This window comes from Ambystoma mexicanum, chromosome 4q (genome assembly GCF_040938575.1).
Source record: "Ambystoma mexicanum isolate Mex_15411 chromosome 4q, UKY_AmexF1_1, whole genome shotgun sequence".
NCBI lineage: Eukaryota > Metazoa > Chordata > Amphibia > Caudata > Ambystomatidae > Ambystoma > Ambystoma mexicanum.
In genome coordinates this window covers 686,017,626-686,089,714 of record NC_090928.1, presented here as the reverse complement: position 1 = coordinate 686,089,714, position 72,089 = coordinate 686,017,626, and positions in this window count along the sequence as shown.

Below are 72,089 nucleotides of genomic sequence, written 5' to 3'. Positions count from 1 at the left end.
ATCTTTGGACTTTAACTCCCATAAATCCTAAAGTACTGAGACAAGGAACGGGAGGAAGGAGTTTATGCAGATCAAGAGAAGCCTGAAGTCTAATGTGCAGACCAGCTGTTTTGTTGGACCCAAAGTAAATGTGACACTTAAAAATGGCAGAGGCATTGCAGAACACAGCTCTGCAGGAGCAAATCAGGAACCCTGCTCTAGAGGAGCAGGTGGACATATGTTCCCTAATTCCTGCCTCCTAACCGCCATCATACTGGAACAGCAGGAGAAGGGCCTGTGTGAGACTCCATGTGTTATGCCTATACCTCATAGAGTGTATGAGAGATGATATGCACTCAGCCAACTGTACTGAATGTACGCTCGCACTGAAAGTGTAGAAGGATGCGTATGAAAAGATGTCAGCACGCACCATTGGACATCATGGAGCGCTGTGTGAAATCTGATGTAGGTAGAGTGATGCCATAAAGAAGATATACAAAGCCTTGCTGAAATGATATGAAAATACTTAAGAGTGACATTGTAACTGAAGTAACAAGAGAAACATGTATGAGACAATGAAGTAATCATGAATACTTTTTTCTTTTTATTGTTATAGCTGAATAAACAACTTTACAATATATCACTTAAAAACAAAGGCTTACAAGCCAGCCATATATGAAAGCATTCAAAGAAAAAAAGAAGAAAAAATAAAATAGTATATAAAAATAAAATTACAATAAAATGTACTCACATCAATAATAAAACGCTATTATCTGCAGAAACATGATTTGCAATTATTCATTATTTCCAATGCAAAATATCTTAATAAATTGCACCAATTAAAACCTGAGTCAGTTTACATTTTCTATACAGTTCAAATTAAGTGCTATTAACATGCTGGTTGCTCCCATTCTTAACGATGCGTTTTGTCCTTCTACTAACAAAGCCCACAAGAATGTGGTTGACAGTATCTGAAAATGTTTTAATGCTGGCTGTAAATAGTGTACCCGCATCGCTATTAGTTCCTGACATTGCACTAAAATGTGTTCTAGAGTCTCAGTCTGATCAAGTTTATTACAAAATCTGCATCTATTTTCTAAGGGTTCTATTGATTTCCATCTTACTTGAATCTCTTTCGTCATCCACAGATTCAATCTTAATCGAGGAAAATCATCTCGGTGTTGGGAAGACGGTGAGCGACAGAGGTATGGCTCAGGAGAGCTGTATTTTCTGTGACTAAGCACTGGGCTTCCATGAGCCCTATATTTCAAATTCAAATTTCTAGTGATTTTCCAGCCATGCTGAAATAATTTTGTTTTGGCTCATACTGGATTTTGCATTAGAAGATCCAATGATATATCAGCCTCCACCAGAGCTTGTAGCACCATCGCTCTCCATCTTAAGATGAATACATCATTTAATTTGAACATGTGGTTAGCTACCAATCCTATAAGTAGGTTATCATTTTCTAAGCATAGCAACTACTTGCCACAAATATTTAGCACATAATCATGAATACAGAAGAAGATAAAGTAACTTGCTGACCAATAAGTGTAAATACTCAGTAATACAAGGTAGAAAACATATATGGAAGCTTGCTATAGAGGAATATGTAACATGGCAAGGACGACCATTATTGGAAAATGGACACCGGCAGGTGTAAATATTCAATTCAACTACTTCAGAATCTAATCAGGGTTGGAGAGTCAGGAGATGCTGGAAGAACAGCTTTGTGTGCAAAACGAAAAGGAGTCAATGTTGGCTTGGGATCAAGGATGCTATTTTTAAGAAATAGCTGCAAAGCACAAAGGGAGACAGACAGATGAGTCATGGACAAGAGACATATTTCTCTAAGATTACAGAAGAAAACATTTGCACGAGCCAAGTATTGGAAAAATTAAAAGTGTATCAAGTCTATGCAAGATAGAGTAAGCAAGTCTGTAGAGGCCAAAAGGAACAATGGCACCCAGTATAATTAAATAAAATAGTAGTAAATGAGAGGCTGAAATTGACAAAATCGTGGTCTCTCCATACGTGACTCATATCGAAATGAAGGGCGATTCATTAAGCCTTGAATGAAGATAGTGATGTGTTTTCACTCCTTTGAATGTCCTAGAACAGAGAACAGGCTACATGGTCAACTACAGATGGAAAACATTGGCTCATGGCCGGACTGATGAGAGATGATGGGCCAATTTGGGAAAGTGGGGAGTAATCTGACATGATTCAAGCACCTGGGTTCTGGTTTCCTTAAGTGCTAATAGCCGAGTCGAAAGTCTAAGGTTGGGAAGAATTCCATCCGATCAGTGAGTCTATGCGGCAACATGTCATGCTCTGGTGCCAGTGGAGATCTCTCTGGAGCAAGTGGAGACGGGTCGGGGTTGTGACATGTCCTCCTCCCAAGATGACGCTCCTGAGTGCTGTTTGCGGTATAGTCTTTCCCTCTCTCCTGGTAAAGTCCCTGCCTGTTTGTGCACAGACAGGAAGATATCTTAAGCCACAGGCTGTGGGCCGGTGCGTTGCTACTCTGTGCAGTGCTCCCATAAGTTCGATCTTTCTCTTTAGACATTGTTTCTAGCCAACATATTGCGATATACTGATCGTCTTGTTCCCTCATTCACAGCTCGAGATTCTCTTTCTCATGCTTTCTCGCCTTGTCCGTCCTGCACCTTTCCAGATCTTTGCCGATTCCCACTGATGGCTCTGAGGCTGCCCTCTCCCCGGTACATCCCCTCTCTCACTCCGTCCATTGTTTTGGAAACTCTGCTTGCGAGTCGACACTAACTTTCCGATTTTTACAAGGCATATACATTCGTGGCTGTTACACCCTGCGAGGGATATCTGACTCCTAATCCATCACCTTACCAACAAGGCACGACTACAGTACTTGCTCCGAGCCCAACACCTCACTGACACGTGTAGGCCTTGGTTCTTTCCTCTCTCTCTCCTTACCTTACCACCTCTCCTTAACAGTTCCTCCTCCTTGCAGCCCTACAATTACAATTCTTGCTCTGAGCCCAACTCAGCCTGTTCTCCTTGCAACCCGATGGCAGTGTATGCTCAGAGATCTGCTCAACTGATAAGCAAACCCTATTCAGACCTCTGGTAATTACTTTCACTTAGTCTCACCTCAGGGATCTATGTGATCACTGCGACGGCCGAAAATGCCGACTTTTTCTTTTCTTAACCCTTTACACTACATATATATGTGGGGGAAGACCCCCCAGAGCTCCCCCCATATTAATATCATACTCTAAACCCCCCCACATATATATGGTGTAAGGGAGGAGTTAAAAAGAAAAAGAAAGTTGGCATTTTCGGCCGTCGCAGTTCCCAGGTCGACATTTTTGTACGATTCCCACCTCAGCCTTCCAGTGAGCTAGCTTTTACCCATCAGTGTATTTACATTGCAGCACGAGGAACAGAGGGCCCACACCATACCCAGGAAGGAGATTATTCACCTACCGGTTGCTATACAGCATCAGCAAAGAGCAGAAGACATCTGATCAACAGGGCTTTATCCCCCAGAAGGTTTCCCTAGGGATTCTGTCTCCCCTGATTCAGGATATCTCAGAGAAGGGGAGGCAGAGTTACTGACGACATTTTTACCTTCGTCTTGCCCGAACTTGGATTCAGGTCAGTGTTGGAACGTTGTTATTGCATAAGGTATTGTGGATTTGACACAACCTGCTATACAATGTTGCATAGACCAATCCGCTGCCATTTCTTTTGCTATAATCAGTATTATATGTATGTAGAGGTAGTTCGAGGGTTGTCTTACAGATAAGTGATTGCGAATGAAGTACTAACCCATATACCTTCTATAAGTAGATAGGTTCCCCTAATCCAATCCCTCCCACTAATAGGTTTATGTTTTGCCATGTAGGATGACATCATAGATGACAAATATTGGTGTATAAGACCCCTGTGTACCCAAGTTTGTGTGTGAGTGTGCAGGCATCAGTCCGATGTCTGACAGATGACCCTGCTTTATTAAATTGAGAATAAAGTAGTACTTTGCCATATTCCGTGAGTCTGTCTGGTTATTTGGTCTGAGATCTTTATTGGTAATTCCGTCTAGCACAAGAGATGCTTTGAGGTGCTAGAGCACACCGTCCTGGGGCTCCTGTCCACAAGGTATCCAGACCAGTGTGGTGAGACTGCAAGCAGAGCGTGGAGGAAGGCAAGTCGTGGCAAGGCTGGAGACTATGCAGAGGCTCCAGGGAACACAACTGCATGTACAAACAGCACTTTCTGGTCCAGGGAAGCCGGTGGTTGCTCGATGAGCCACGTCAGATGCTGACAGTGTCTGTACAATCCCAGAGGGGAAGAAACAGCACTGTGGAAGTGCAAGCAAGCTTGGAGAAGCAAAGGGGACTCAGTGAGTCTGCCTAGAGCAGGGGGGACACCAGGACATTAACAAACACAATGCAGCAAATGGTTGAATGGTATGCAGTTACAAATGACAGAAAGACACCAAGCTTGGTTAATTGCAATCAAGGAAAAACGCAAGTTCAAATGCCAATAAGAAGAACAAAACAAAGGGCCACAACAAGCCCCAGGCAAGCCCGGATGCATTGGCTGTCAATGTGGGTAAAGTGGAAACAAATGTTACCATAGACAAATATATGGAACACCTTAGGACATTTTCTACTTTGTACAGTGAAAAAAACTGTGAAACAAATAAGAAGTCCTGGCAGTAGAATATACTAGGCAGTTGGGAGGCAAAGACTTTGAGAGGAAAAGGGGAAGAAAGGAGAACCCTTACCGCATGAACATTTGCACAAGTTTTGGCAGAAGAATTTACCAGGCAGTTGGGAAGCAAAGCCTGTAAGAGGAAAAGGGGTTAGAAAGGAACATCCTTACCTCGTGAACCTTTGAGGAGTCCTGGCAGAAGAATACCATGCAGTTGGGAAGTAAAGCTTACGGGAGGAAAAATGGGGTGGGAGAGGAAAACCCTCACTTCATAAAACTTTGTAGAATTCCTGACAGAAGAATAACAGGCAGTTTGGAAGCATAGCCCATGAGAGGAAAAGGGGAAAGAAAGGAAAACCCTTACCTCGTAAACCTTTGCAGAAGTCCTGGCAGGGGAGTACACCATGCACCTGAAGTTGTGTAGATAGATTGATCTTTGGGGAAGATACCTGGCAGGGGAGTATACCAGGGGATCTGAAAACCACATATAAGGATTCCTGGCAGAAGAGTATACCAGGCTATCCACAATAGTAACAAGAAAAGCTAAAGAAAGTCTGTTATGGAATGTATTGTTTGAAGTTAAAGAAGGACTCTTACGGAATGTTTTATTTGAAGTTAAAGATGGGCTGTTACAGGATTTATTGTTTGAACAAGAACGTAGTGAATCCAATACCAAAGACAAAGAAAAACTGTTAGATAAAGAAGACAATTTTTAACACAAAAGAATTGTTGGATAGAGACACATTTTGCCATTGTGCTCTAGAACCTTGAATCATCTTCTTTGTGCTAGATGGAATAACCAGTAAATAGCACAGACCAAAGAACCAGACAGTCCAAAGGAAGATGCTAAACTACTGCTTTAATATCAATGAAACAAAGCAGGGCGATAATACAGTTATCGAAGTAAATGCTCAATGTTCACACACAATTTTGCTTGGATAAAGTTAATATGCTTTCACATACGTCATTTATGATGTCATCCTATGTGACATTTCATAAAACCTATTGCCTGGCAATCCAATCCAACCTTGGACTTTTGGCTCCTTAGCAGTATGTGAACAGAACGAAACCTAAGTGTTCAAGCTGCTTCAACCTGTTCTCTTGTTTTCCCAATGAGTCCATTGCATTTCACTGACCTGGCCCTTAGCTAAGGTCTATAGTTTGTAGGTGACCTCGTAGTCTGCTCACTGTTCTGGGACATTCGAAGGAATGTGAGCACACCACTATCTTAACTCAAGCTCTACTGAATAGTCTTTGTTTTGAGGTCTTCATCATGTGTTTGGAGACCACGATTTTGTCTATTTTAGCTTCTCAATTACTACTTTTTGATTTTATTAAACAGGGTGTCATTACCCCTTCTAGCCTTTAGAGACTTTTTCACTCCACCTCACACAGGCTTTTGCCTTCGTATTTGTTCAACATGTGGCATTTGCAAATGTCCTTGTACCTCCTAATCTTAGCAGAAATATATCTGATGCACATGGTCTGTTAATTTCACATCTCTTTGTGCCTTGCACTCATCTCTCGAAATAGCCTCCTTGACTTCAGGCCAATATACTCCCTTATTCTGCACACAAAAACAGCTTCTTCATTAGTTCTTCAATTTGCAGTCCTAGGCTTGTATTTTGAGGAAGATGTGTTTATTCTTTAACACGGGCTATCATCCATTTTCTTCCAATAGCCGTCCTAAATGTTATGTCTATACCTCTTTTTAACAAGCTTCTACACGCTTTTTCTACCTTGCGTTACAGCGTATTTACAGTTATTCGTCAGCAAGTTACAATATCTTATTTGCACGATTACTCAATTTTCAGGTACATGTTCTCTTGCTTTAGTTACATCATCAGTCTTAAGTATTTTCACATCGTTTCAACATAGGTTTAGACATTTTTTTCATGACATCATTATGACTTTTACTTAGCGCTCACCCATAATTCCCATAGCTGCATTCTGGCACTTTTCAGCGGGCATCCTTCTTGGTAGCTTCCTTCCACTGTCTCAGCATGAGGGTATCTTATGAATGGCTGTCTGAGTGTGCATATCGTCTTTCATACAATCAAGGAGGTCTGGACATGCCGCATAAATTTGCGCATGGGTTCCCAATTGTAGCTCTTTGTCTGCTACACCAATAAGACAGTGGAGAGGGGGTTGGAAACAGAGAGGAGGCATCTACCTGCTCCTCTACATTCCCCTCTCTGGTCGAATATTCAACCATACCCTTATTTTCTTCTTCTTCCGCAATTCCTGCTTAATTTTATTCTATCATCTAATCATATTTTCTTTACTTTAGGACCCATCCTCAGGTGACCTGCATTCTTTATGTGTTCATCCACACTGCAGGTCATATATCGACAATCCCCTCCTGGTGAAAAGAATATCCATCATCTCACATATCTCTTCTGAGCTTGGGTATAGTAAAACCTTGGTCCTGGAGGCACAAGAGAACTCTTCTTGATGTTTTCTCAAGTAATCTCTCCAGTCTACATTTTCTTTCCAGTGCCCCTGTTAATGTCAATCATTATCTTTATTCCAACAGCTTTCATGACTTTTTTCTGGAATTTTCCCAAGATGTTCCTTACGAGACAGAATCCTAGCAACACTAACACTAGCATAGCTCTAAGTTATTTGAAAGCATTCGCTAGCCAAGATGGAATCCATGAAAACACAGATGAGAACCAATCATCCTCTGCGTCTCATCAGCATCGTCTTCCATTTTGTATGTCGAATTGTTAACACCATTATTGCTTATGTCTGGGTTCTATTTTCTCCATCATGGGATTGTATAAAATGTACAGCAAGAAGGCCCGACCTTAGCACAGATGCCTCCTTCGATTGCTGTTATTAGATCCAGAATGTACCTGTTCTGGAGGGTCATTAGCCTGATGGCTCTCAATTTTTGTTTGATTGCATTGAATACTTTTGTTGTTGCGTTAATTGTCTGCAGCAATGCCCACCTAGTGATCTGCACCCCTTTGCATTTACTGCAGGTAAAAGTCCCAGTGTAAATATAGATGTCATTATCATGGCGGTCTTACTGAATAATTTGTGTTAATCAGGAATGTCTTCGTAAACTTTATTGATTTTGATGAGAAATAGTTCTCTCTTTTGTTGATGAAGATAAAACGTTCTCTTCCTTCTTTTTTATTCATTCATTTTCAGGAACTGGGACATGTACATTTACAATGGATCACATTCCTCCCCAATCTTTATGCTACTGCATGTAGGCTCTGAATTCACAGGCCCAATATCGATCCATTAGTATTGCAGTTCCTCCATTCATTCCTGACACTTCAATTATTTCTCCACAACCTTTATCCCTTCCAACATTGACCTTGCCATCATCTTTGAAGCATGTTGTTGCATTCTTCAATTGTGATATATGTATTGGTCCTGCTTCGTTATCAACTCAGGTTAGTAGTTTTGCATACTTGGCACATGATTCCAGGCATTCATCGTTCACCTTTTGCACCTTGTGTACAGTTTCTTTTTCTGTAAGTGTGCAGGGTATGATATTAGCCCATCTTCCCATTCATTTTGGGTTGCTACATGCCCATACACCAACAGCTGTGCTCTCTCTCAGCATCCTGGCTCCCCTGATCTTTCAGTCATGTCTGAGCAGTTAATCGTTTTCATTTTGACAGTTCGCATTTTCCCACCATACTGGGATGGATACTTACATTTTTTGTTTGTCCATCTTAGTCCAGTCTCAAGTCTTTTTGTCTTCACATATGTATCTTTGTATGGAAAAGGCTGTCAGGATCGCTATCTCATAGTTGCCCATTTTCCTTCGAATTGTCTTCTCGTGGTACATGCTGCCAGATGACTGAGACATTTTACATCGTGTGAAGACATTTCTCTTGCAATAAATGTTCCTGCAGCATTCATAGCATACAGTATCAATGAGCAGACATAACAACTGTCTTCCCGTGTGCTTTCTCCCCCCCTTTCATATGTTGGTACCCTAGATTATTAGGTAGATGAGCCGATTTATCTAAGTATGTATTTATAGTGTAATTGTCTTCCTCAGCAGCTTTCTTTATTTGAGAAAAATGTCTTTTCATATCAGGAGTCAGTCGGGTTTTTGGACTTTAATAGGGACAATGGGACTATAACGTGTGTGAATGCAAATGTAATAAGGATAGCAGGTAAAATCAAAATACCACAAAATGCGCCAATAATTATTTTACGTATAGTACATCTTTTTCGTGGAGCTACAGTTCTTACCTCTTCGAACATTTCAATTCTCTGATTATGTTTGACATATATCAAATGTGTCAATTATTGATGATTCATGAATTTATAGCAAAAACTGCAAAATTATCGCCAGTATAATTCTTAAAACAATAGTGTTATTTTTAGGATTTCAGAGAAACGTCACTATATCGGTAAGTCTTATTATCAAAACGGGGTAAGACTGTAATATGCCTGAAAACACTGCAAGTAAGAACATGTGTACAGTGGGTAGCATAAGAAAATAAAGTATTCTCCTTTTCTCATGACTTCTACTGCTCATGTACCATTGTCACTTTTTTCCTAGTCCAGGGAATGTGTTCCTAGATCGCTGCAAGTCCATCAGTCCTTAAGAAACCCTAAAATAAAAGTTTTGCCTCTTCTTCCTTTATCTTGTCTTGAAAGTTTTAGTCCTGGATCTTGTATGCCTTTGCAGAAATTCTTCACTTGCTTCATTAGGGGTAGCTGCAGGAGAGGTCTAGCTTTCTCCTTTGTATGGTTTGACGTCATGTAAATGTATCCACGTTCTTCTACCTTTTAACTTTACTGTGGTATGGCTTAATTCTTCTACTTCGAGAGGAGCTTCAAAATGAGGGGTACTCCAGGTACGCGCACATTTACGCACTGGCACTTGGTCCCCTGGGTGTAAACTAAAGGGCTTGAGCGTCCCTTCCAAATCAATGAGCTGATTGTCTTTTTTGTTTTCCCTTGACCCCCCCACCTGTCTTTTCTGGAGCTGTTGGGACATAAAAGAAACACTTTCAGTCATCGTTTTAAAATAATCATGCATTTCATCACCTAAAGCCCTCGTTACACTATGGCCACCTGTATTTGCCCTTGTTGGGGAGTGAGAGGAGTTCTTATGCGGCATCCAGTCACCAACTCATGGGGCATCAGATGATGATCTGAGCTTGACTGGTTCCACAGCACATATAAGCAATGAAGCCATCCCTTCTTTAAAGTTTTGCTATCCTTTCTTTCAAAGGGTAATTTAATTCCTTCCAAATCCTGTTTACTTGCGGATGATTAGCTGAAGCAAACTTGTGTTTAATGCCTAATAGCAAAACTATATTTAGGCAATATGACCCGAGGAGGGGGGCATTACTGGTTGGGTAATGCCCCCGGGCCATAGTTACAAGCCTGAGCAAAGAGAGGGCTTTAACTGAGCCCTAGGAGCATCACCCAACTGGTAATGCCCCCCTTCGGTGGTCATATTGCCATCAGTACCCCGGCACGTCGTACCAGGGTACTAATTGCCATTTTTCTCAAGTCGTGTAATGGCGCTGCAACTGTTTGCTCGACTCCAGAAAAAACTGCAAACAAAATGGCCAGCAGGGATCGGGGAGAAAGAACTACATGTAGTCCCTTCTGCCTTTCCAGGGCAGCCATTAAGGCCATTAAAACAAATGTAAAGAAAAGTAAACAAAAATAAATGGCCACCATGGAAGGGGGGAAGGGACTACACATAGTCTCTTCTCCCTTTCCATGGTGGCCACTCACCAAGAGAACTCCGGGACGCGGCAGGGCACGGAAACTTGTTGGGCAGGTAAGGCCCAGATGAGGGCCAATGAGCTTGATTTTATAAGCTCATTGACCCTGACCGGGTACTCCTTTACAAAGTGCGGTCCATTATTGGAGTGCAAAACTTTCGCACACACCCCATCTTGGAAAAACTCCACAAACAAGGAAATTGGCAGCACATGCGGCGTCAGGGTGTTAGATAAGATTTACATATGAATGATTAAGCTTCCTGACCTGTGTCAACCCCAGAACCTTTTGCTGGACTGGTAGATTATTTTTCCCTATACCTCAGTGAGTGACCATCTTTTTCCACACTCACAGAGCATTTTACTCTTTTTATGGGTGTCATTTGTAAGACTCTCCATAATGTCTTTTAAAAGTTATCCTCTTTGACAACATTTTAGCAATAAGTGCCTATTGTTTCTGTGTTTCTCCAGTGGCTCCCCTTTTCACTTTCTCTGGTTAACCATGTGAGAACTACTGTTCTCAAGGGTGGAAAGGATCTTTGGATTCCTTTTACATTTTATTAGGTGAGGCCAGTACCCACTGTTGAAAAGTGACTTCCAGGCTTTCTTGGATGACTTCTTAGGTTTAGTACAAGAACTTAAGACATAGTTACAGGTTACCAGTCAATTGGTCGAAAACATTTGGTCGACAGGACAATTGGTCGACACCATTTGGTCGAATGCCAAATGGTCGATTTTTTTTTTTTTTTACCCCTTTTTTGGTTTTTTTTGGGGGGGTCCCCCCCCAACCCCCTTTTTTTTCTTTTTTTTTTTTTCCCCCACACGAAAACCCACAAAACACATATGTATATAAAAAAAAAAAAAATTCGACCATTTGGCATTCGACCAAATGGTGTCGACCAAATTGCAGTCGACCAGTTTGTTGTCGACCAATTGACCGGACACCATAGTTACATAAAGATAAATACATGAGGGTATGGGCAGGACACAGAAACTGGACCCATCACCCAGGCAGGGGAGCTCTAACTGCCTCAGTGTGGAACCCTCTGATCAACATTCCATCATTCACACAGGCTCACTTCAGACACAGACAGTCACTACATAGCACACCTCACTCCTTTACCAGACCCACACGCACACATACAGTCACTACATAACACATCTGCTTCCTTTTCTGGGACCACACACACAGTCGGTCACAACATAACACATCTCATTCCTTTACCAAACCCAACTCACACACAACCAGACTCAACACACACAAACAGTCTCAACACAACACAAACAGTCTCAACACAACACATCTCCTTCCTTTACCAGAGACAGAGACAGTCACTATTCACCCACTCAGACACTACACTGACTCAGCCTATGGGGCACAACCAACTGAACTAAACATTCAAATACTCCAGAGAACTTTAAGAACTTTAAGACACTGGCCAGACATCCTCAAATCCATATGCATATCTGACAGTTGGCCACTCATGCCCCACTCATGGTTTTTTCAATAAGGGTTACAATAAGGGTTACACAAGTTGCACGAGGTGTGATGCTTTTTACAAAATTGTTTTCATAGAGTCATGGTGTAGGTTTCAAACACAATGAAGTCACATTCTTTATTAAGTGCTGAATAACAGATGAGTATGTTATACATGAACCTTATTTTTGTATTGTGTATTTGTTTCTTTTTCTTTTTGCAAGATTATGAATAGCCCGGATTTGAAAAAGGCGAAGTATAGACGCCGAAACACGTGTCATCCACAAAGGGCTAAACCTTTAACAAAATAAAAACCAATTAACCAGAGACTTGTTTGGAATCATCCTTTCACGTATTTTGGCGCAAAGAAGTGCAGGCACAGGCGTGCGTTTTTTCCTAACATTTATGTTACAAGGATAAATGTATCTTTATTGAGTGGTGGCAGTGAACCTTTTTATTAATTTGGTGCACCTTTACCGCGTGCTGGTTCCACAGACACAGAAAAGGCACCCATGGGTGTCCGTGAAGGAAGGAAGTGAGGGAGGAGTCCAAAACTCCACAGCCCTTTTTCTTCCAGCCCGAATACGAGAATCCAGTTCAAATTGGAAGGCTGGCTGTCTTGAAAGGACAGCCAACCCCCCATGTTTGAATGTTGAATGGATGTTTGATTGGCTGGGTTCCTGCATAAAAGTCCGATCCTGGAAGCTGAAGAGGTAGTTGACCACTGGAACCAAAATCAAAGCATAAGTGGAAGATGAAGAAACTGCAGCTGAGACAATTTCAAGCAACCAAAGAGCCTGCTATGTAACGGCAGCCTGCTATAGCCCTTTCCTCCAATCAGACTAGCAACTCCAAAAATGATGACCCCAACCCAGAGCCTAATGAGACCCACTAGACTCAAGAAGAACTACATTTTGAGCCATCCCATGTTGTGCTGCAACCTTGCGGGGCTGCAAAACCCTAATACCCTAGGACCTCAAGCCATTGTGCGGTGCATGGTCTTACGAATCCTGCATCTCACTGAAACTTTGTGGGCTTCCTCCTGGATCTCCAGAGGTACGACTCCAGTCCAAAAAGTCCCCTCATCAGTGTGTTGGACCTTGCAAATGACGAGTTTCCAACCAGTGATATTCTGTCTCCTTCTGTGCTCCTGAAAAGGCACAAAATCCACAGAGCCGCATCCAGCCATGCAGAAGCTCTTGCCTGAAGCCTTCCCCTGTGATCCCTGCTGCAAAAGTCCTTCAAAAGTCCTGTCCTCCATCTTTTTGACAAAGGAATCCATCCACTGGGTTTTTGGCTGCAGATCCTAAAGTCTTCCTGCTGCAACTCTTCTTCTGTGCTGGGGTACTGTGTTGGATGTTTCTTTTACCAACCTTAAGCCTTTGGATTTCTATATAGCTTTGCAGTGTTTTCTGTGATTGGGAGGTCAGTCATCCAGTTCACCCAGGCCCACTGCAGAATCCTCCTAGAGTGGCTTCTCTTAAGTTCCTGGACTCTCAACTTACTTTAAAATGAAATACTTACTTGTTTAAACAGTATTCCTCAGGAACTCAGACTTTGCTTGCAACTGAACCCTATGCCACCCAGCCTGCAGTTGCCACCTTGACCTCTAGGGTCCCTCTACTGCCTCTGAGTGAACTAATGCTATGGAATAAGGGAAGGACTGGATAAGAAAAGGGTTATGCCTTGAAAAGAATAAAAAGGTTGCAAAAGAAGTTAGTTGATAACTGTAACTCTGAGAGTACACAGTTACAAAAGTTCTTACTTACCTTGAATGTGTGTTGCACTATTCTAAAAAGTATATATAAGGTTAATTTACTCACCTGTGAATTGGTTGTGCCTCTTACCCAAAAGTAATGCTGTTGGTTTCACTTAACTATTCCTGTTAGGATAAAATGTCTGAATGTCCCCGATTTCAGTCTTGCTTCCCCTGACTTGTTGTTAGCCTGCCCAGAATAATTATGTCTGCCTAAGATATACTTACCTTTAAGTTGCTGATAGCCCCTTTACAAAGTATATAGGTTTTACATACCTTGTGTTAGTTGTGTGCCATCCTAAAACAAGTTAAAGATGTTTTGCTTATATCAATCTGATCTTAAAAAGCTACTGTAACAGAATATTACAACATTAGTTCTTACCTGCTTAGAATAGCTGTGTGCCATTCCTGAAAACTGTTCCTTAAGGTGTAGCTGAATTGGGTTGCCTGGGGCATTCACAATTAGTGTAAAGAGTTCTTGCTTATCATAGACTGTGTTCCACTGGCATTAAATACAACTGTAATTGTATATGACACCAAAAAAAGGTTTACTCCCCAAGAATAGGTGTGCCCTATACTGAATGTGTATACAAAGTTCCGACTTACCTAGAAATATTGTTAGGTGTTCTAAATAAGGTCTGTGCTTTGATCTGTGTATTTAAAGCATAGTGTTGCATTATATAATGTGTGTATGTGTTTGATGATAGTACTTACTTACTCAAGAATCACTTGGTCTGCTTGTACATAAAATAAACGTTTAGTTTTATTCACAATACATAGCGTTTCACTGTTTCTTTGGAACATATGTATAATACAATTTCTTTGTGCTGATTCTACAGCCCTCTCTCCCTCTCACGATAAGCCTGGCTGCTCTGTCTAGGCTACCATGAACTCAGGTGGCACAGCCTTATACTAAGAGTGGAGTCTTGTACTGTGTCAGTTGAATGGTTTTACTAAGCCCTTAGTCGGACTTCAGAAAAACTGTCCTAACACAGGGTTCATGCATGGACCCACCTCGATCCATCTTGAAAAGGGACATACTCCTGGTATGGGCTAGGGACTGGTAGATCTCTTTCTTCAGCTGAGGCCTCCCTCTGGAACAGCCTCCCTGCCTCCCTGAAACTTGAGGAGAACCATCTTCGGTTCCGGAAGCCCTTCAAAACCTTTCTCTTTACTTCTGCCTTTTCTCCTCCTCTCCCCCGCTGACCTCCTGGCTGAAACTGAATCTGCACTGGTTATCTGGCCTCCCTCTGTTCTCGGGCCCAGATCCCTGCCCCTCCAGTCACACACACCTGCACTGCTTGCCTGGCAACCCCCACATTTGGGGACTGTTTCTGTATCCCTACAGTCCCACCACCAGCACATGACACCTGATTTCTGCACTTAACTTTGCACTTGCCACCTGATGGCCGTTCCTTTTACTTATTGTCATTATTCTATGCACATGTACTGCAGTGTCCCTCCCCTCTTCCCCCCACACTTTCCCCCTTCCCCCATCCCATGCACTTGCGCGATCTGAATGACACCTGGCCTAGTAGGATCGTTGTCTGTTCCTCCCTTCATTCCCCCTCCTTTGCTTCGTCGTGCCTTGAAACACTTGTGTATAGGTGCGTTATAAATGCTATATCATGTCATATCATATCATATCATATCTTATCATATCATATCATATCATATCATATCATATCATATCTTATCATATCATATCATAACTAACATATACCAACCATTGCAAGTCTGCAGCATATCTACATAATCGATGTTGAGATGCCGGAATGGTCCATTTGGTCTGGGAATTACTCCTCTCACTGTTCGCAAAGTGTGTCCTGCAGTACATTTCTGGCACACAATAAAGTTTCTAATGAACTGTGCCACATGTTCAAATAGGTTTGGTATGAAACATTCTTCTGCAATAGTAGCAGCTAGACTCTCTCGAGTCACATTTGCTGGGTAGTGAAGCTGTTCCAACTCTACCCTCAATAGTGCTAAAAGCATAACTGGCTTTTCAGTGCTGTCCTGTCTCCATATTGCCTCACTAAGGGATAAAGAACATCCCAATTTTTTCCATAATTCTTTTTCTTCCTGCGATGCTCGTCTTTGTATTTCAATTAACTGCACCATGGACGTCATATTAAATCCTTCCTTAACCAACTTGCATCGCCCTGTTGCCTGCTTCATATTTTCACCTCACTCTCAAATATAGTTGGGTACTTGCCCTCCACTATGCAACTCTGCAGAGGAAGCGAAAGAACTTTCATCGCGTGTGGCGTTGCCGTGTTTGGGGAAGGAGGGGGGGACTGAGGGGAAGGAGGTTGGCAGTCACATTGGCTGCTCCATGGCAGAAGGCCCAGGACCGGAGCACCCTGCTCACCTAGGGCTGTGTGGGTCGGCTCGGGAGGGTGCTGGGGCTTCTCTGGACGTGTGTGGTCCCGGGGATGGGCTCGCGAACGGGGCTGCCCTCCACTTGTGTTCAGCTGCTTCTGCCTCGTGGGAGCCCGTGCTCGACCTGACAGCGAGCTCTGAGAGAGAGGCAAACCACGGAGTGGAATTCTGTGCGCCCGCTCCTACATCCGATGTTTGTGACACGGAATGCGAATTTGTGCCCACATCTTGTACGAGGCCGAGGACACCTAACTCACTATTTTCAACCGCGCATTATGTTAGAAATTCCCCCATAGCCAAGCTGCCCAAGCTAATGGTACTAGCTTGGCGCGCTCACACTATGAGAAACTGGGGAAACAACGACAAAATCGATAAAATCGATGGTGGACTGGATCCAAACCGGACAGAGACTGCTGAGTCCAGAACCTGCCCTTCACATTGCTTGACACCTAAAATAGCCTCGGAAGTCTGTGCCCAAACTGACTTTGAGTCTGGAAATGCTGAGAAGAACTGTGAAATGGAAAATGAGGTATTCTGCCCTCATGCACTAAATACATCACATGAAGAGTGCGCCTCTCCTGCACTCATGAACAACAGGAGAGACTCACTTGAAGTGGTAAATAAAATCTTACAGAGCATCTCACAAATAAATAAGGCCCGCAATTTCTCGCCCAGAAGAGTCAGCCCCTCAGCTGATCGGGAAAAACAGTGGATGCCCCCAGTGTCCACTCACGAGGCACAATTAGGGGTAGGTCGGATCACCTCATACCACAACCCGATGTATACTATGACAAATGTAGGGCTTAACGAAGAAAAAGTCGGGTGTGGCATCACCTCGCTTATCCTGTTCTCAAGCCCGGGCTCCTCAAACGCTGGACACTCTGCAAATACGTTCAACTAACCTCAGAAGCGCCAAACACACGAGCGCCCACAATGGTGTGGCGAGTGACTCTTACGCTTCTAGTTCCTCCTTGTCTGAGACTTGCTCATCCGTCTCCTCAATTATAGAACGTGATTTTCCAAAAGTCAGGAGATCTAAAGCTCAACTACACAAAAAAGACTGCTACTCAAATGTCAGGCTGGACGCGAACCTCATCAAAGAACTTCAATCAGTACTAATGTCATCTATAGGAATCTCGATTGCCCCCTTCCTAAAGCTCTATGAGCAATTGAATGACAACGTGAAGGACCTGACAACGTTAGTGGCGCTTATGAACTCGAAACTAATTAACATCGAAAAAGACCTGAATGCTGAGAAAAAGGAAAACGGGGCTTTAAAAACAAAAACAACCTCGGCCTTGCAAACATTAATGGAACAGAAAGAAAACAACAAACTGGACAAAAAATTACTGGCCGAGATCGCCAAAGAAGCACTAAGTGTGCTAAAACATCGACAGGCGTTGCATCAGGATGCCACTCAGCGAGACAGGTTGCAACCTCAAGGTCCTCAAAGAAACGACAATGGGCAATTGTTTACTGAGCCCCCCCATCTCTACATCTGTCAGCAACCTCCGTAAGGACACTGGAGCTCCGAGGCAGCAAACTATCACGGAAGCCTTGGAAACTACAAAACTCTCCAGTGATCCAACAGAAGCTCTAAAAATTACATCAACAAGCTCTAATTGCCCGGTCTCAAATGGTCTGACCAGTTCTATGGGTCCTCTGACTCATTTAGTATCTGTTAACCTGTGTAACCAGGGCCTAATACCCAACACTGAAAAACCTTTGCAAGGGGACCCAGCTCTTAGTCTGGGAAAACTGACAGATGATTCATCCGAACAAATGAACTTTGCCTGCGCTTTGGAAAGCAGCAAGAGTTCTCACAATCCTGCGACGTTGGACCCTCAAATACCCTTGACATCGGCAAATACACCGGATATGGGCGCCCCTCGTGTGTCTGCGGAGACCATAATTCCACAATTAGCTGAGCCGAAAAGTCAATATTCGACATATTCAAAGGAACTGTACCTCAGAAACCAGGTCCAAAGGTACCTAAATTAGGACAAGTAAAAAAAACAAAAAATCAAAAAACAAAAAACCAAAGACTTGGAAATAACTCAAGAAAATTTCTCCGGAACCTAAAAACTGTCAACGTCACTGTCAATAACACTCTTACAGAAGAGAGAGACTCTGTAAAGAATAAAGATCTCCCTACTGCCAATGCAATTGCAAAGACCAAGGGCCTGGAGCCGTCTTCTGAACTTGCTGATGAACCTTCCATCGACCTTATCAATCTTTCTGTGTACGAAGACTTGGAATCACAGGAATTGGCCCCTGAGACGGGAGACGAAGTCTTGGTAGCTGCCCCAGAATCGCAGAAAAAAACAAATGATGAAAATGACCCGAAACCCATTCAACTACCGATTGGTGCTTCAAGAATTTGCACTTTACTTAAAAAGACCATTGCACGGGACGTGCCGCAGGCTGTCCCCTTGAGTCCGACTTTAAAAACTTTGGAGGGCAGACGCAAAGCCCTTGTGCACATGCAGTCAATCCCCAAATCTTCAATGGAAAAGATTCCAGACTCGAAAGAGGGCTCGCGAAATTACGGCGATCCAAAAGGAAATACTTATGATGGGCCTGACTGTAACAAAGAGAACAAAACCAGATCAAGACCGGATCGACACGAGACCAAGGAATCAGGTCTTGGCCCAGACCAAAGGGAACGGCGACAAGCAAACAGGACGGACAAAGGATGCAGCGAAAAAGGTCTATCACTCCACAAAGTCCGGCTAGAACGCATAGAAAACGGCGACAATCTCATCTTAAATCGCACAAACGTCCTATGCCTATTTCAACACGTGCCATCTCTTAGAACGATTCGTTCTGACGACATCAAGACTGTGGAATTTAAAAACGAGGACCAAAATGACAAAATCATCCTCCACTTTAGATCCAGAATTGTCCCGAATATTGTCCTGGACGCTACATCTGCACTTATGTCCATGGGCTACGTCATCTCAGAAGTGTTTGAGAATGCTAAAACAGACGATAGGTCAGAAACTCAAAAACTCAAACTTGCCTATGCTCGTCGGGAATCGTCTTCTTCTAACAGAGCCACTGAAATCGCCCTGTATCAAAACTCAGAAACATCCAGAGAGAGCGAATTCCATTCTCGCCTCGGCAATAAGAAAACGCAATTATCCACTAGTGCCACTGAGAACGACTTAGGGAAATTCTCTAAAGATGACAACATCAAAATCACCATCAAAGGCGCCTGTGCTATGGACTCAAGCTGTGACGATTCATTAAGCCCAAGAGATCTAAGAGGCGACCAAAAGGAATGGTCCTGGTTGGCGGAAGCCTTATGTAGACCCTCAAGACGATAATGCCAGGTGGTAGAGGAGCAACTGGAGTTCAGGATCGGATCCTGGAACACGAGGGGCTTCTCCCACCTATTCGAAGATCCTTGGCTGGACGTGCTTGACGTGGTCTGTCTTCAGGAAACTTGGCTGACTACTTGTCCGATCGTGGATACCTATGAAGTGGCATTCAATCCGGCCATCAAAAAAACCAGAGGAAGACCTATGGCAGGCCTGCTGACACTTGTAAAAAAAAGTTCTGGGTGCCGTATTATAAATACTACAAACTTGTCGCCCTTTATTCAAGTATCAACGTTAGCCTCGATAGGGCCTAGAACTAACAATGTGATCCACTTCCATCTACTTAACCTATATTGGAACCATACTCAGACCGGGACAACTCCCTTCATAGATCAAGTCTCATCAACAATTGACGATCTACTGCACAAAAATGAGTCAAACAACATAATTATATGTGGAGACTTGAACATTAACTGCATGGATATAAGACGGAAAAACAACGAAGTCCTTCATGTACCGTATAACTTGGCCACTAAATGGATGACGGAAATGGAAGCCAGAGATCTGGTAATGCTAAATGGAAACACTACCAGCGATATACTGGCCAAACCAACGTGGAGACGACTCGCACAGAATTCTATCTTGGATTACTTTTTCGTCTCAGAAAAGATTCAACAGTCGACTCTGTCTTTTGTGGTAAAGCAGATGACCCAAAGTGATCATGAGATGACAATTTTAACCTTGCGTGTTGCAAAACAACCATCTGACAAATGCTGGAATCATCGGATCCTGGTCGAGCCAAACAGAGTAGTGAGGCTGTCACTCCATCCCGATGAAGTCTCTAAAATTTCAGAAACATTCATTAAGACTGATTTTGGAGTGGAATACGTTCATCTTCTACAATCATTTGTGGAAAAAAAACATGGATCGAGAAATCCTGGGTTTGTAAATAAACATAAATTTGATGTTGAGGTCATAAGGAGAAAGAGGGAACTTCGTGCCACTATTAGACACATAAAATTCAGAGATCCCACAAAATTCTTGTAAGAAAAACATGCTGCAAAACAGAAATATAAAAACTGGATAAGATCCCACAAGGCTCTAATGTTCCAAAATGACGCAGAATTGATGCTGTTAAAGATGAGTAACAAAAACTCGTCTGAGTTTTGGAGTTTACTAAACAACGAAGGTGCTCCTCAATCTGCACTGATGACAAACATGGTTTCAGAGGCAGAGTGGTCTTCACATTTCGAAAATCTGTACAGTAAAAAAGGGAAGTGGTCGAGCCCGATGACACCGAACCTAACAAAATGGGACCTCACTTTCCCTAAAGCTGATCTGCTCCAGATAATTAAGAATGTCAGTGCCTCAAGGGCCCCGGGACCGGACGGCCTCACCAACTTCACTATAAAGCAAAATCCAGAACTATGGGCAGAGTTTTGCGAAGAGCTCTTTACCCGAATCTGTAGAAGATGTGAAACTCCAAACTCCTGGAAGACTGCAATAATAGTCCCCATCTTCAAAAAAGGAAATCGCCTTGAGCCCAAAAACTATCGACCGATAGCGCTCTTGGACGTGCTAGGCAAAGTGTACGCAACCATGCTCCAACAGAAACTGTCACAATGGATTGTCGATAGCAACCACACTGATGTACGACAGATGGGCTTCGTAAAAGGTGTCGGCTGTGGCCTAAACCTTTTGCTAATAAATTTGCTAAAGATGGAAGCAATTAGAACTGAAAGAAAGGTCTATTTAGCCCTGATAGACTTCTCCCATGCTTTCGACTCAATCGACCGAGAACTACTGTGGACAAAGATGACCAATTGGGGATGTCCTGAGAGTCTACTAGCCGCCATTAAAGAAATTCACACTGCTACTACCATCAGAGTGCGTCTTGACCAACGCGGATCTCTTACAGAGGAAATTAACACCTTCTGCGGAGTTAAACAGGGTTGTCCTCTGGCGGCGATCATATTTAACTTGTTTCTCTCGGACATTGGCATGTCAATTAACGAGCCTCGATCCTTTTCCCCAAAAATACATGGCTGTGCTCTAAGCTGGATGCTGTATGCGGACGACTTAATCTTGTTAGATACCACCCCAATCGGCCTACAGCGTAAAATGAATGCAGTGGAACGTTATGTGGAAACCAATGGTCTGCACATCAATAGCACAAAAAGTGAAATTCTGACGCTGCAAAACCTGCAAACGGGCCGCCATCAGAAAAACAACAAATTTAGATGGCATCTGGGAAAAGAAAAACTTACCACGGTGGAAAGCACTAGATATCTCGGCATGCAAATTAACACAAACATAAATGAAAACCCTTGGATGGAGATTGCGAAAATAAAATGCCGACACTTTGCCTCTCAAGCACTGATCCTAAACAAAAAATACGGGAAGTTCTCGCTTAAGCCAGTGATAACCTTTTACCAGCAGAAGGTTGTCCCGTCCCCCATATATGGAGCTGAAAATGCTTTTGGATGCCCAGTTGAATTCTGGCCAACCCTAGAACACATCTTCTGGGTAAAAACTTTACATCTACCAAATAGCATCCCAACAGCCTGCCTACATTATGAGTTAGGCTTGATTTCTATTGAGGCACGGATCACGTGGAATGCCCTGGCCCTATTTAGGAAAACTACACTGCCAGACGCTGCTCCACAATTTAAAATACTGAGCAAACCTGGAAATGCGAACCCAGACTGTCTGTTAGCTTTATGGTTTAAGAAATGTGAAGAGCTTCTGACCATGTATGAGACCAATACCAAAACGCTGCAGGACAATCCGCTGTTGGTAAAGAAAAAGATCTGGGAACTCGATTGGATGCAAACCAGCGAAGACCGAAGGACTTCCAAAACAATGAGGGACGCTCCTAGTGAAGCAAGAGCGTTCAATAAACTGCAAAAATATGTGGTCTTATTCCCAGACAACAGGAGGAGAGCCACATACATGAGATTCCGCCTAAACCTGATTAGAACTAAATATCGAACAAAGAACTGGGCTGGAAAGGATAAGTCTAACATCGTATGTAGGTTTTGTAAAGCCTGCGACGAAACGCTTAAACACCTGGTCTTATTCTGCCCCTTCTTTAGATCTCTAAGAACTAAACATCTTGGCCAAACGTTAAATGAATATCCACTGAGGAACGCCGAAGAATGTTGGCAGCAGATGTTCATGGGTTCAAACACAAAACTGACAAGGGTGTTAACCCTGTTTTTGCATGAGATTGAAAGGAGCCTTGAGATATCTGACACCGAAGCACAAGGACATTAGGGTAGTGTCTAACATGGCTTAGTCATCACACGAAGCAATTTAATCACTCCCTGACAAGGCTCCTTTGGCACTAAAGACACAAACCGTGTCAAAAGGACGGAACTTTATCTCATGCACATGTTTTGTTTTGTTTTGTCTTGTTTTGTTTTGTATTGGGTCTGGACTAACTCGAAATGTTTTAAAGGTTTGTATAAACCAATAAAATAAAAAAATAAAAAAATAGTTGGGTAATAGGCTGCCTTTTTTGGCCTCTAAATCTGCAGCTTCATTTCTGCAAGCGATTAAATCTGTTCTTTTTGAATGGGCTGCACATTTTACAATTGCTATGGTCTCTGGAAAATTGAACGCTTCAACACGAATCCTGCATGTTGCACTGGAGTGCCGTCTACGTGGAGGAAAACCCTCCTTTTCCAACGTGACAAGCCTGCGTGTACAGTTGACATCACATAGACGGAGTCAGAGTACACTGTCACTTCCTCATCCTCAAAGCTTCGCAGCGCATCAATAAGCACGGCTAATTCTGCTGCCTGTGCTGAATAATTTGGGGACAATCTCCTACTAATCATTACCTCAAATTTATCCTCTCGGTTCAGCTTTACCACTGCTGATCCTGAATGTCTCACCCCATTCTTTTGGTCAATCCTCAGTGACCTATCAATGAAGACCACATCTACCCTCCCTGGAGCATTTTGTCCAACTTGGGGAATATCATAGCACTCAGTATACGTTGTACAATCATGCATATCATCATCGTCACCCACTGGCACAGCTATAAACATTGCTGCATTCACTTAACAATTTCAATTGCAGGGTTTGAGATAGTTACCTCATACCCTGACACTCTTTGTGTGGCCAATGTGCTTTTGGGTTTTTCCAAAATTGCAAATAATGCATGTTCCATGAATAAGTTACTGATTACCCCGTGGTTATGCTTGAGGCTTTTTCGATTGCAAAGGCAGATGCTGCCAAAGATTGCTCACAAGGATAATGTCCTTTCATGACTGGATCTAAGATCCCACTATAATAAGCCAATGGTTTATGAACATGTCGTAATGTTGTTTTCTGAATAAGCACTGCTGTCATGACTTCTCCTTTTGCATGAGAAAATAAGTAAAATTCTTCACTATAATTTGGAATTCCTAACACAGGGGCTGTGATGATTGCCTTTTTTAATACATGAAATCCTTCACTCATCTCTAATGTCCATATGAATTTATTCATAGTGATCTGTGCCTTTTTAAGTCCTTTTAAATGTGGTCAAATATATGTACTGTAATCAAAGACACCGGCCCTGTAATAATTACATAGGCCTACAAATTGTTGCATTTGTCTCACTCTTTTTGGTGGTTCAGTACTCATAATAGCCTCTGCCCTTTCAGGTGTCACTTTTGTCCCTTTGTGTGGGATCAACAGCCCTGTATACAGTACTTCTTCTTGGCAATATTGTAATGTATCCTTATCCACTTTGTACCCTTTCTCTGCCAGCATAGCCATCCGTTTAACAGAGCCTTCTATGCATCTTTCTTCTGTCTCACTGCACACTAAAATGTCATCAACATATTGAATTATGGTACTTTCAAGTTGAACATTACCCAAGTCCATCTGAAGGACTGTATTAAAAAATGATGGGGACTCACATTACCCCTGAAGCAAACAAGTATGTTTCAGATGAATCGCTCTAAATGAAAAGGGAGTCAAGTCTAGTGAGTCTTCATTAAGGGGCATCGAGAAAAGTGTATTTTTTAAAGTTACAACAGTAAAATACTTTGCTTTTGATGGGATAGTACACAATATTGTTACAGGATTTGGAACTAAAGGAAATTCTGCTTTGACTATATTGTTTAGGGATCTCAAGTCCTGGATGAATCTCAGAAGCCCCATTGATTTTTTTAGAGAGCACATGGCCTTGTTACACGTGGAATCAGATGGTACCAAAATGACTTGTTTCATTAAAGCGCACTTGGTTTCAAATATACCTTCATCCGCTTCTCTAGACATGGGATACTGTTTTGCACACATCATATGGTCTTGTAGTCCATAAGATACTTGGTATATTTTGCAAGTGTTACTGAAAAAATGGCGGTTTCTTTTTTTACTATTGCCATTCTCTGCAATATCTCTACATCCTCTACTTTAATCCTATAAGTAAGAATTATGAAAAATACTACCTCCTCATTTGAATAGTCATGCCCAAATAGCTCCTCGTCCGTCAAATCTGTCAACCTGTATCCTTCTGTAAAACTGCAACTATACCTCAGGGGGGGTGGACCACTTTGGCCCACCTGCAAATATATCTCAGGGCGGTTGTGCACTGTGTTACTGTCAAATTGCTATGCTATGGACACACAAACATACCCTAATGCTAAGAATAGACCCAAGATGAAATAACATATGACACAAAGAAAACACACAATCAGTCTCAATTATAATAATGGATTACATTTATTCATGCATAGCAAGACATAATAAACACTTCTAGCTAAACCACATTTTTCACCCCTTATGTTGGGGTGGAAACTGCAATAAATGTAAGCCTTTCAGGCTTCTAATGCAAGCAATCTAATAGCAACAAAGCGTCAGAATTCCTCTTCAATCCACACGACACATCACACTCTCTCTGAGACAATCCCTGTCTGATCTCCCCTTCTATCAAACCAAATGCTCTGTGTGAGTGTATGTCCTAATTTCCATGCACGTGCCTTATCAATCAGTTAGGCCATAAACCATACTCACCATTCGGTGTGATCAATCTGCTCCCAGCATGACCTGAGCCTCTCTCTTCTCTCCAGCTCCCTCTGCCAGCCAGTCCCTGCACAGGCGCTCTTTCCTTGGGCCCTCAGTGGTCTGGTCTCCTGCCAAAGCTCTGCCAGATCGATCTCATCTGCTCTCCCAGAATGCTTCCCCAAGCTGCATGTCAGCCGATTCTCCAAAAGCCTTTCTGCCAAACCGCCTCCCAAACGTCTCTCCAAAAGCTTCTCAAATACTTCCACTTACAGCTCATTTCAGGCTCCCAGTTATATTTATTTATTTATTTATTTATTTATTTATTTATTTATTTATTTATATAGCGCCAGTCGCCCGCAGGTTTCGGGGTGCTTACAATTAGACATATACATAGCTCAAGAAGGAGCCAGAGTGAGGCGACGGGACGGAGACATATATATACCAGATAACTGATTCAGAGGGGCCAAGACGGGGGTTACTTGAAGAGCTCTGTCTTGAGTTTTTTGCGGAAGACCAAAAGATTGGGCTCCAATCTAAGGTGCTTTGGCAACTTGTTCCAGTTGGAGGCTGCTCGGTTGGGGAAAGCTCTGCCCAAACCGAGTTTTTTCTTGAATTTCAGGGTTGTTATGAGTCCATTTGCTTCTGATCTTAATGCCCTGCGTGGGTGGTAAATCGTAAGTTTGGAATTCAAGTAGGCTGGTGCCTTGCCATATAAGCACTTGTGAGTAAGGCACATAGACTTGAATTGTATACGGTCCTCTATTCTCAGCCAATGAAGGTCTCGTCTAGCTTCACTTATGTGTTCACTTCTTGCTTTCTTTTTGACCATTCTGATCGCGTTGTTTTGGACCAGTTGGAATTTTTGGATGCTTTGCTTACTAGCTCCTACCAGGAGAGGGTTACCATAGTCCAGGCGTGGCATGACGGTCGCTCTTGCTATTGTGATGCAGTTTTTCTCACTCAATAGTGGTCTGATGGCTTTAAGTAACCGGATGTAATAGTTACAACTTTTACTAACATATGTAGCCTGGGCATCAGAATTGAGGGATGCTTCCAGTATCATGCCTAATGTTTTAACCTTGTCTGTCACTGGAATAAGGGTTTCTTTGATTTGGAAAGCCTGATATTCCACGGAGAGTTTGGCACGGGCCTGGGTGGAGCCGAATACCATTAATTCGGTTTTGTTTCCGTTCAGGCACATCCAGTTATTGTCCATCCAGTCTTCGATGTTTCCGTAAAGTGTATTTAGAGTTGAACTGTCTTTAGCGTAATTCCCACTCAGTTCCAGGACCAGCTGCGTATCGTCAGCATAGTTGGTAAAGAATATCTGGAGTTGTTGTAGTAGCTCGCATAGGAACCGGATGTACAGATTGAAGAGCAAAGGGGATAGATTAGCTCCCTGTTGTACCCTGCATAAGATATTAAATTCAGAGGAGAATTTGTCACCCCAGTGTACTCTGGATATCTGTTTTCTAAGAAGGATGCTAACCAGCTTATGGATTCTTGGAACAATTAGCGACCTTCTCCAGTGCTTGTTGCAAGAGCCAGATTGTTGAGAATGTAAGATCTCATGGCTTTCCACATATTCTTGGAGTTGGGCTGTTGCTATTTTGTCTAGTACTTTAAGTGTAAATTTACAGTTTGTGATGGGTCTTAAGTTGTTGGGGTCGCGAGGGTCAAGGGTAGTTTTTTTTTACTAGCGGTGTGACAGTAACCTTTTTTATATTGTTAGGCACTACTTGGTCCCGAAATGAGGTGTTGACAATTTTAGTAACGAATGGCGCGAACATTTCTGGATATTGTAGGATGATCTTCGGAGGGAGTAAGTTTTCAGCGCAAGAGGATGGTTTCATAGTTGCTAACGTTTTTAGCATAGTTTCTGAAGAGATGTCAAATCACATAACTCTCTCCATGGTTCATGTCAAAACTCTCTTAGCAAGCATTTCTCTAAAACCAAGTGCCTAAAGGTCTGTTACGTCAATTTTGTCTTCTTTCTAGTCCAGTGTGTTCTAGTCATTGTGACATTTCAGAGCATATCTTGTACATGTCCAATGGCCTTCTCCTGTCTGTGTTACAAAACCATACCATCCTCCCAGCCCTCCATTGTAAGCTCTTTCTCTCCACTGAAATCTCTCTACCCCTTTGTGCAAAGAACGCCTCACTGCCTCACACCTTTCTGTCTGTCTGCGCTGTCTGCGAACACAAGGCCCAAGGATGCATTCTTTCTGCTAGGCCAAAAGCTACGGCCTTATCTGTCTGATAAATGCATAGCTGCAAGCGTGTCAAAATTCAGAATGGCATATTCAAATCTCTAAGCAAATCTCAAATGGCAAATCATAGCAGAAATCCTAATGTAGTAATTCAAGCAAAAGCCAAGTCAAATTAGTGTGTGAAGCCAAAAGTGTCATTCACTCTAGAAGTAGATGTATTCAGAAAAGAACATTCTGCATAGCATCAATGCATGTGTACTGTGGACATCAAGATGGATTCAATTTCAATGTGTCAAGCACAGAAATACAATATTTTACTTTCACAGAGCCAAACAGGCCAGATCAATACATTACAGGTCAGTGCATACATACAGTGTATACATTCATTTCATTGGTCATGCAGGCCAATCAGTTCAATATTCCAGTCTCTCACTGCATGTCAGTCTGTCAGTTAATTCACGGTGTAGCCAAACAGTATGTGTGTCCTCACATCTGCGGAAAAAATGTCACAAAATGACAATATTTTACTTTCACACAGCCAAACAGGCCAGATCAATACTAAATAAATGTAAGTCTTTCAGGCTTCTAATGCAAGCGATCTAATAGCAACAGAGCACCAGCATTTCTCTCCAATCCACAGCACACATCACACTTTCTCTCTGAGACAATCCCTGTCTGAACTCCCCTTCTATAAAACCAAAAGCTCTGTGTGAGTGTATGCCCTAATTCCCCATTGCACCTGTTTTATCAATCAGTTAGGCCATAAACCCTACTCCCCATTTGGTGTGATCAATCTGCTCCCAGCATGACTCGAGCCTCTCTCTCCTCTCCAGCTCCCTCTGCCAGCCAGTCCCTGCACAGGCGCTCTTTCCTTGGCCCCTCAGTGGTCTGGTCTCCTGCCAAAGCTCTGCCAGCTCATCTGCTCTCCCAGAATGCTTCCCCAAGCTGCATGTCAGCTGATTCTCCAAAAGCCTTCCTGCCAAACCGCCTCCCAAACGCCTCTACAAAAGCTTCTCAAACGCTTCCACTTACTACTCATTTCCGGCTCCCAGTTATAGTGTCAAATCACGTCACTCTCTCCATGGTTACATGTCAAAACTCTCTTAGCAAGCATTTCTCTAAAACCAAGTGCCTAAAGGTCTGTTACGTCAATCTTGTCTTCTTTCTAGTCCAGTGTGTTCTAGTTATCGTGACATTTCAGCGCATATCATGTACATGTCCAATGGCCTTCTCCTGTCTGTGTTACGAAACCATACCATCCTCCCAGCCCTCCATGGTCAGCTTTTTCTCTCTACTGAAATCCCTCTATCCCTGTGTGCAAAACACTCCTCACTGCCTCCCACCTTTCTGTCTGTCTGCGCTGTCTGTGAACACAAGGCCCAAGGATGCATTCTTTCTGCTAGGCCAAAAGCTATGGCCTTATCTGTCTGTCTGCCAGCCATTGGTTACATTCCAATCCTTCCGCGGAACTAACAGCTTTCAGTGTCTCTCTGTGAAATGGCTTCAGAGCCAGCTACACACATTCTCTATAGTGCTTAACAACATTTACTCACTCAAACCAAGCACTACATAATGGACTCAATGTGTTCATACCTAAGTGCACACACATGCATGTCTAATTGCATACATAATAACATATGTCTAAACATGTCTAAACAAGTCGCTTCATATAACAGCCTATTTCTCTAGCAAAATGCATAGTCAAAGTGGCAGAATAATATGGATAATGGATATATCTGTCTCTGCAACTGTCTCTGAAATTGGCTCATGACAACATTCAACAGGCCATATATATTTCCCGTTCAACACTTCATTGAGGGCTATCACTGTTCTCCATCCCCTTTCCTCATTGTCTATCCCATGAAACATCACCTGTTCTTCTCTTACTAATTTTGATTCTAGTTCCAAAGGGATATTTTGCCCTTCCACGTCATCTATAGGAATCTCTGGCCTGAAAAAAACATATCAGGTATCCCAAATAGCTTGACGATCAATTGAGGCAACCATGATAAGATGGGCACTCCATACCAAAACACTTCTCGTCTAGAGGTACTCCTTGTAGGGCTTTCTTTCCTGTAAATGCTAGTATGAGCTCCCTCACATTTACATAATGTTTTCCTTTGTCAGTAAAATATGTTAAGTTTCATCATCAGATCGCGCCTAGAATTTAATAATGGCATACACATGTCATGTTCACGTCATGTTCACCTATAGAAATTGGTTATTTGTCTGTGAAATGGAACTAAATTAATTGACCCAGAAAATACCTGTGCATTCATGAAAACACCTGACATTGGATATTTTCCCTCATGGACACAGGAACAAGTTGGTCAAGTGTCCACAGGAAAAGAAAACGTGTTGCCTTCTTTCGTCACCTTGACCCCTGGTTCTTCTCTGGGGTCCGGCATTACAGATAGTACTGAGCACATCAGGTCTCTCTGTGGGATTTCCTATTTTTGTTATAAATCTATGCCCGTACCTGTGAAAGGATTTCCTCCCACCACAGTCATATTACCCAATTTGGGTGTGGCTGCTTGTGTGGCTCCCGTATCCATGTGCCATTGTGATGCACCTGCATGTTGCATTGAAATATATTGTTCTTGTTGTATAAGTGCCTGTTGCATCTGCAGAGGTACTTGCTGTTGGTGCCCTTGTGATGATTGCAGCTCCATTGGGACTTGTTCTATTTGCTATGCTTGCGGTGCATACGTTTGCGTGTAATCTTGGGCATAATATCCTTGTGAATCTGTATTATACTGAGGAGCAAATCCCATTCCCCTCTTGGAGATTGCCAATTCTGTTGCTGCCCGCCTCCGCTGCTTCTGCATACTCTAGCTAAATGTCCTAATTTACCCCAGCTCCAACATTGCAGTGGTTGTCCGCCATAAAATCCTCCCCTTCCTTACATTTTTGAAATCCACCTCATCCTTCTCCTGAAGGCCCATTCCCTCTGCATCTTGGCATAAAATTATGCCAATTCTGATCCATGATATATGCTGCATTATTCTGCTGTGGTAGCTGCACTATTTGTGCTGTCGCTTTCTCATTGTTTGTCAATACTGCTCCTTCTATGGTGTATTTTGAGAATTTTTTCTGTACCAGCTTTGCTTCTTCCTGTTTTCTACCCTCTGCTTTCTTTTTGTCTTTCTACCTTAAAATTTTACAGTAATGCACAATTACCAATTGTATTTCTGGCCATGGCTTTGCTTCCATTCCTGCCTGTTTTTTAGCTGACGCTGCACAGTCTCTGGCAGTCCTTGACATAGAATATGGTAAAATAATGCTACCATTTTATCCCATGATTCATGCGTTTCCAAATTCCAACTGTCCCGAATCTCCTGAATGAAGGCAATGTGGTCTTCAGTCTCTCCCAGTTTCCCTGTCATTATTGCCCCAATATCCGATGTATCAGGATATTGAACTCTAAGTGATCGCATACATCTGCTCTACAATTATTAAATGGTGCTCCATCGTGCACCATGTTTTGTGCAGTGACTTTTGTATATGCTGCTATTTTGCAAATGTCATCATCTCTCTCCCCTAGAATGACTGATAATAGGCCTTTAATGTCACCTATAGCAAAAGTCGCTCCTGTTGTTCTTGTCTCTAGTTCAGAAATTCATTTTCCCCACACCCGATGTTAAACTTGATAGTTTGCACTTTAAATTTGCATCCATTTGGCGCCACTGTATATACTGTGGTCGACCCCCCTTCCTCTAATAGGGGGAATTGCGACAATCCTGATTCATAATCATATCTGCCCACACACCTTGTTTTCCAAGCAGTGTTGTTCTCGCCCATTTGTTTCCACCGTGGTAATGCCCATAATCTGCTTTTAAAAAGTGGGGATAAATCCCCTGTACTGCCTGATTGTGGTTGAGGTCGTTCAGTACATGGTGTTGGTTCTGGTGTTTTTTCTATGGGGTCTTCTAAATGTGACCATTTCACCCCTTTATCTTTTCTCAAATCCCTGGAAAATCTGCATGCGCCCTCTCTCTGTGCCCTCTCATTCTCCTCTCTTTCTTCGTCTCGACATATTATGCCCCAGCTCGTGTTGCTGTTATCTTCTTCTACACCGTCAAGATCTAGCCTGCTCAAGGACATCATTCTATGATTGTCTGTTATGATGTCCCTTGATTTACCTTCTGGTCCCTTTAATCGGGAACTTTTAGTATTCTCTTGAGTTCCATAACTTTCTGAGTCCCTCATTTGTCTATATAATTTCATAAGCCTCTGCTATATGCCTTCTGCAACCTTCCCAGCATTCCATGCTGATCGCAGCATTCCTTGAAGCTCCCTTCGGGGCTGTTGTGACCCTCTTTCTTCTACCAATCGTTCTTGTGCTACTATAGGCGCTATGCTTCGGTGGCATAAATATTCAATTTCATGATCTTTTAATCCCTTACTCCTGTTCATTTCTTCCTATTGTCTCCTTAATTATCTTAACTCCCTTTCCTCTCACCTTCGTTGCCACCTGCGCAGTTTCAATCTTTGGGATTCTACTGCTTTTTGTTACTCCTCTTCCAATCTCTCCTTTCCCTTTTCCCATCTCACACGTTTTCCGTTCCTCCCTTTGCTTACATTGTTTGTCCCTTTCTTATTTAGATATTCTCTCTTCTTCTATTCCTTCTTGCTCTTCCCTTTCCTGTTGTTCCCGTACTCCATCAGTGTCCTTATCGTCTAGTTTGAGCAATATGTATCCACCCATCCATTCATTCTGTACTATTGTCATGCCCTTAGCTACATCCTTTGTTCCCTTCTGTCTTTCTGCTTTTTCCTGTATCTCTGCCTGTTTGTCCTGTCTTTCTTTTCCCTCATCATGCTGTTCATCTTCATCACATTTTGATATATTATTGTGTTCTCTATTCTCGCTTTCTTGTGAAGTGTCTTCAATGTTCAAAGCAAGGGGCTGCTACATTGGATTAACATACCCCACTGCTGCCTATAATTCCTTTAAAGGATGAAATCCCTTTTCTTCAACTTTCGCATTTTGTTTTTCAGGAGGTAAAATTGGAGCTGAAGGTGTTACATCTTCTCCTTCATGCTGATTAATCATCCACTCTCTGCTGATTAATCATCCACTCTCTCTCTGCTGGATCTTCTTTCTCACTGTGGTGCATTTTACAGAGTTCTAAAACTGCCAACCTTTTTTGCTTTATGAGTGGCATGTAAGTATGTTGTCATGTGATGTAATACCGGTTTTGTTAATTAACCCTCTTGAGGCCATGACATAAGTGCTTTATTAGTCACGCCCTTGAACCACTCGGAGTGGCACTTCCTTATTTTGACTGTATATGTCAGCAATGTTCTGCATAGGTGTGAAAGCAGTGTGTCTTCCACGGTGACAAGTTGATTCAGACTGTCAGTACTTACCTGATCTATTCTTCTTCTTGCTAGGTTTATTAAATATATCATTTTAATCAAAATATTTTGAAAACTTCTCTATTCTTCTTACTTCTTCGTTTACACTTTTTATCAATTAATTGTATATCGTTTTTGGTTTTTTAGTATCTTAAGGTTCTTTATTTGTATATCAATTTCATTTAATTTTAACCTTTTGATTGATGGCAATCCTGTGTTTAAAAAATATACCAATACATTGCTTTTCTTTATTTATTTTTACTGTTGTTTTATATCTATAAATTCAAACACGACAAACACTTTATGAAGACATATTATACCCTCTACACATATGTACGTTCAATTTGTTACCCGATGTATGCCTTCCTTTCCTATTCTTAGTAAATGTATCTGATCTCTTATTGACTGCATCTCAGATTTTAATACACGCCTTTCTTGTTGGCTTTATGCCTCAGGAATTCCTTAACACTCATATATGGAGTTATGGCTTTCCATCCCTCATTGGCCCGTGCAATCGAGGTATCCCTTCTCTTCTTTATCATCCCTAAAAATCCAGTTACTCTTTATATATATATATATATATATATATATATATATATATATATATATATATATATATATATATATATATATATATATATATATTCAATGCACCACAATACAATCCCTCCCTGTTATCTTTTACCATATTCAATGTTCTACTCACATCCGCTATTCAGTTTGAGTGCCTCGGCATCAACTCTCCCACAACCGACCAATTTGCCTTTAGTCGCCGGGGCGCCTGCGGGCACCTGACAGTAATTTCATCAAAGGGGGACCTGCCAAACTGGATCTTGAACAAATGCTGTTTTTACGCTCCGCTCTCCACAGGAAATTCTGCAATCATCTGGCTAATCGTACGAGCCAGCGATTGTCTGGGGTCTGGATCTGGGCCTAGATCTAGGTCATTAGACCACAACCATCCACACCAATACCAAATGTGCTCTAGCACCTTGAAGCTTCTTTTTTGTGCTAGAGGGAATTACCATTAAATATCACAGACCAAATACACGTACAGACCGAAGAAGATGGTAAAATACTGCTTTAATCTCAATGAAAGAAAGCAGGGCGATATGGCAGATATCAAAGTAGATGCTCAATGTTCACACATAATTTTGCTTGTACAAAGTTTATATACTTTCACATACGTCATTTATGATGTCATCATACATGGCATTTTGTGGGGTACATGTACCAGCCCAGCAGAACCCCCCTGCACCACCAAACTGCATTTTCAGCAGTTATAAGAAGAATGGCTGCACTGGCTCTGCTGTGATATATGCCCTTGCATTAAAACTGCATTTTGCAGTTACAAAAATAATGGCTGTGCTATCTTTGCTGAGCACATGTGGGGCGAGATGAAACCTGCAACCCCCCGAGAATGGCTGCCAGTGTTTTCTTCATGTGCACCAAAGAAAAGAATTCAAAGGCAGCGCTGCTTTGCTGCCAGCTCAAAACTTCCCACTGAAAAAGAAAATGTTATGTGTTTAAAATGACTGCACACTGATGCCTGTTCCATCTGTTCAATATTACACAGTTTGGTTCCAGTAAGACACTTCCATATTCCTCCATATTCAGATTGTACACCAGACAACGGTGGCATTACTCACTCAATGGCATATTGTGTCAGGCAAAATCTGTAAAAGAGCAAAGAACTTCACTCCAGGCCGTACGGCAAAGTTTTTACTTTTTGCAACAAAATAACACATGCAAACTCTTCAGAAGAAGCCCCCTCTCTCTTTGCTTATGTCAGTTTCAAAGAACCCTTGTGTTGAACAGATTCCTGTGTAGTAGAAATTGACTAGGGCCATGGAAATGTTAAGAATAAAGATGCGAGGAAAAACCACATTTGTAAAGGGACCTCCAAGAAAATTAACCCATGTGTACAATGGTGCTTTTGCCAAGCAAGAAAAGGCCTTTTTGAAAGAGAAATGTTAAAATGATGCCCTGTGCTTGCACAGAAATGGGATGAGAGATGGGGGTTTGCTCTAGATATATACATGATATGTATTCCCCAAAAGACTTGATTTCTGTTTAAAGAAAGGGAAAACAAATAAATAAATAAAATTACTTTGAGGCCAGCAGAACAGTTTTTGCAGGCCCTGACCTTAAAGGGCCCTGCTTCCCCTGGGAACAGAATTACCTTCCCCAAGTGGGCCAGTCCCCCTGGACACATGAAAGGGGCCAAGGTGGAGAATCTAGCGACCTCGTCAGACGGAGCGGTATTGCGACAGAATGAGACAATGGACTGCCCTAGCACAGAGGTGTGAAATCCTCTGACACCTCTCCTCAGCTTCAACTGCCTAAGATCAAAGGCGAATCCATGGCAACCCTAGGCTAAGCTGACCAGGGCCTGAATTTTGGCTGGGGGTGGGAAAGACTGCCCATATCTGGAAATAAAGCCAGCCCATTTGATTTCAGAGACTGTTCATATTTATTTCAGTAACCTAAAGGCACAGAAAGGGGAAATTAGGATGGTTTTAAAGTGATTTCAGCACCATTAAAATAAGACATTGGGCCTCATTATGAGCATGGCAGTAGCAGTGCCTGTATGGCAGGCACGGTTACAGCTCTGCTCGCTACCGGCACCTCCTCCCGCGATTGGGCAATAACCGGCCCATTACGAGATGAAGGGGCCAATAATTGCCCATTCGCGGGTGGCGGTAATGCCGCGCTCCCGATCCCCATTGTGCCCTATAGGGCACAATGGGGGTGGAGAGCATGGTTGCACCAGCACCGTTGATAACGGTGCTGGTGCAATCATGAGTTCTGCTCATGGGTGCGGCACAGCCCGCCAGGTAAGACCTGGTGGGCTGTCAGGAACCCGCGAGCAGAATACGTAATGCAGCGGCCCGGTATGAATGGTGCCGGTGCCTTACCGGCACCAGTCATACCGTGACCGCCACTATTGTAATGAGGCCCATTGTAGGTTTCTCTGACATGTTGGGGATGCAAACCCCAGAAAAATGTCATTTCTGGGAAAAGCGTACATGGTACAGTTTTTGAACTTGCAATGTGTCCGATAGTGTTAGGCTTATGTATATCCATTTGCAGGATGTTTGATACAACATTTTGGGTGTAAATTGCGAAAGATTGCCAGAATAACTAAACAGCATTGCACCGTCTTGGGATTTGGATCAGCATGCTTCTTGTAAAATATGGAATCTGCTTGTATAATTTTCCTGATGATGACATTTGTAAATATGAGTGTTTTGTTCCATAACTGATTTTGGCAAAAGTAACTTTGGTAGGACAAAGCACATTGTAAGAAAACACCCACCATAAAACTGAGTCACTCCCTTCAGTCCAATCTGCTTACAGGGAGGCAGCGACTTCCTTAGGCTGACCTATCCGATTTAGAGGTATGTCTAACTTAGTTCTGCCCCCATAGTAAAAAATCCTCTGATGTCATCCGGCCTATAAAGGGGGAGACATTCAAAGATCACGACACACAGACATCCAAGAAAATCCAAAATTCATGAATCAACATCCAGAGATCCAGGCATTCCACATTCACCCTGCCAGATTCCAGATTCCAGTGCCAGGCCAGGGATAGCTGATAGCAGATCCAGGCAGAACCTATTACCCAGGCTGAACCACTGATCCAGAATTAAAGCCCTACCAAATCCCAATAATTAAAGGAGAGCCCAGCTGATGTACCTTACTATCCAGTGACCAGACTAGGCCCAGCTGTCCCCTTCCAGGAGAGCCCATCAGATGCACTTTGCTATCCAGTGACCAGACTAGGCCTAGCTGTCCCGTTCCAGGAGAGCCCACCACTGCGCAGTGACCAGACCTTGCCTCGCTGCCCAAAAACCCGGTTCGCTGTCCAAACTACCCCATTCAAGTGCTTGTTGTAAGTATCATCCTTCCCCAGTACCCAAAAACTGCATTCCTTGCTTTGTTACCTTGTATTATGTCCAATCCCATCGAAATCCTATAACTGCCCTAGCAAAATCCTTAAAATTGTCAGAATCCTCTGTGAATCCTGTCTTTGAGAAAATCCATAGTCATTTCCATGTGTTAGCGCCATTCTTTCCCAAATCATTTCAGACCATTGTAGAAGTCCTTAGTACTATTTGGAATACATTAAGTAATTCTCATACAAAGAGACACAAGGCGTGAAGGGGTTAAAATTGCAAATTAACCTTTGTTGCGGGCAGCATTCTTCTTTTCTAGCCACTAAAATATAGTATCAGTAAATCTTGTCATATTCTTGTAAAACCAGTTTTCCCTGTGCAACTGCTTTCATTTTAAAAGGCTGATTTTTCCTTTCCCTTTAAGAATTCCATGCTGTCATCCATCCAGACTTACCCTTTCACTTTCAGTTCATACCTGTGATGTGCCTTTGTACTTTAGCATTAAAACTGCATTCCGATGTTGTCTGTTTAGCTAATTTTCCAGGCCGTTTTTATATTTTAAACCCGTAAAAGTCAAGAAATTGTAATCCTGCCACGTGTGATTTTGCTGCACTGTGTTTCCTTCTAAAGTTGATTTCCAAACTGTATGCCTGTTGTTTAGTACATTGCCTTATAGCTTGCGAGTTTTCTTGCTTCCTTGATACTACCATACCCATTCTTGCCTTATTCATTTAACCGCACATGTAAAACAACTGTTTAGTAATTCAGAGTGCCCTTTTGCTCATTTTTCAAGGGAGCTCAATTCGATTTTTTCCTCCTATTCAGGAGTGGTAGGTTGGATTTTGAATCCGATTTTTGCATAGTATACTGACTCCTTGCTACTCCTCTCTATCCACATGACATTTGGTTAACAGGGGTTTCAGGAAGTGTTGCAGGGGGAAATATTAACTGTGGTGCTATCTGAAATACTACCGAAAAGTAATCTTGCTTTCTTTCAATTGTGCATCGTACATCTTATGTACAAAGTTCAAACTAAGTGTATTCTATCATTTGACAGTGAAATTATCACCACACTGGTGATTACTGCCCTATTTGAATGTGTTTGATTTTATTCAAAATAAAAAATAAAAATATTCTATTATTCATGTTCCATTGTGACACGGGGTGAACGCTAAGGGGGGGGGTGAGACAGGTTGGCTGCCTTCTCAAAGCTGAATCCAAATTAATAAATTTAAAAGCGTTTTAATTGTGCGCTGCATCCTTGGCCAGTGTAAAGAATCCTGGTCTGGAGTGTGACGCCTCTTTAAAATCCTTAACAATTTCATAAAACCTATCGCCGGGAGGGATTGGATTAGGGGACCATGTCTACTTATAGAATGAAATATGGGTTAATATCTCATTGGCTGCCCCTTGTCAGTAGGACACGCCCTGAGCTACTTCTATCTAGTCACATACTAATTATAGCAGAGAACATGGCAGCGGGCTAATAACTGTGTATGAAAGTGCATGGCATGCCTTTTGATTGGTTGGCAACCCAATCCAACCTTGGACTTTTGGCTCCTTTGCAGCATGTGAACAGAACAAAACCTAGGTGTTCAAGCTGCGTCAACTTGTTCTCTTGTTTTCCCAATTAGTCCATTGCATTTCATCGAACTGATCCTCCGCCAAGGTTTATTGTTTGTAGTTGCTCCCATCGTCTGCTCACAATTCTGGGACATTCGAGGGAATGTGAGCACACCACTATCTTAACTCAAGCTCTAATGAATAGTCTTTGTTTTGAGTTCTTCATCACGTGTTGGGAGACCATGATTACGTCAATTTCAGCCTCTCAATTACTGCTATTTGATTTATTAAACAAGGTGTGATTTCCACTTCTAGCCTTCAGAGACTTGCTCACCCCACCTCACATAGGCTTTTGCTTCGTATTTGTCCAACACTTGGCATTTGCAAATCTCCTTGTACCTCCTAATCTTAGCAGAAATATCTGACTCACGTAGTGTGTTCATTCGACTCCCTTTGTGCCTTGCACCCATCTCTCGAAATAACCTCCTTGACTTCAGGCCAACTCCTTATTCTGCACAAGAAAACAGCTTCTCCATTGCTTCTTCAGTTTGCATGAGGTAGCTGGGTTCATTCTTTAACATGGGCCGTCGCATTTTCTTCCAATTGCCGTCCTAAACATTATGTATATACCTCTTTTCAGCAAGCTTCCATATGCTTTTCATACCTTTTGTTACAATGTATTTACAGTTATGGGTCAGCAAGTTACTTCGGGCCTCATTACACGGATGGCGGTAAGGATTTACCGGTACCGGTATTTTACCGGTACCGGTAAATCCTTACCGCCTTACTACGAGGTCCCTTTGCGGGTTGGGGAATTTAACGCCTGCTTTTTGCAGGCGTTAAAAACCAACCCGCAAAGGGACCCAGGGAGCTAATTACGGTACCGCAATTTGCGGTACCGTAATTAGCGCCTTCCCCATTCCCATTATGCCATATGGGGCAAAAATGGGAATGTGGAAGGGCAATGGTGGAAGGGGGAATTATCGCCCCGCCAACCTTGGAATGGGGCGGTAATTCCCCTTTCCGCCAAGGCGGTGCCGGTATTTTACCGGCATGAACCATGGCGCTAATAGCACCATGGTTCTCCACCATCCGTGTAATGAGGCCTTGTCTGAGAATGCTTCCTGAAATGCAGACACTAGCTGCAGATCCCATCACGCCTCACATTTTAATTAAAAAATCAATACATCCTTCGATGCATGCCTCCACCAATACAGCATGCATCGTTAAAATATATAATTCTTAAAATGTAAAACATGTTGACTGATGTAGAGGAAGCTTGAGCATGTTATACTTTGACAAGGAAGTAGAAAGAGTGGTGCTATATTGAAAGCCTGGCTTTAAAAATAGTTTCGATGAGTGAGAACAAGCAAGCAGACACCAGCACAGATAATGAAGGGAGAACTGAGGAACACTCTGTTGATATGCATTGGAGGTGAAAGCGTTGTCTGCATTTCCATGGCAATTAGTCAAAGTGTCAAGACCTTGAGAGGTCATAGAAATCCGGAGGCTGCACATGTCAACAGCAGAGCAGTGAGTTACGATCTGTGTCGCACGAGCGTTCGATGCTAACTTGGACAAGTCTGACTGCCCATTAGGCAAGATGGCTGGCTGGGTCATCGGCTTCAGGGCATACACAAGTGTGTGATGCGCCATAAAAAAACATGATTACAATACGTTACTTTGAAGTGCGGAGCAGGTATACAGATGATTTCTGGAGAAAAAGTCAGAGGGGTGACCATTACCCTAAGATTGCTGCGTATTGACTTCCCAGGGCCCATAACTGCACCCCTCTGCCACCTCGAGTCTGTGGAGTCTGCTCTTCTGAGATGTGAATGCAGTGACTATGAAGCCAAAACCTACATTGTATTGCTCATGCTGCCCCTATACAATACTATATGGAGGAAATAGGACTATGGACTGCTGATACAGTAGTCCATTCAGTAACATTATATATGCTGTTAAATATACTATTGTGAGTGCTACCAAGGTCACTCCTGAGTACTTGAACCGATGAGATGATCTGCTGGGAGGCCACTGGAACTTCTCTTCTCGGTGCAGAGGATACCCTACTTCACCCTCACTCAAACACACCTTCTCTCCTTCCCTTATGTGACCCTATTGCGAGTGTAAGCTTTTTTGGTACACTTTACCTGTCCATGAGTAGGCGCTCTGTTGCTGGAGAATTCGTAGTACGGATTGATTCTTTTTTTCTGCTCCATCAGTAAATTGGTCATTATGTATTTTGATGTTTTACAGCCCGACTGTTTTGAATATCTGCCTGTGTTCTGTTCATTTTAACCTCTACACTGCCATTCACCTTCGGTGACTGGGGGAGCTTTTTGGTCTTGGAGCCCTAGCTGTGCTTTTCGACTGTGTGACTATATTCTTTGGTCCACCTTGTTCCCCTTTGATTTCCCCCATTTCATCATTCCCCCAACCTAGAGCGAAGCACAGCTGACTTGAGAAGGTAGAAGCTTAAATACTTTAGCGACTTTGATGCTTCTCATTGAAGCTTCTGCTGCTTAATTTGAGCCACTGTGTAAGCACAGTGAACGAGGCAGCTTTAGGTTTGAACTTTCAATCAGCTCAGAAGGCTGCATGTATATTTGGTCTGGGAGCCAGGTTGCTGTGCTTTCAGCTACAACCCCATCATTTATAAAAAAAACTATTTTATATTTTCTGAGGAATAAAAAACAACTCCTTTATCTCCTGGACACCCTCCACATCACACATCTCACCACTGATCCCACCCACACTAAAGCCATCACTCTCAACCTGGTATTCACCTCATCACCAGAAATCAATTGCCTCCCACAGTCCTTGAAAGGTTTGACCCCTACACCGCCGACATATGCTAGCTCACCCAGATGCACCCCTGCATTCTGTTACCTGTGTTATTTTATGTCAGCCGCATTTATTAAGTGCTGCCTTCACCAACAATGTGTGGGATACATCTACCACCCAGCAGAACTCCCCTACATCACCAAACCACATCTCAGTAGTCACCGGCAGAATGGCTACAATGGTGCTGCTGAGCACTATCGCCTTGCCTTAAAAACTGCATTTTGATAATGGCTGCGCTGTCTGACCAGCCACACATGGGGCGAGATGAACGACCAAATATACAGAGAATTGCTGCCAGTATTTTCTTCAGTGGCACCAGAGAAAAGTCCATTTGCACCAAAAAGAAAAGCATTCAAAGGCTGTCCTGCTAGGCTGCCAGCCCAAATCTTCACTGAAAAAGAAATGATTTTGCCTTTTAAAATGACTGCGCTCTGATGCTCTTTTTCATCTGTTCAGCAGTACATAGTTCTGATCCAGTGAGACCCAGCTATGTCCATCCATATTCAAGTGGTGCTTCAGAAAAGGGGGACATTTCTCACTGAATGACAGGCTGTGTCAGGCCAGATCTGTGAAATAAGAAAGACCTCCATTTCAAGCTGTATGAAAAAAAACACTTTACTTTGCAACAACATATCATAGCTAAATTCTTTGTAAAAGCCCTCTCCCTCTCCTAGCTCATGTCAGTTTCAAGGGATCTTTTTTTGGACAGATGCCTGTGCATTAGAAACATGACTGGGGCTTTGGAAAGATTCAGAAAATGAATGTGAGAAGGCTGCATTGTCACGTGACAGCCAAGGAAAATTGACCACGTGTCAAATGGTGCTTTTACAAATAAGAAAAATATATGTTTAAAAGTGAAATGTTGAATTAAGGCCCTGTCTTTGCATAGAATGTGATGGGGGATTTGTTTGAAAAAACATATAGGATGTTTTATTCCAACAGACTTGCTTGTGGTTCAGAAAAAAATAAACAAATAAATAAATGCATTTACTGTGAAACTAGCAGCACAGGTTTGTCTAGGCCCAGGCTTCAAAGGACATTTGCTTCCTGGGAACAGGACCTGTCTCCCCCAATGGGCCCAGCAAACTATGGAGTCTGGAAACTATGAATGGGCCAAGTGGAAGACCTCACACCCCCATCAGACTCTGTGGCAGTGCTCCAGCTTGGCACAATGGATTTCTGGGACACATAGTTGTGACTTTTTAGCAGCACCTCCCCTCCATTCCAAATGGAGAGCTCCAAAGACAAACTCCATGGCAACACTGGACTGAACTGACATTTGGCTGTGGCAGGGAAAGGAATGACCATATTTGGAAGACACAAGCCAATCCACCTGGCTCAAAAGACTATTTTATTAAATAAACTTTAAGACTTTTATTTCTGCAACCAGACCACGCAAGAATGCGAAAGTTTAACAGTTTAAATGTAATTTTTGTGTCATTAAATCAAGACATAGTAGTTGTCCCTAGTATGTAGGGAATGCAAACGGCAGGAAAATGTACATTATAGCAAACGTATACATGGTGGAACGTTAAAAATTAATGCAAACATGCTCTGTGATAATAGGTACACATATATAGAATTGTAATATTTTAGGTAAAATATTTCCCACTGAAAATTGAGAAATATTATTAGGAGGGCTAAATGACACCATACAAACCAGGGAGTTGGACTGCCATGCTCTGTATAAAATATGTCATTCATCTATGTGATTTGCAAAAGTGCTACAACTGTAAACTGTAAACAGGGATAAAACGGAGGTCCTAATTGTTGGGTCCATTGCTGAGTCTTCAAGATGGTCTTCAGCTTTTTGGACTGCTGAACATGGCCCTCTACCTACCCCATCGACAGTAAAAACCTGGGTATAAAGCTATCTGCTTTTTTGTCCATACAGGCACAGGTCAGCTCTATCTGTCAGTCTGTCCATTGCAAATTGCGCATTCTGCACACATTTCTACCCTACCTTCCTTGTACCCTCTGCCCTTTGGTAATCTCTTCACTCACATCCAGCTCTATGGATTATTGTAATTTGCTCTTTCTTGGGCAGCACAGCTTTTACTCCAGTGTTTACAAGTCCTTCAAAGTTCTGCAGACAGGTTGGCCACTGGTGCTGCCCACTACGCCTCTGCCTCTCCCATTCTCTGTGCCTTGCACTGACTACCTGTGGCCAAACAGGTGAAGTTCAAGGCCCTCTGCCTGGTCCACTGGCCGTTTTATAAAACCAGGCCAGAATGTTTTCAGGCTAATTTTATTCATTATGTCCCCTCCCGATCCTTATGCTCTTCTGCCACTCTATGGATTCCTGTTACCTGATTCAAACTCTCTCGGGTTGGAGGTCGCTCTTTCTCCTTGGCAGCTGCCCTATTATGGAACTCCTCTCCACTGTCTCTGTGCGCGATTGTTGACCATCTGTCATTTCGACATGCTTTGAAAACCTTTTTTTCAGCCTGAGTTTCCTTGTCACTTTCTCTTTGGCTCCTGCTTGACTTACCTCCCAGTACCTTGATGCCCTTTGCTAAGGATTCTAATCAGGCATCACAAACCAGACCAGGACTCTTGCCATTAGCCTTCGATGCAGCGCACAATTAAAACACTTTTACTTCATTTCCTAGAATTCGGATTGAGCTGGCACCCAACCCGTCTCACACCCCCTTTTACAAATACCCTGGGTAACAATGGACCATAAACCAGGCCGTTGGGTGTTAATAAAATATTTATTTATTTTAAATTCAAAGAAAATCACACAAATTTGATATTGGGCAGCAATCACCAATGGGTGATAATAACAAGGTAAATTGATAAAATACACTTAGTTTGACCTTCTACTATAACATATCCAAAGCACAAATGAATGGGAGCAATTGTACTCTTCGGGTAGATAGCACCTGAGTTAAGATTTCCCCCTGCAATGCTCCCTCAAACCCCTATTAATGAAGTTTTGAGTGGATAGAAAGGAGCAGCAAGGAGTCAGGTATGTAACGAACAGAATTAAAATCCGACCTTCCCCCATGTAATGGGAGGCAAAATCTAGCAACTAGCAACTACCAGGCAAGGTACCAACAAAGTGCATACTGTCCAAAAATCCACTTTGAAGCGACAACACAGTGCAGCCAAATCAGACGCATAGAAATTGCATTTCACCGTCATCACTCATGGCAGTGACCATGGGTCCATTGACAGCCATCACGATTAGGGGCTCTGGTTCGTGACTAGAGTCCATTTTCCTTTCTGCCTCTGCCGCACCAGTACAGTTTCATCTACTGGCATCTGATGTTCTTCAGCTCTCTCCTTGCAAATTTTCCAATATTTGCCTTTCTTTCTTGTCTCACTTTCCCTTTTACCTTTTATAAGGTGGGTGGGTAAGGATTTACAATGGGGCAGACCTTTGGCTTGACATGCCTCTAACACCTGGATTGGTCAGGAGTTACTGTTACCGCCTTCCTGTCAACCAGTTGGACTTCAGCGAAATGATGTCAGTATTATGGCTTCGAAAGCCCATGCGCTCCCACAATTATTTTTGCCAACAATCAGTTATGACATAAATTACACATTTTTACAGTTGTCTCTGTTAAGACAAAGCCAGTTTTTACCCATCCAAACATGGACGGCTGACAGACACTTACGGCACCGCTCAGCCGTACCAAGAAGGGAAAGATCAAGCCGCACCAGGATTGGAGTGTCATCCACATATGAAAAACACTGTAACCCAAAAGAATGATTCACCTTAACAAGAGGCTGGATATAGAGATTAAAGAGAAGAGGAGAAAGAGCTGAGCCCTGAGGCACACCACAGGTGAGGAGCGTGGGGTGAGAGAGAAAAGGCGATCATGAGAAAGACTGTGATCGATCAAGAAGGAAAGACCAAAACCAGTCAAGGACCGTGCCAGAGATCCCTGCTAGTGACAGGCTCTCCAAGATGATGCCATGGTCCACAGTGTCAAAGGCAGCGGAGAGGTGCAGCAGGATTAGGGCACCAATCCCACTCTGATCCACAATCAGGGCCAGCTCATACACCACGACAACAGGACTGTTTCCGTGCCCCAGCCAGGGCAGAATCCAGACTGGTATGGGTCAAGAACACCAGAGTCCTCCAGGAAGGAACAGAGAAGAGGAGTGACCAGAGCTTCCAAAAGTTTCATAGGATAAGAAAGGAGGGAGATAGGCTGAAAATTAGACAGGACAGATTGGTTCAGTGTGGCTTTTTCAGAAGAGGTATGATCAAGGCATGAATAAGTATAACAGGGATGTGGGCATTATAAAAAGACAGATTAACATCAACAGTGACAAGAGGTGCAAAAACTGAGATGACAGTTTTGAGTAGGCTGAGCGGGATCGGGTCTGTCAGGGAGACAGATTTCATATTGAGGGTAGCACGCAACACCTCCTCCTCCAGAAAGACCAGAAACCTAGACCAGGAATGATAGGTCTGCTCAGAGGCCAAAACGGCTGAAGGAGCAACCGAAGAGGGCACCTGATCTGTTATTTTCTGCCTGATGATGTTGATTTTATCATTAAAGAAAGAGGATAAAGTATTAAAATGACTTAGATTGGAGGAAGGAAGAGTTGACAACGACTGAACCAATATGAATAGTTCTTTTGGGGAGTTGTAAGCCACTTCAACCTGAGATGCAAAGTAGGAACATTTAGCATTAACTATCACCTGTTGATGTAAAGCCATAGCTTTGCGAAAAGCAACAAGAGCAGTAGGACAATAGGATATCTACAATTTCCGTTCTGCTTGCCTCTGAGACAAGTGAAGGTTGACCAAGTCAGCAGAAAACCAGGGCTCAAAAGGACGACCACAGGGGCGTGTTGCTTTAAGAGGGGCCAGATAATCAGCTGCAGTGAGCCTATCAGACGAGAGAGCCAGAGTGTTACTCACCGAGCCGGAAGGTGTGCGTGACACCAACTGGGGTCGAGATGTAGGATGAGCCGTAGACGTATCCGAAACCCAGTTCCCCTGATTTCAAGAATCAGGCTTCCTCTTTGAGAGGGGCTCTTTTTCATGATGTATCACTCTGCTATTTATGTAAGAACAGACAGAGTAATCTATAATGCAAAAGAGCGGGATTGAGCGCACCGCCAGACCAATACTGCAAGAGATACAGAAGAGGTTTTGAGTATTATGTCTAACTTGTCTAGTTTTAATTAATTCTATTAAACACAATAGAACTGCCGGTACCTGATATAATGAAGGTGAGTAGACTTGAGAGGAAATCCTGGAGTAGTTTCGATAGTGAGAGCAAAATCCAAATGGTTGATGAAAACGACAGGAAAAAATAATAAATGGGAAGGTTAGTATAGGGAGGACAACCCGAACGGCACGAGGGACGCACTAGAGCCGGGTTGGTGCATGTCCTGGAAAGCGTTTGTAAATGCACTTTAGTAGAAGGAACAAGGAAGTCCTTGATAAGCAGTATTGGTAAGAATGTTCTTGTAGTCCAAATAGAATTCAGATTGAACAGGAAAAAAGAACCAAGCAAAGTCACATGGAAGCGGATCTTGGAAAATCAAAGAGCTGGAAAAGCAAGGGTGTTTGTGCAATCGTAAAATGATTGAGAACTGAAATTCCGTTTTGAGCGGAAATGAAGAACCGCAGAGTCCGTAGAAACTGAAGGTTGAGCGTGGAGGCTCCTGCGGTTAGACAGTAGTAAAGGTAAACTACCTTGGTAACAAGTCCTTGGGGTAATCCAGATAAGCAGAAACAGAGTACAAAGCCGAGGTCAGGTAACGAGAGTTCAGAGTCAAAGGTTCACGCAGAGTAATCCGAAGGAAGGCAAACAGTGCCGAAAGCGGGCTACGAAAAGGCACATAGTAACGTACATTAGCAGCAACAAAGTTCCCGCGGCTGAAGGCTTTTAAGGAACAAGGGGGCGTGGCTTCTGTGTAAGAGAAGCACGTCCGATCAGCTGACTAGCATGTTTACGTGACCTGAACAGTTTCCAAGGCAACTTGTAACAATGCCAAAATGGATTCCATGGTGAGGAAGTTCTTCGTAAGAAAGCTCCCTGCTGCCCTAGCGTAACAGCATCCGCCTCCAAAAACGCCGGCAACCCCCGGGCGGCATGGAATTCCTGCAAGAGATCGGGGCAATGCAATTTGGACAAAGGCTCCCAAGTATGATCCTCCGGTCCAAACCCCTTCCAGTCCACTAAATAAAGAGCAGAACCCCTAGAGATCCTACAGTCAAGGATGCGGGAGACCTCATACTCCTCCTCCCCATTCACCATGATAGGCGCAGGCCGTGCAGGCATCCGAATGGACGGAAGGAATGGCTTTATCAGCGAAACATGAAACACAGGGTGAATACGCCAACTCTTTGGGAGGTCCAATTTAACCGCAACAGGATTGATCACAGAAGAAACGAGGAAAGGACCAACAAAGCGTGGCAGCAAGGAACGCTTACCCGCAATATGCAAGTTGCGGGAGGACAACCAGACCTTCATACCAATCCGATACTCCGGTGCCGGTAGCCGGCGAGAGTCAGCTGACCTTTTTGCATGCTCCTGAGCCCGGAGTAGATGACAACGTACATCCCGATGTACTTGGTCTAGGTCTCTTACACATGCCAATGCAGCAGGAGAGGCCTCAGGTAAAGGAAGAGTCAATGGTAAAGACCTCGGGTGTAACCCGTATAATGCAAAAAAGGGGGATACCCCCGTAGAAGAATGTAAGGAATTGTTGTATGCAAATTCCGCTTGAGGCAGGGCTGTATACCAAGTCTGTTGGAACTGGAGACAAAGACAGCGCAAATATTGTTCAATAGTGGAATTAAGTCTTTCAGTTTGGCCATCTGTTTGAGGATGATAAGATGAAGAATACCTGTCATCGATACCCAATGAGGTAGTAAGCGCCCTCCAGAATCTTGAGGTGAATTGTTTACCCCAATCAGACACAATGATGGAAGGAAGACCAAAATATCTGAAGACATTAGCCATAAACAGTCTGGCCAAACGGGAAGTAAAAGGCAACCGTGAACAAGGTACAAAAATGGCATATTTTGTGAAATAGTCCACGATTACCCATATGGTATCATGACCCTGAACTTCTGGCAATTCCACAATGAAGTCCCTCAATACCATATGCCAGGGTTTAGGAGGAACCGGTAATGGCCGCAATAAGCCCACTGGTTTGGACCTGGTGGATTTACACTGGGCACATATAGCACAGATAGTGATATAATCTTGCACGTCACGAGCCATATTAGACCACCAAGACCATCGCTGTAGAGATGCCAGTGTTTTCTTTTGACCTGGATATGCAGCAACCACAGAAGCATGCGTCCACTGGAGCGCCAATGAACGAGCCTGACCGGGAGGTATGAAAATACGCCCTTGAATGATGGGTAAACCTTGAGACAAATCCATATTGAGTTCCTGGACCTCTTTTGGATGTTCAATCGCCCATTGCTCAATGATATTACGCAAGGAGGGCTGTACCATACATCCACAAACAACCTTGTTTGGGAGAAGAATAGCCGGCTCCGTCTTGGACGGGTCACCCTCCGAATGAAGACGTGATAGCGCGTCAGCTGATAACTGAGCTTTGGCAGGACGATAGGTTATATGGAATTGGTATTGCGAAAAGAACAAATGCCATCTTGCCTGTCTAGCCGTGAGACACTTCATAGATTTGAAAGCCAAAAGACTTCTGTGATCGGAATACACAGTGACAGGATGACGTGCTCCAAGCAAATGATGTCGCCACTCAGCGAAGGAATCCCTGATCGCCAGAGTTCCCGTTCCGTGATGGAGTAGTTCTTTTCGTATGTTGTTAACTTGCAAGAAGAAAAGGCTATGGGATGCATTTCCCCAGTCTGTGGACATATTGGGACAAGACTGCACTATAGCGGTTCCTGAGGCGTCAGCTTCCACATAGAAAGGAAGATCAGGGTCATGGTGTTTAAGGACAGGTGCAGAGATGAAAGCTGATTTTAATTGGTCGAAAGCCTGTTGTGCCTCAGGTGACCAATCATAGGGCATTTTAACACTGGTAAGTGAGGTAAGAGGCGCTGAAAGAGCAGAAAATCCATGAATAAACCGCCTATAAAAATTGGCGAAACCCAAGAAAGATTGGAGGGATTTGACTGTCTTGGGTGCTGGCCATTCAAGTATGGCCTTCAGTTTGGATTTGCTCATATACGCACACCTTGGTTGGTGAGATCGTAACCCAGGAATTCTACCTCAGAAGCGTGGAAAATGCATTTTTCAGCTTTCACGAATAGATGATTTTCCCTTAAACATTGGAGTACAGTTTTAATGTGTTGAATGTGTTCAGTAAGGGTTTGTGAATAAATCAATATGTCGTCTAAATATATGACAACATAGTGGTCTGAAATATCATGAAACAAGTCATTCATGAAAGCCTGAAAAGTGGCCGGGCATTACAAAGCCCGAAGGGCATCACTAATTATTCGTACAACCCATACTGTGTCTTGAACGCAGTCTTTCACTCGTCCCCTTCTCGCATGTGCACCAGATTGTATGCTCCTCTGAGGTCCAATTTAGTGAAAATCTGAGAAGACCCCAGCTGATCGAGAAGAACAGAAATCAATGGAAGTGGATATTGGTTCTTTATGGTAACTGCATTCAGGGCTCTGTAATCAATGCAGGGACGAAGATCGCCTTCTTTTTTAGGTACAAAGAAGAGTGGGGACGCCGCCGGTGATTTAGACAGTCTAATAAACCCCATAGCAAGTGCCTTATCCAGATATTCTTTTAGCACAGCATCCTCCTTTAAGGTAAGAGAATACACCCTTCCCACAGGAATCTTTGCCCCGGGCATTAAGTCTATGGGACAGTCGTAGATCCTATGGGGTGCTAGGGTTTCAGCCATACCCTTGTCGAACACATCTAGGAAGTCGGAATACTCTGTAGGAACAGATGGTGAGGCGACAGTGGAAATTGCTCCGATGTGCAGGGAACAAGATGCAAGAGCATTAATAGGAGTATTCTGAATAATGCCATGTAAGGGCGTGCACTGAAGGTTACATACAGTAGAAGGGAACTGTATCTGATGTGTGACCCAGTCGATAACAGGGTTGTGGAAAGCCATGGAATACACAGAATGACCTTATAAGCTGGAGCTTTAATTACGTCAAATGTAATGGTCTCAGTATGTCCTTCCTGGGTGCACATGACCATGGGCACGTCTGATGGGTGACCATTCCAGAAACAAGGATTGAACTGTTTCAGGTTGTTTCTTGAGAATCAATGGAATCCCTGCTACTGAAACGAAACCATGATCAATGTAGTTGACTGCGGCTCCTGAATCAATAACTGCCTGGGCCTCAAAGGATGGTCCAGGAGTCAAAGGAAATTTGACAGGAAGATGAATGAGTTGAGAAGATCCAAGGCAAGGTGAGTCCTGATTTGCACCTCCCGACATAGGGGCTCTGTCTACTGTTGGGATTTTGCGTTTCCCGCCTTTCTTTTGGGTTTCTTTGGACACTCTGGTAAAAGATGGTCAGAGGAACCACAGTACATACACAGATTGTGGAACCTACGATATTCTCGTTGAGCTGGTGTTAAAGCACTTTTAACAGCACCGATTTGCATAGGTTCAGGGAGAGGCAGAGGAGTCGAGACGGCTTCTGAGGCCGTTAGTATGGGTGTGGCCTTCTTTTCTCCACGTCTTTCTGCCTTTCGGGCGTCTATTTGTAGCACCAAGTCGAGCAACTCCCCTAAAGCTGTAGGCACCACAGGAACAATGGACAAAATATCCTTAAGTTCCTCCGAAAGTCCTTGATAAAACACTGCCGCTTTTTTCTCCTCGGGCCAGTCGGTTTCCGCCGCCAGTTGATTAAACCGGGCAAGATAAACCAACAAGGAAGAATTGCCTTGCGATGTTTGAGTAGCTCTAAATCCGTGGCTTGGGTAGTGTATCTGGTATCAAACACCATGCTCATCATGGCAAGAAGAGCATCGCAATTGTATAGAACATGACTATTGGATTCAAGCAGAGGATTGGCCAGGCTGCGGCAGTACCACCCAAATGAGAAAGAACAAAAGCTGCTTTGGTAGTGGAAGTGGGAAAGGAGGTAGGACGGCATAGAAAATGCAATTTGCACTGATTAATGAACGTCCTGTATTGTTTGGGATCTCCTAAAAACCTTTCCAGAGGAGCCAATGGGAACTGGGTAGTAAGCAACACAGGAGCGCTTTCTTGAACGGGTGCTGGAAAACCAGACACAGAAGCCATAGCACCAGCGCCTGCCTGTGCTGCTGGAGTAGTGACGAGAGACTGAATTGCGTCCATGCGTTGGCGCAATGCTTCTTGTGCACTTCTCAGGTCAGTCCGGAGATCAGTAACCATCTGCACAATTTGGTTTAAAGCATCAGTAGTCTCAGTCGACACCTTTCTAGGCTGCTAATTCTGTTACTCACCGAGCCGGAAGGTGTGCGGGACCCCAACCTGGATCGAGATGTAAGATGAGCCGTAGACATATCCGAAACCCAGTTCCCCTGATATCAAGAATCAGGCTTCCTCTTTGAGAGGGGTGCTTTTTCACGATGTATCACTCTGCTATTTATGTAAGAACAGACAGAGTAATCTATAATGCAAAAGAGCGGGATTGAGCGCACCGCCAGACTAATACTGCAAGAGATACAGAAGAGGTTTTGAGTATTATGTCTAACTTGTCTAGTTTTAATTAATTCTATTAAACACAATAAATCTGCCGGTACCTGATATAATGAAGGTGAGTAGACTTGAGAGGAAATCCTGGAGCAGTTTCGATAGTGAGAGCAAAATCCGAATGGTTGATGAAAACGACAGGAAAAAATAATAAATGGGAAGGTTAGTATAGGGAGGACAACCCGAACGGCACGAGGGATACACTAGAGCCGGGTTGGTGCATGTCCTGGAAAGCGTTCATAAATGCACTTTAGTAGAAGGAACAACAAAGTCCTTGATAAGCAGTATTGGTAAGAATGTTCTTGTAGTTCAAATAGAATTAAGATTGAACAGGAAAAAAGTACCAAGCAAAGTCACATGGAAGCGGATCTTGGCAAATCGTAGAGCTGGAAAAGCAAAGGCATTTGTGCAATCGTAAAATGATTGAGAACTGGAATTCTGTTTTGAGCGGAAATGAAGAACCGCAGAGTCCGTAGAAACTGAAGGTCGAGCGGGGAGGCTCCTGCGGTTAGACGGTAGTAAAGGTAAACTACCGTGGTAACAAGTCCTCAGGGTAATCCAGATAAGCAGAAACAGAGTCAAAGCCGAGGTCAGGTAACAAGATTTCAGAGTCAAAGGTTCACGGAGGGTAATCCGAAGGAAGGCAAACAGTGCTAAAAGCGGGCTACGTAGTAACGTACAATTAGCAGCAACGAAGTTCCGCGGCTGAAGGCTTTTAAGGAACAAGGGGGCGTGGCTTCTGTGTAAGCGAAGCACGTCCGATCAGCTGACTAGCACGTTTACGTGACCTGAACAGTTTCCAAGGCAACTTGTAACGATGCCAAAACAGATTCCATGCTGAGGAAGTTCTTCGTAAGAAAGCTCTCTGCTGCCATAGCGTAACACAGAGGGTCACACAGAGTGTCCACTGAGACACCACTGAGACAGCATTGGTGATACCCAAAGCATTGAATGTCACTGCATTCAATGTTGTGCCAATGTCAGGACGGGGGGGGCGAAGAAGGTCTAGACCGAAGGGGTGGATGACATGTTCACAGAGAAAGGGATAACAATATGATCAGACCAAATAATAGGTAGTCCAGGAAATGTTGTGATCTGTGCAGTCCCACAAGACTCTATCTTCTCTCCTGTCATCTTCTGTATCTACGTGGAGTCACTGGGGTATGTAAGTGATTTCAACCTGGCACTCCACCTAAGTCAATGCCTAGTGTGTGATGCACAGTTGGATCCCTTAATTATATATTTTTGTCTATAAGTTCTTTTATTTCTGAATGATGTACCCTTATATCACGCCCCTCTCTTTGAATCCCCCCGGTCTCACTGAACCAGGAAGCAGGCTGTTTTGCAAAGTTAAAAGATTTATTTGTATGAATTGAACAAGATATATTTCACACTTTTATGAATTTGAACAATATCTAGATATCACACTATTAATATTTATACAATGATCAGCATTTGGTAATATCACAACAATCAACAATCTCTTTAATGAGAATGAGGATGGATAAGAAAAATAATGCAGCAGAGAAAAATACTTGATAAGGATAGGAAAACAATGCAGCAGAGAATAATACTTGATATGGATATGAAACAATGCAATATCACTTTTCCCCCTGATACTACTCAATCCCGCAATATGCAGTATAAAGAGATGGACTGAGAGAAAACAGGTTTCAGGAATAAACAATCTCAACCAATGCGGTTTCAATCCCAGTTCCCCCCAGCAAGCATAGAGAGAAACAGGAATGATTTTAAACAGGTCAAATGCTTTTCAATGTGGATTTGAATTAATGGGAACAACACTGAAAATTGATTTAATTCACTTAATTGTATTCAAAACTAGTGGGAGCCGCTTTGGATAGTTTCAGGTGAACACTAGCAATGATGATTGACTAACTAACAGATTGAAAACGGAATTCGGAGGTCAGATGCAAAGAATAGCTGTTTTACACGTGTTGAAATTGAGCCAAATGCAAATCCGCTGCAAACTTTTCAGCGCGCGAGAAACGTGAATACAGAAAAACTACAATGAGTTGGAATGCAGTTTTAGGTTCGTTTGAAAGCTGATGATGTTAGCTTCAATTTGACACTTACATTTCTAGCATGTACGGCATGGAAGTTACAGAGGTTTTAGTAGAGGTTGATTTTTATCAGAAAGAGTCAAGATTTTCAAATGAAAGATGCGCTTTTGAAATTACAAACAGATATTCTTTACACTAAGGAGGGTATGAAGATGCAAGATACCCAACAGGACAGCCACCAGATCAGGGTGCCTCTGTTCTCGCTTTTGCCCGCCGAGACACTTGTCTTTCTTCAGCAAATATATTAGCGCAAAGATTATATTATCACTACCATTAACAAAGGACTATATGGATGAGGGAAAGATTCAGGAAAAAGAAAAGATATTCTAAATGCAGTTCTGGATATGATGGAATGATTTGGATAAGATCACTTAAGGATACAAGATTGGCTATGGACAATTCTATGCTATAGATACTCACAACTATGGTTTGGAATAGGCCTGTCAAATATCTGGTCAAAGGTTTTGGACTGAAATTCTGCTAGCCCACTGGACAGGATTCAGGCACCCGGTTCTGCACTCAGCACGACACTCTGGTGGTCTCTGCACGGCCTCTGAACTGGATCTTACGGGTTGATTCTGGGTTACGGCTATCAGGTTACAGCTCTGCTCTACTGGTTTGGATCTCTGGGTTCTGGCAAAAGTTATTGGCAAGAAGCAGAAACAGCACAGCCAGGCTGTTCAATTTTTGGGGTGCCCCTTGGAAGTCTGGGGTTAAAATCAGGTTTCAAGATTTAAAGGCCAGGCTGAGAAGGGTTCAGCTTTGTAATTGGGCCTTCTGCTTTCAGAGTTCTGGAGTCTTGGATCTGGGTTCTCCTGCAGAGCGCTTTGCCAGTAAATCAGCTGATGCGTGAATCTGTGTGTGTCTCTAGGTCCTAAACAGTCCCTATTTATGTATTTCCCAAAGGGGTGGATAGGCTAAATTATACTAAGCACACCCTCTAGGAATCCTATAGGTTAAAGTCTTTCCGCTCTCCTGATTTGAGAAGGAAATCTAGTGTCATAGTGATGCTGCATTTTACAACCCAGGGAGTACCTCCCCCTGGTTTCCGTACAGTAAATCTATTTTCCACATAAATCATATTTACAATATCACCAACTTGATAAAAATACATATTCACATTACAGATTTAGTAGGGCACGTATCCGTCCGAGTCCCCACTCAGTGAGAGCTTTAGTTCCAATGTTACAGTTTTTCGTGCTTTTGGTTGGGTACCCAATGTCAGATCTGTCCACATTTTTCTCCATACATGCGCATGACATATGGGCATAATCCTGTAAACTTTCATATTCCTAGCATTATCACAATTGCTACAACATCCAAATTTCAGTAGTCCTGTCTCTGAACATCGCACAGAGTCCAGAATAGTTTCAAACTCTGAGCAGCCTTTTCATATTAACAACCTCTAATTTACAGATTTTTCCACATTTTTCACAGTTTTTTATGAGTCTTTTTCAAAAAGATATTTTCTTGTAATCTAAGATACACAAATCTGTCTGGTCACGCCCCCAGAGTTTGATGGACCCAGAGCAGTCCAGGGCTCCCTTCCTGCTGGCGGTTGGTTTCTGTTGACACCCGAATTTGCATTTCCTTTCAGTCCAGGAAGTCTTTTGTCTCTCCTCAGATCAAGAGGCCAAAATCTCCTCCCACCTCCATTAACAACTCAATGACAGTTCCTGAGCAGAGAGCAGGGGGAGATGCCTTTGTTTGGGGAAAACTGTGGAATGTGCCTTTGAAGTACTGTGGCTAACATTAGTTCACTTTTAAAACCCCTGGTTTAAAATTGTCTTTTCTAAATAAACTTACATTTTCACCAAATAGACACCCAGATATCATAATTCCAGTCTTTTTCAAACATAGAGATTGAATTGTGGCAACATATATTGCTTTTGATGGCAAGTCTCTTTTTTTCCACAATTTGATTTTAGGACACAAGTTTTAAACTGCCAGTATAAGTAAATGACAGCTCTGACACAGGCGAGCGGCGGTACTGCGCCCATATTCTGACATATTTTTCCAGGCAAGCACCTTTTTGAATGGGGATATTTTTGTAATGAAATGTGCTTCTCCTGACATTGTGCTTAGGTCGATTCTTTAAATAAAGTGATATTTAACACCCAACAAGGATGTTGAATCTTTTCTGATATTTGGGAACCATGATTTTTCACTTTCAAGCCAAGGAAAAACAGATTTTAAAGCATTTCTGGGGTTTTCCTGGCATGCAGCACTGCTTTTTCAAGTAGATTCATTTCACTCTGCGGGCAACCCAATAACAGGTTTTGGTAGTGTGGTCCCTGTTTTACCACTGACATCGGCAAAATGGATTGGCGGCCTATTTTTCAGGTTTCCTTGCGTTCTTCTCAGAGATTTTTAGCACATAGAGTTTTTGGCAGCCATCCTGTTGTTTTTGATGAAAGCAGCACACAGTGATATTGCAGGGCAGAGCCTAGTGGGTCAGAACATCCACAAGCCTCCCCTTGCGATTTGGCGTTGATGTCCATCAATGGGAAGTCGCAAGCCTGGGATGATCAGTCTCTTTTCTTTTGGTTCCAAAAATGGCAAAGTTCATCATCTTTTCTTCCATCAGGGTGGATCGACCAGTTCCTTGCCCAGTCCTGATGTGAGCATGAAGTGATACCCCGGGCCACTTGGATCTTTCCTTCCGGTCCCTGGGGTGGTCCTCCTTGGTTTTAGTCTCCATGGTTTCCAAATCTAGGATGACAAAGCAAAAACATATTTGTAGACATTTCCCCACCACTATTGATGTAGTGGGGCGGACACATACATTTGGCATATCAGGACACATTTTTCTATTGTCATTTATGGACTATATATGGAATATTTTATAGTTGGAATTCTAGGGAGCTGGAGTGACCCCCTCTGGGGTTCCAGGAGACTCCTCCAGTTGCTGCAGAGTGTGCCTAGGATGGCAACACTTTAGTTGGTTAACATGGACCCACTTATCTTCCCCCTCTGCCAAACTGCCTTTGGGGATGCAGATTTTGTAGGCGACTGGTGAGATTTTGTCTGCAATTTCAAAAGGTCCCCACCAGCTAGGCAAAAATGTGTGCTGTTTGGCCTGGTTTCTTTGGAAATTGTATAAGTAGACCCAGTCTCCTACATGGTATTCTTTTCTAGTAGTCTGTAAGTCATAGTGGGTCTTCATGCTGTCTGCAGATCTTTCGAGATTTCGCTGAGCATAGGCAAAAGCATGTTGAAGGTGTTTTCTTAGATTTTCAACGCACTCATGAGTTGTGGAGGCATTGATCAATGTCTGCTCTTGGGTTCTGTAGAGCAGATGCTGGGGAAGCACCATTCTGCGTCCAGTCATCAGCTCAAACAGTGACATTTTAGTTGCAAATGAAGGGGTAGATCTGATGGCCATTAGGACAAGAGGTAATCGAATATCCCAACTTGGCCCAGAATCTGCCACAAACATTTTTAATATGCTCACAATTGTCTTGTTGTATCTCTCCACTGCGCCACTAGAGGCTAGCCGGTAGGCAATGTGTAATTACCTTTTTACCCCAAGTATCTCCCACATCTTTGTCATTACTTCGCTAGTGAAGTGGCTACCTTGGTCTGGCTCGATCCTTTGGGGTAGTCCAAAACGCGAGAAGATGTGGTTGATCATCAGGGCAGCTGCTGTTTCTGCCTTGCAGTTTGGGGCCGGGAGACATTCTACCCACTTAGTAAACAAGCATGTCACGGTCAACATGTACTTATTCCCCCTAGAGGAGCGAATCACGGGCCCAATATAATCGACTTGTAAATCTGACCAAGGCAGTGTCCTCCCCCTCTTTTGGAGAGGCGCACAGTGTGTGAGGGATGTTGGCTGAAATTGTGCACACACAAGACACTCCTTCAAGTACTGGTCGAGGTCCTGCCCCATGTGTGGCCAGTATGCAACCTCTCTTAAGATTTCAAGTGTTGTATGAAACCCCCTATGACCGGCTGTGGCCGCATCATGAGTGTGACTTAACATCATGCTTTGGAATGAGGTAGGGACCACCCACTGATCATGGCTAGCTAGGGATTTCCTTACCAACAAACCGTCTTGGATTCGGAACATTTTTGGACATTTCATCAACACTCTGAGGTCCTCCTTCCCTATGTAATTGGTATCCGTTAGGGGATAGTTCTTAGGGTCCTCAATGTGTTGATGAAACTTACCAATTATTGGATGCCCTTTTTGAGCAGTAATCAAATCAGCATCTGGGGTCTCCATACTCCATTGTGTAGTTGAGAGTTCATTGTGAGCATTTGTCTGGGACCTAGTGATAGAAGTGACCTGGATTTCCCCCACCAGGCACTCGATCTCAAGTAGATCCCCTTGGATGTCTCCGGTTTTGGCCAGCTGATCAGCCAGGTCATTTCCAGTTTTGTCTGGTCCCTCTACTTTGGAATGACCCTTGATCTTTTTCCAGTAGATGGTCATCCCATTTGAGGTGACCAGATCATCAATATTTTGAATTAATTTCCCATGTTTCAAAGGTTTCTTACTAGCACATAACATGCCTCTGGTTTTCCAATTAACCAGGTGCTCCACGAACCCGTTCCGTACATAATCCGAATCAGTGATTATGACCAGTTCGTGGAGTTGATGTTGGACAGCAGTGAGGATGGCTTGATTCACAGCCATCAACTCTGCCACTTGACTACTTCGGGGACCAATCTTGTACCCAGCGAAGGGTTCTGGGGTCTCATTCACCCATGCATTTCCTACGCCGGCCACAAGTTCTTTTTCCCCGTTGTTGTCAACATGGTAGAAGCATCCATCCACATAGACAGTGGGCATTCCCTCACACTTGTCTTCTTCAAAGACTTTGTGTGGGGAATTGAAGTATGCCTCCATGTTGTCCTTGATTTTAAGACTTTCGTCCTCGAGACATTTTTCTCTGGCACAATCATGCAAGTCAGCCACACCTTGCGCGAGGGGACTCTTCTTGTTTTGGCCATATCTGACCTCCACAGGAAAGCCTTGCATTGACAGAATCCAGGAAGTAATTCGGGAATCACTCACATTTCCTGCACGAATTCTGTCACTTTGGAGATATTGCAGAGGCTGGTGTGGAGTCTCCACTATTATGTGTTCCCCCTGGATAAATGGGCGGTAATTCTTCAATGCCCATACCGTTGCCAGGAGTGCCTTCTCACAATCGTTGAATTTTTCCTCCACAGAGGATAAAGATTTACTTGCATAGGAGATTACTTTATTGACCTTGTCATGCTTTTGGCATAATACTGCAGACAAGCATGTATTAGAGAACCCATTCTCCAAGAAGAACTCCTTGTTTTTGACACGGTAAGCTAGGCAAGGTGCTTGTGAGAGGCTTCTTTTGAGTTGTCTTACTGCCTCGGCTTGTTCTGGACCCCATTCCAACTTGACCCCCCCTTCAAAAGATGAATCAGGGGTCTTGTGATCTATGTGTAGTCCTTAATGAACTTTCTACTGTAATTAGTCAGTCCAAGGAGGCTCCTTAGTTCCTGCAGAGTTGTGGGGTCTTTCAATTTCTGGAGTGCTTCCACTTTCTTTTCCTGGGGACAGAGACCCTGAGGAGTAATCTCATGCCCCAAGAAATTGACGCAGGTTCTACACCACTGTGCATTTTGAAAGGAAAGTTTTGCTCCGGCGGCCCTTAACTGTGTCAGAACATAACGGATCTCCGCTATGTGTTCCTCCACGGTTGAGCTTTTGATGAGAACATCATCTACATAGGCCAGGTTACCCTGTCACCGAGGGCGTGCATGGCCTTATGTAGAAAAATGTTGAATTCATTGTCGGAGTTAATGTATCCGAAGGGAGTCCGGGTCCATGTGTACTGCTGCCCCCCAAAGGTAAAGGCCAGCTTGTATTGGTCCTCCCTACTGACAGGTACAGTCCAGTACCCATTGGTCAGGTCTATAGCAGTGAATACCTGTGACCCCTGGATCTGGGCCAGCCCTTGGTCAATGTAGGGAAGCGGCCATCGGCAAGTATGGACCCGTTTGTTGAGCTCCCTAAGGTCAGTGCAGAGTCTCCACTGGCCGTTTGACTTCAATATCCCCAGCACCGGATTATTGAAGGTGCTGTGGACTGGATGGATTATCCCACGGGACTCAAGGTTCTTAATTATTTCCGTAAGGGACTCCATTGATGCGAGAGGCAAGCGATATTGCTTCACAAACACTGGAGTCATGCCTGGGTCCGTGGGAATCGTCGTTGTGTGGATGTTGGTGCGACCACAGTCATATGAGTCCACTGCAAAGAAATCTTGAAAATCCAAGAAAACTTGCTTCAATTTTGGCTTTTGCTCCAAAGTCTCACAGGCATCAGCTAGGTTGACTCTCTCTTCAACCATCTGCCTGAAGCCTGGAAAGACTTCTGGTTTTGCTACCTCAGCGGCCTCCTCCAGCTGGGTGGAGAAGTCCCTGGTCAGAGTGCTAATTTGGACTGGTGGCTTCAGGTGTGGAAGGCAGTCCTCGCAGACTTGGAAAATCACCTCATCCCTCCTGAAGTCACAGGTCACATCCTCCTTACCATAAGGGCAGGAAGTGTACACCAGGAAGTTCCCCCCATGCAAAGTAAAGATCCTGTCTGGTGTTGTCATCACTATCACTGTCAAAACAGTCCTTGGGGATTGGTCCTAACAGTTCATTACCTAAATCTATGGAAAAATGTCGGTCATCAACCGCCATTCCATTAATGGGGCCTGCGGCTAGAGTGATACTCTTTAAGTCGCTGTTATCCACCTCTATTGGAATGGTGTCATGTTCTATATTGACTAGTGGTGTTGGGTTCACCACCAACCCTTGCTGTTGGAGAGAAGCATTTAGATGCATATAGGCATCAGGGTTTTTCAATTTCTGTCCTCTTTTAACTTTCACTTCCAATGAGAATTGTCGGGTCCTTTCTGGGATGGTGACTTCCTCTCCAATCTGAATTTCAACTGCATAAGGGAGCAATTGAGCTGACCTAAATGCTTTCTCTGGATTATCAAAGCCCATGGGATTATCCGCTAATCGGGACCAAGCTTTGAAGTTTATTAGGTCCAAACTAATGGCAAAGCGATTGATAATGTCACTGCCTAAGTAAAAGGCGGCAGTGACGTCTCGCACGACCCAACAATTATGGACTATGCTCTTGTTGCCTATGGAGATTTTGAGCATACACCTGCTTGGCAGGAGATGTTTGGAATTGGGTGTTTCCAGATTCATTTCCCATTTGTCTATTAGTTTAAATGTGGGAATGGCTGGATCTTATGGGAGTTGGCAGAACATGGCTTCGCTGATGAAGCTCTTTCCGTTGTTCACACACACTCGGGCGAGAACAGAGTACTTCCCTTCATTTAACTGAACAGGGATGAACAACTGCTCTCCAATTTGCTGAATATCAGCCAGGCTCTGAGCTGATTTCTCATCTTTCTGGACTATAGTAGTGGGAATGTCTGATTTTGGATTGCTAAACAATTTCAGAGTGTTTCCTTCCAGTGTGGAATGCCACCTTGAACTGGAAGGAAGGTTGATTTTCAGAAATAGAGAGGACCCCCCATCACCAGTTTGTTGTCCTACTGCTATTACTGTCATGTCTGGGATTTGTTTGTCCTGCAAGTGAAATTCTACTTGGTCAGATTTTTGTTCAACCATGTTGCATGTGCCGTTTCAACTAACATGGTTGACACTCTGTTTTAATATTATCGTTCGGATAGTCTGGGTCCAGAGAACCTTGTTTACACAGTCCATTAGGGGTGACAACCTTCGCAGGAGGTAATTCCCCAGTAAACAAGGGGTACCCTCTGGAGTCACAACTATGACCAGGTGCTTCATTTTGTGTTGCCCAATTTTAATGACCAAATCCGCAGTCCCCTCGACGGGAATTTCCTTCCCGTCAAAGTTCTGAAGTTGTCCAGGAAGAAGGGTGAGAGGAATTTGGTATTTCTCCCCCCTTCCCGAATTCAGTATATCAAAGGCCTTTTTGGACAGAAGGGTAGCTTAGGATCCAGTGTCCACCATTGCCAAAATTGTACCCTGCCCCTGTATTTGGACCGGGACATAGCATCTTCCCTCCTTCTCCGCTAGGGGGCACAGATAATGTACATTTTTGGACAACTGGTGGGTTAGTTTTCTAGTTTTGGACACTGATAGAGAAAATATTTGGGCAGAATTCTGTTTGGAGTCTAGGGAATCTGAAAAGAAAAGGTGACAACTAGATATGGGAGAAGTTTTGGGTTCCCCTGGTTCTGGCTGACCCCCCCTTTGTGGAGGCATTCACCGGAATGGGTTTGAGCCAGGGGATTTTCATGTTGTTGGTTCTGGGGTTAGATGATGGGTGGCGCTAGCTCCGTCCCCATATCTGCCTAGTCTGGATTTGAATCCTTTGGGACCCATTTTTCTTTGGGAGGAGTTCCACCATCTCTGATTGAGAAGATCTTTTTCCCAGAATCCTCTGAGGACCCCTCTCCCTCAAATTGGAAGATTTGTACCTCTTCTACAAAATGGGTCTGTTTGGGTTCTTTCTTTCTCCTACCCCCCTCTGCTCCTTGGGTGGCAGACTTTCAGGGGCAGGAGATTTTGGTTCCGGTTCCTGGGTTTCCAGGGGCTTTTTACAAGTGGGGAAGGAAGCTTCCTCCAAAGCTTTACACCCCCCCTTCCCCTTGTGCCTCCTCCCTGGTAACCGGTGGGTTGTCGGTGTTCTGCCCCGTCATTTCTCTGGAGCACCAGGTCCAGAGGTTGAGGCATTTTGCACCGGCATGCTCAACTGAGGGTTCTGTTGAGCCCTCAGCATGCGACCCAGATCCTGTGCCATTTTTGGACCTGGCGCTCTAGCTGTGAAACCCGCTCAGGCTGATACAGGGTTCTGTTGTCTACCCTGGGCTGATCCCGGGAAGGGTAGCTATCCCTTCTCTGAAAATACCCCGGGTTTGGAAAATGTGGGTACCCCTCCACCCTTGGCCTCCCCTCTCCCGGATTGGGTTGTCTGGGCTCAGGAAAGTGGGGAAAGAAGGATGGATGATTTTGGGTTTGAGAGTTTTGCTGGTCCCTGGGGAAGAAGTTCTGTCCAGGGTTTGGGGAATTTCTGTCCTCCTGGGGGAAGTGAGGAGGGAAGTTTCCCGGGTTAGCTGCTGTTTGGTTGGATACCCCCCTTGGGCTGGAGGAGTCCACACAGAACCCAGGATGGGTTTGTTCCCCTTGTAGCGGGGACCTATGTAGTCAGGGGAGTGAGGGGTCCCATTTGTGGGACTACCTCCTTGACTCCCTGTTTGTGACTGGCCCGAGGGCCTTCTGGGCTTGGGATTATTCTGCTGTGCAGGCAGGTTTTTAGGCCCCCCATTTCCAAATCTAAAATGGGGGCAACCCTCACCTCTGCCACCTTAGCAGCAGCAGGGGTGTTGGTTGGTTTGGGGCTTTTTGCATTATTTTTGTTTTCAATGGACTTTTGCACCTCATAAATTCATGTGGCCTGTTCAATGACCCAGTCTAATGATCTTTTCTCATGAAAATCTCTCACTAGCTGCGTCATGATGTACTTTGGTAGAGCGTGGAAAAAAGTATTCACAAATTCTTTGCTGTCCGTGCGCACCCTTCTGGTGGTCTGCGCAAAGGCACGCTTTAATTCCTGCACAAATTCTTGTGGGGCCTTGCGAGCTTCCTGAGGATTTCTGTGCACTGAAAAATGCTTCAAGATGGCCACCTTATAGGTGGACCATCTAGAATGATTTTGGTCCTCTAGCCCCGCAAAGAAGCTGGAGTATTCTGGTGAGAAGGTCCATTTCACACATTGAATACAGCTTTGGCTGTCCTTCAAATGGAAAGTTTCCATCATCTGATCAAAGAGCTCTAAGTGCTCCCAAACAGAATACTTAGCGTTCTTATGTTAGGGTGTGATGACGCTCCTTATCACCTTGATTTGCTTTAAGGGGTCCTTAAGCCAGGCCCTTTTTGCCTTATTGGCCTTTTTGGTTCGGGTAACCCTGGTCCACTCCTCCTCTGACTCAGAGGCATTGCTCCCAGAGGTGCCCGTCTGGTCTTCTAGGCTCTCCCGGATTCTGCAAGCCTGGGAATGGCTGGTAGAATGTGGGGATCTAGTCTCCTGTGTCCTGGGGCACTCAGAGGAGTCTTCTGATTCCTCCTTGCTCCCAGGATTTGATGGGTACCCCCCCACTGTCCTAGCTGGGCAGAGGTTTTCAGGATGCACTTAGTGGGCCTACTCTCATGGAGTTCCCCACTAAATTTCACAGTACTTGGGTACCCAGATGCCCGCCCATCCATTCCTGGCAGGTGCTGGTCTATGAGCCCCATATTTCTGATTGGATTGAAATCTGCCATCCCCGTGGCCCTTGGCTCATGTTGTAAGTGATTTCAATCCAGCACTCCAACTAAGTCAATGCCTAGTATCGGATGCTCAATGGAAACCCTTATTTATATATTTTTAGGTCAGAAATTCTTTTAATTCTGGATGATGTACCCTCATATAACGCCCCTCTCTTTGAATCCCCCTGGTTTCACTGAACCAAGAAATAGGTTTGTTTTGCAAATTAAAAGATTTATTTGAAGAATTGAACAATATATAGATTATACTTTTATGAAGATGAATAATATCTGAATATCACACTTATGAATATGAACAATGATCAGCAATGTGTAATAATACAACATCAACAATCTCTTTAATCAATTAGGAGTAGGAATAGGAGGATTATAGTAGCAGAGAATACTTTGTGCGGATTCAAGGAAATGCAATGATAGGAAAGAATGCAACACAGAAATAAACTTGATATGAATTCAACCAAAGACAATCATTACAGGTCGGGCGGTCCGGAAATAACAGTGGCGGTAAACCCGCCGCCACTGTTAATTCCGGACCGCCCGATCCCAACTCCTGCAGGCGGAAGGTGATGTTCCCGCCAGGTCTGACCTGGCGGGTTTAACACCGCCCGCTGCAGGCGGACGTGGAAACACCAGCACCATCACGAGATGGTGCCGGTGTTTCCACTTCCCCATTCCTATTGAGCCCTGTGGCACTCAATGGGAATGGGGATTTACCGAATTCCACCTTCCGAAATTCCCAGGACACCAGGGTCGTAATGCCCTGGTATTTCCGGGAGTCACGGAGGCGGAATGGTAATACGAGTCTGGCGGTAACCAGGCGGTTTTACCGCCTCGGTTACCGCCGGACTCGTAATGACGCCCACTATATTCGCTCTTTCCCCCTGTTGTTACTCACTCCCCCCAAAATGCACTATGGAGATATGGAATGAGGGCCCACAGGTATAAGGAATAACAATCAACAATTGCAGTTTCAATCCCGATTCTCCCAGCAAGCTTAGAGAGAACAGTAATGATTTTAAAACAGGTCAATTGCTTTTAAATGTAATCTGAATTGAATAGGAAAAATGCTAAAAATTACTTTAATTCGCTAAATGGGATTCAGAACTAGTGAGAGTTGCTTTGGATTGGGTCAGGTCAACACTAGCAATGATTATAGAATGATTAGCAGATGGAAAACGAAATACAGAAGTTGAAAGCAAGAAATAGCTGTTTTTTTACATGGGGTGAAATTTAGCCAAATGCGAAATCGCTGCAACTTTTCTGCGTGCGGGAAACACGATTACAGAAAAACTATAAGGAATGTCATTTCAGGTTCGTTTGAAAGCTGAGGATGTTAGCTTCAAAATGACATTTAAATCTCGTTCCTATCTCATACGGTTCAAACGTTACAGAGGTTTTAATAAAGGTTGATTTTTCTCAAAAAGTCAAGATTTAAAAATGAAAGATGCGCTGTTGAAGATTTGGAACAAAGATTTCTTAACACTAAAGAGTCTAGGGAGCCGCAAACTACACGACAGCCCAGCCACCTATCCAGAGGTGCTTCCGGATGGTTTCTGTCTGTAGGAGACGATTGCCTTTCTCCAGAAAATATATATTAGCGCCAAGATGATTATCACTACAATCATCAAGGATTATGTGGAGGAGAGAAGAATTTAGGATAGACAAAAGAGATTCAATAATGCAGTTATGGATAGGCTGGAATGGGCGGATTGGGTTACTTCATACTAAGAGGTTGGTTATGGACAGTTCTACACTAAATACTTACAACTATGGCTTTGGATTGGAATGGGCCCGTCAAAGATCTGGTCAAAGGTTTGGACTGGACTTCGCTCACCACCGGACAGGCTTCAGAGCACCTGGACTCTGCTCTCAGCAAGGCACTCTGGTCTGCACGGCCTCTTGGACTGGTTCTAATGGGTTCTGGGTTACAGCTCTGCTGGACTGATCTGGCTCTTGGTTTCTAGCAAAGGTTGTTGGCCAGAAGCAGCGACAGCTCAGCCAGGCTGTTGGATCAGTTAGGTTAGGCCCCGTGGAAGTTAGGGGTTAATCAGGTTTTCAAGATTTTTAAAGGCCTGCTGAACAGGGTTCAGCTTTTTGGATTAGGCCGCTGCTTCAGGGTTCTAGAGTCTGGTTCCAGAGTCTGGATCTGGAGTCTGGTTCTGGAGTCTGGATCTTCCTGCAGGGTGCTTCGCCAGTGGATCAGTTGATGAGTGAAAAATGTATCTGTGGGTCCTCAACAGTCCCTATTTATCAGTTTTCCAAAGTTGGCGGGGAGGCTGATTGTCTATGCCCAACCCTCTAATGATCTGATAGGTCAGAGTATTCCCTGTCCCCTGATTTGAGAAAGGAACAGTGTGTCATAATGTGTCAGAGTGACATTGTGTTTAGGGTCCAGAAAAAAATCCCTCCCCTTTGCTTTTACTTAGAAAATCTATTTTTCCTAAAAAAACATATTGACAATATGCACAACTTGTTAATAATACATAATTACATGACATATTAATTAAGGCACGTCTCTGTTCAAGTCCCATCTTCATAAGAGTTTTGGTTCATAAATGACAGTTTTTCGTGCTTTTGGTTGGTTACACATTTTCGGATCTGTACCATTTTTTACAGATACATGCACATACCATCTGGTCATACTTCTGTAATTTTTCATGTTCCTAGCATAATCACAATAGCTGCAATATTAAAAAGGTTTGTGGTTCAGTCTCAGAACATCGCACAGATTCCAGATTAGTTTTAAACTGTGAGCACATTTTTCATTTTAATAATCTCTAAATTTCATATTTTTGTCAGTTCAGTACAATATTTTTGAAGTATTTTTCTTAAACATATATTTAATCCAATTTCAAATCCACATTTTCAGTCTGGCCCGCCTCCAAGGTCTTGGCTGAGACAGAGAGTCAGAGAGTCACATGGCCTTCTTCCGGCCAGGGCAGTTTCTATTGACGCCCCAAATTAGCATTTCAATTCAGCTCAAGGACTCCATTGTCTCCACTCAGAGCAACATGCCAGAGTGCCCCTCCCATTTCCTTTCACACCAGCCTGCCAGTTTCTTAGCAGAGAGCAGGGGGAGATTCCTATATTGGGTAAAAGGGTGTGGAATGTCTTTGAAGCTCAGTGTGGGAAACTTTAACTTTTAAACACAATGTCTGAAATTGTCTTGTCCTAAAATATAACTTACATTTTTAACAAATACATCAACCAATTTCTTACTTCAAGCCTTTTTAAAATATAGTTTTGAATTGTATCCACCCCTTAGGCTTCTGATAGCAAGTCTTTCTTTGGCATACTTTGAGTTCAATGTCCAACTTTACACATGACAGGTTTTAAAATCGCCAGCTTCTGACAGAGGTGAGTAACGGTATTACACCCATTTTTGACAGATTTCTTCCAGCAACCATCTTCAAAAGTGGACTTTGTTCAGATAACATATACTTCTACTGACAGTATGTTTATATGGATTCTTGAAGTAGAATGATGTTTACCACCCAACAAGGAGGTTGGATCTTTTTGGGTGGTTTGTGAGCCATGATTTTTGCAAATTTGACAGCCAGGGAAAAACGGATTTTTAAAACAGCTCTGTATTTCTTTTGCAATGATTTTGCTCTGTGGGCAGCCAAATGATGGGTTTTGGCCGTGGTCTCCTGTGTTACCACTGACATAGGCAAAAGTGGATGGCGGCCTATTTTTCAGATTTTTACTGCGCACTTTCTGGTGATTTTTAGCGAGCAGCATGCTTTCCAGCGGCCATTCTGATGTTTCTGCTGCAAGCAATGCACAGTAATGTTGCAGGGCCTGGACTAGTGGGTTGAAACATCCCACAATGTGCACCAGTGGACATGGGGGTGGCAGAGTCCAGGGATTGGAAGAGATGAAGGCCTCTGGTACTAAAGTTCCTGAGGTTATGCTCAGGTGTTTTCCTTTCCCAGCGAACCTCATCTCTGTCAGCCCCTGCTCCCTGTTGCCAAGCAAGAATCAGAGCTTTCTGTTCCTCAATCAAGGCCTTGCTAGTTTCTATCAGTCTCTCTTGCATGGCTACCTATCTGTGGAGCTTGTAATTGTTCTCACAGAGAGCCTAATTTTCTCTCTGTGCTTCCTGTGTTGTTTTAGAGTACTGGGCTAGTCTTTGCTGCAGGAGGGTTACCTCCTAAATCCTGTCTATACTGGCCTGGTCCTTACCTGCTGGAGCATCTTCCACCCTCCTGGTGTGCTCTAACAATTTTTGATGGTCTTTTTGGAGGTCACCCAGTCCCTGAAGGGCCAGGTGATCATCTTTCAGCTTCTCTTTTAAATAGCAGACTTCCTGGCCGAAGGTGTCCCTTTCCTGAGCAAGAGCCTGCCTCTGTGCCGCCAGGTCATCCCTCTGTATTTTAAGTGCACCAGCTTTCTGGCGCTCTTCATCAAATTCTGCCTGGGTGTCCAGGTCTTTCAGGATTAATTTATCACTCTCTTCTTTCTCTCTAAGTGGCTTTGCAGGGTGACTACCTGCTCTGCGCATGCCCTAATGGAATGTATTTGTTGTTCCAGTTTTTTCTGGTTCTGCAGTTGGGAGTCCAAACTTTCTTGGTAGTCCTTCTGCAGGGCCAGCATTCTTGTATCGTGGTATGCCTTTTCCTGCTGCAGGATGCCCATGTCCTCTTTTATTTTGGTTAGGTACAGCCTACTTTCCTTTTCCGACTCCTGGCTCCTCTGCAGCCTCTGCTCAGAAGAGTCCAGGTAAGTTTGGGCCTTGTCTAATGCCTGCAGTTGCCTGTTTGCCAGATCTTGGCCCTCAGCATATTTGTCCTGTATTGCTCCAATATATAGGTATAGATATGCCGCTATTTTTGCTATCATGTTTTGCTCTTCCTATAGTTCACTAAGGGCCATATCTAATGGACCCTGGTCTTGCCATTTGTCTGACCCTGTTGCAGTGATCTGTTCTGTGATTGCCTGCAACCACACATTCTGATCCTGCTCTGTCCATTCACCTCTCACAAATAACTTATGCAATAGGTGTTCTCTAGCCATATTGATCTCTACCAATGTCACCATTCTGGAAATGTTAATTTCCTTCCTGATTTACAGAAGTTTTATTTTATTTTTACAAAACAGACCACTTCCTTAGAGTGTTCCTATTGAGGGGTGCTTTTCACAGTGTAAGACAGCGTGGTAGCCCAGCAGGGATTATGTACCCCACTAGTTAGCGCACTGTATTAGACTGTCACAAGTGGTCTATCAATTTCAGAAATCTCGGACACAAGCCCCCAATCTTGTAAGTGATTTCAACCCGGCACTCCACCTAAGTCAATGCCTAGCGTGTGATGCACAGTTGGAACCCTTAATTATATATTTTTGTCTATAAGTTCTTTTATTTCTGAATTATGTACCCTTATATCACGTCCCTCTCTTTGAATCCCCCCGGTCTCACTGAACCAGGTAGCAGGCTGTTTTGCAAAGTTAAAAGATTTATTTTTATGAATTGAACAAGATATATTTCACACTTTTATGAATTTGAACAATATCTAGATATCACACTATTAATATTTATACAATGATCAGCATTTGGTGATATCACAACAATCAACAATCTCTTTAATCAGAATGAGGATGGATAAGAAAAATAATGCAGCAAAGAATAATACTTGATAAGGATAGGAAAACAATGCAGCATAGAATAATACTTGATATGGATATGAAACAATGCAATGTCACTATTCCCCCTGATACTACTCAATCCCCCCAATATGCAGTATAAAGAGATGGACGGAGAAAAAACAGGTTTCAGGAATAAACAATCTCAACCAATGCAGTTTCAAACCCAGTTCCCCCCAGCAAGCATGGAGAGAAACAGGAATTATTTTAAGCAGGTCAAATGCTTTTGAATGTGGCTTTGAATTAATGGGAAAAACACTGAACATGGATTTAATTCACTTAATTGTATTCAAAACTAGTGGGAGCCGCTTTGGATAGTTTCAGGTGAACACTAGCAATGATGATTGACTAACTAACAGATTGAAAACGGAATTCAGAGGTCAGATGTAAAGAATATCTTTTTTACACGTGTTGAAATTGAGCCAAATGCAAATCTGCTGCAAACTTTTCAGCGCGCGAGAAAACCGATTACAGAAAAACTACAAGGAGTTGGAATGCGGTTTTAGGTTCGTTTGAAAGCATGTAAGGTATGGAAGTTACAGAGGTTTTAGTAGAGGTCAATTTTTCTCAGAAAGAGTCAAGATTTTCAAATGAAAGATGTGCTTTTGAAAATACAAACAGATATTCTTTACTTTAAGGAGGGTATGAAGATGCAAGATACCCAACGTGACAGCCACCAGATCAGGGCGCCTCTGTTCTGACTTTTGCCCGCCGAGACACTTGTCTTTCTTCAGCAAATATATTAGCGCAAAGATTATATTATCACTACCATTAACAAAGGACTATATGGATGAGGGAAAGATTCAGGAAAAACAAAAGAGATTCTAAAATGCAGTTCTGGATATTATGGAATGATTTGGATTAGATTACTTAAGGATAAGAGATTGGCTATGGACAATTCTATGCTATAGATACTCACCACAACTATGGTTTGGAATAGGCCCGTCAAAGATCTGGTGAAAGGTTTTGGACTGGAATTCTGCTAGCCTACCGGACAGGATTCAGGCACCCGGTTCTGCACTCAGCACGGCACTCCGGACGCTGCACAGCCTCTGAACAGGATCTGACGGGTTGATTCTGGGTTACAGCTATCAGGTTACAGCTCTGCTCTACTGGTTTGGATCTCTAGGCTCTGGCAAGTGTTCTTGGCAAGAAGCAGAAACACCACAGCCAGGCTGTTCAATTTTTGGGGTGCCCCTTGGAAGTCTGGGGTTAAAATCAGGTTTCAAGATTTAAAGGCCAAGCTGAGAAGGGTTCAGCTTTGGAATTGGGCCTTCTGCTTTCAGAGTTCTGGAGTCTTGGATCTGGGTTCTAATGCAGAGCTCTTCGCCAGTAAATCAGTTGATGGGTGAATCTGTGTGTGTCTGTAGGTCCTAAACAGTCCCTATTTATGTATTTCCCAAGGGGGTGGGTAGGCTAAATTATACTAAGCACACCCTCGAGGAATCCTATTGGTTAAAGTCTTTCCCCTCTCCTGATTTAAGAAGGAAATCTAGTGTCATTGTGATGCTGTATTTTACAACCCAGTGAGTACCTCCCCCTGGTTTCCGTACAGTAAATCTATTTTCCACATAAATCATATTTACAATATCACCAACTTGCTAATAATACATATTCACATTACAGATTTAGTAGGGCATCCGTCCGAGTCCCCACTCAGTGAGAGCTTTAGTTCCAATGTTACCGTTTTTCACGCTTTTTGGTTGGGTACCCAGTGTCAGATCTGTCCACATTTTTCTCCATACATGCGCATGACATCTGGGCATAATCCTGTAAACTTTCATATTCCTAGCATTGTTGCAATTGCTACAACATCCACATTTCGGTAGTCCTGTCTCTGATCATCGCACAGAGTCCCAAATAGTTTCAAACGGTGAGCAGCCTTTTCATATTAACAACCTCTAATTTACAGATTTTTCCACATTTTTTAGTTTTCTATGAGTCTTTTTCAAAAAGATATTTTCTTGTAATCTAAGATACACAAATCTGTCTGGGCCTGCACCCAGAGTTTGATGGACCCAGAGCAGTCCAGGGCTCCCTTCCTGCTGGCAATTGGTTTCTGTTGATACCCGAATTTGCATTTTCTTTCAGTCCAGGAAGTCTTTTGTCTCTCCTCAGAGCAACAGGCCAAAATCTCCTCCCACCTCCATTAACAACCCAATGACAGTTCCTGAGCAGAGAGCAGGGGGAGGATGCCTTTGTTTGGGGCAAACTGT